Raw genomic sequence first — 72089 nt, forward strand, 5'->3', positions numbered from 1 at the left:
TTTATATAGTTTCTATTAATATACATGTACATATATATATATATATACACTCGCTTTATGAAAAAAAAACATTCCTATTTCTTACAGGACAATTACTAAAAACAGGTCTCAGAAAGTTAGTCACCTTTGTCATATTAAGTATCTCTCTATGTAAAATTATCGATAGGCAATTCCTTCAAAAAAACCCTTTAAAACAGGTGTGAAAGTGTACGTGCAACTCATGAAACGAATCACAGGTTGTAAGAGTATCCTACATCATAAGTAAACCACCGCTGATTTTAGAAGTTATAGAAAGTTCTTCACCACATATTCAGTTAAAAGTGGAGCGTTAAAAGTAAATTAAGCTATTTCAATAAATGATTTTTAACGTTTTTAATATCAGTTGAAGTTCACATCTGTAACGAAACATCAAGAAATGTAAAAATAATGTAAGGATTTATTTGTTTGTAGTTTGTTTTGGAATTTCGCGCATCGCTACAATCGAGCTATCTGTACTATCAGTCCCTAATTCAGCAGTGTAAGACTAGAGTGAAGGCAACTAGTAATCGCTACCCACCGCCAACTCGTGGGATACTTTTATACCAACGAATAGTGGGATTGACCGTAAATAATAACGCCCCAATGGCTGAAAGTGTGAGTTCGTTTGATGAGACGGGAATTTGTGTTTAATGTTATGTTGCTCTTTCTAAACACTTTTAAATGGATTAAAATTAGCAAATATTAACAATACGATATAATTCTACACACATTTATACTAAGTCAAAAACACAATTAAAATACGTGTTATACCGCGCCCAAACAAAAGGTAATACAGTTATTACAGGTTGAAGTAAAATTTCATTGACTTGTGTTTAAAAACAAAATACAACATAGAGCAAAAAATAATAATCATAAAAGCCATCAATGGTACACGTCCAGTAAGAGACACCTCACATTAACTTTTTTCAAGGTGTAAAGTGACGAATTTAAACGTCTTGCCATAGGTATAAATACGCAACATAAACGACTGATATGAATTAAATCCTTTGGGATTCCAGTGAAAGCATTGATAATATTGGTTATACCAGTTATTGTATCGAATATGGTTATATTTCATTTTTAATTATTGTACATCTCTGTACTTCTATTATTAACACTTATCTAGAACATTTTGAAATTTATATATATCTGTATCTTTACATACATTTATATATATGTCTGTATCATCATATAGTCGTATATATCTATCTATCTTTATACACATCTAGATATATCTATACTTATATACTTCTCTATGTATCTGTATCTTTACATAAACTATATATACATCTATCTTTATATTCATCTATATATGTATCTATCTTTATATACATTAAGATATATTTCTATCTTTATGTATATCCATGTATCTATCTTTATATAATTTATATATATCTCAATCTTTATATACATCTATATATATATATATTTATCTTTTTATACATCTACATATATTTGTATCCTTATACAATCTAAATATACCCGTATACTTATATACGTCTATATTTGTCTGCTCCTTTACAAACATCTATATATATCTGTATTGTTTATTCTTCTTGGAAAATTGAATCAAAATATAAGAAAAGTAACATTGGATCAAATGATGAAAGTATAAAAGTTTCATTCACAATGATAAACGTTTTAATTATTACACTTTTAAACAGCATAAAATCCTATTTTAAGTATTACAGTGTTATTAAGAAACAGAACACTTTCTGAAGTATTACAGCTTTATTAGGAACAACAGCCCTGTTTCAAATATTACAGTTTTATTCACAACGACAGGCCTCCCAGCCGTGGGGGCGTTATAATGTGACGTTCAATCCTACTATTCGTTGGTAAAAGAGTAGCCCAAGGGTTGGCGGTGTGTGGTTATGACTAGCTGCCTTTCCTCTAGTCTTACACTTCTAAATTAGGGACGGCTCGGTGCAGTGGGCTAACAACCTACTCACTTAAATACCTATTGAAGAATCCGCAAGCGATTGCGGCACTATATTTCTAGATGGAATCTAATGGTGATAAACTAAAACTAAACTATTCAGAACGACAACCCTATTTTAAATATTACACTTTCATTAATAATGACAAACCTGTTTTAAGTGTTACATTTTATTAAAACGACAACCATGTTTTAAAGATCGCAATTTTAAGTTACAGTTCAGTCAAGAATGACAACCCTATTTTAAATATTACAGTTTTATTAAGAATTGCAATTCTGTTTTAAAATTATTTTTTTTCAGAATAACACCCGTTTTCCTTTTATGTAAAATTTATGAAAAAGTTATTCTTTAAGGTTTGAAAAATGATATAATGTTACTTTATCTTTTTTTTTTCTATTTTAAAGTAAAAATTAGCACCTAGTTTTAACAGTTCTTTCTAAAAAATATATATTTCCTTAAGAAGTATGTTATAATAACGTTGTTCTGTTATTGGGTAGTTATTCTCATCCGATGACTCAAAACAGTATGAAAATATCAATAATAAGTTATCCACTCTTGTTTGTGAAGGTCATGAAAACTAACATTTGTAAACTGTACATTGAAACGATTTAATGTAAGCTCAATTTAATAGCCGATATCACGGAGACAAGAATACTCTAGTTCTCAAGTAACGCTGACTAATTATATTCATTTAGACCCGAGGATTTCTCCACTTATGTTACCTGCACAACCCCTAAAAGTAAAAACCACCTGTTTCTGGTGTTCATCTAAAGCGTTGACCTTTCTATAATTCCTCAAGAAACCCAACAATCCCCCATCCCCAAAAACATCAATCCAAACTGATCTGCGTGCTCTTTACTTGATCCACTCCCGATTAACTGGTAAGCCAATTTGATTTTTGATAATTACCATACAATCCAAATCGACAACAGTTTTTATTCTTAACCAAGCCTGATTTTACCATATCTTACACTTTTAAGCCGAAATGATTTACCGTGTAATCTCATACGAGCTGTACCATCTTTGTCCTTACTCAAACAATCGCAAATATACAATCCACCATCCCAACTGTCACCTGCACTACTTCTCCCTCTATTGACCAATTCATCCAGATTAGCAGAAGACTTTTATCTCTAATCAAACCACCCAAAGTGAACATTCGGAAACAAAAGATTCAGGTACATCAGCAGACGATACAAATTTTACCACCATATTAAGGCAGGCTAAGTCTCACCCCGAAAGTAAAACAAGGAGACTCAACCAACAAAGTTTCCGTCCCACACATCTATACCCACTAGACTGTGACAGCTTCTCTCCTTTATATCCAACCTATTTTGATGAGTACGACTTGGAATGATAGCTGGAATTATTTCATATGTAGAACATGGAGTTTGTTTGCGCCCCCAGTGGCTCAGCTGTATGTCTGAGGAGTTACAACGCTAAAAACCGAGTTTCGATGATCGTGGAGGACAGAGCACAGGTAGACCATTGTATAGTTTTGTGCTTAATTCAAAACAACGAAACAACAACAGCGTTTGTTTGTGTCAACAAACGAAGAGGGCCGATTCTGAAAATAATAATATTCGGTTTATTTATGTAGAATAGACTTATTTAACCGCTGTGTTATTTCTTATTAACTGTTTTAAATTATACCGTCATTGTTATTTTCTTTTAAGTTTTCATCAAGACCAAGTACTAGAAACATTCGTAGAATTCTGTGGCATCATCTAATTGCCATTGTGTTTATTCGCTTTGTTTCTTATGTAAACTAGTGTAATGATATACAAGGGATATTTCTTAACAGTCGTCCCTACTTTTTAATTAGTAAAATATAGTCAAAAGGCTAGTGAACATCAACCACCACCTAATCTTTTGACACTATTATTAAATTGTAAGAAAAGACACTCACTGTCATAACGGACCCACGTTCAGCGACACTGGGTTAAGAACAGTGGGATATTCACATTCCCATTTAGAGTACTAGGCCATTCCCATGTTAAGTACTAAATGACCACCATGTTAAGCACTAATTCATTCCCATGTTTACAAGAAAACATTGAGTTTAAAAATGAACGGATCTTAGAGAACTGTGAATCTGAGGTTCTATGGCTAAAATTCTGAAATAACAAGAAAAAGGTGTATCTTGTAAATTGGTGAATTATTACGTTGACAATCCTGTGTTAAAAACCGAGATGTAGTTTTCTAAATAATACTTTAAATTCGTAAGTTTCAAATGAATTCAACGTGACGTACAATAACATAAAATTGGTTTGGTTTCGTTTGTCTGGACTGTCGCGCAAAGTTGCTCGAGAGCTATCTGCGCTAGCTGTCCTCACTGTAGCAGAGCAAGACTATAGGTAAGACAACTAGTCATCACCATTCACCGCCAACTCTTAGGCTACTCTTTTACCAAGGAATAGTGGAATTGAACGTCACATTATAACGCCCCCACGACTGAAAGGACGAGCATGTTTGGTGTGCCGGAGATTCAAGCCTACATCCCTTGGATTACGACTCGAGTGTCTTAAGCACCAGGCATGCTGGGACTTAACATAATCACAACGTTATATATGTAAGCGAAAAAATCCTCTGATAAACATAATTCATAACGTAATAGATTACTTATTTGTCATATTAATTCAGAATAGGTGAACAGTATAAAATGACCAATGTATGAAATGTCGAACATTTAAAATAAGAATCGTTTCTTCTGAACTACTTAAAATATCAAAAAATGAACTACTACATACACACATTTAGTATTTTTAAATATCATAGTAGTTACTACACATTAATCTGACTTGCCTCTGAGGGGCACACAAGTAAAGTTTAGAAATATTGTTTATTAGGACTCACAATCATAAAACTCACTATTTTCTATTTACAAAGTTAACATTTGTCACTTTCTTTATTAAGTTGATATTATATCTAATACAGAAAATAGGCTTCAAAATTAATCAAGCAATTTGATGATTTAATTATTGTCGAAACATAGCAGTATAAAAATATCCTTATCTCAGCGGCTTTCATTGACGTTCACTAATTTCTCTTAGCCAGTAGCATTATAGAAATCAAACTTCTGTTATTATATTTTTTGCTTGAAATGTGTCACTTTTTATTCAATAGCAAGATCAAAGATTATTAAAATAATACAGTTCTATAACAAACAGAAAAATGAATAAATATTTGTATATAGCTCTAATTAAAGCACAGAAAGAAAGTGCATTCCTCGTTGAATGCACGCAACGATTTATTTCAGAATATGGCCCAAAAATCAGGGGATATACGGGTCCTGCTTTAGTGACCAGGGTTTTTCGAGAAGCATGTAAAATATAAAACAAATACTTTGCTCCTGGATTAACGTGTTATGGAGTTAATCTCTTCCCAGTTCCAGCCTTTTATCCTATTAATTTTTCTAAACGTCAACTTACTGCTCCCAATGTTTCCGAGTTCTTAAAGGAAATCTGAAACGACAGCTATGTGTTTCATATCTGGAACAATGAAGTTTCAAGAAAACAATTTTAATCTGGAGTTGAGAGGCCACTTGTTCATTTGTACAAAAGAGAATTGTCCAATAACTCACTCTTATGTTGTGACACAAGGTGTATGAGAGTGTATCTCAAATTACTTGAGAAATACAATATTTGTTTAAAATCCAATTTTGAGGAGATGTTTTTTCGATTTTATTCCTTGTTACTATTCAAAAGAGCTTATTGAGATTTTATCTAAAACAATGATAACTCAGTTAGTAAACCCACAGAACATGCATATTTCATTCCATTAATTTTAGTTTCGGCCATTCCTTTTTTTTTTTTTTTAATTTCGCACGAAGCTACTCGAGGGCTATCTATGCTAGCCGTTACTAATTTAGCAGTGTAAGACTATTCTTTTACCAACAAATAGTGAGATTGACCGTCACTTTATAACGCCCCCAGGGCTGAAAGGGCGAGCATATTTGGCGCGACGGGGATGTGATCCCGTGACCTTGAGAATAGGAATCGCACGCCTTAACACGCTTGGCCATGCCAGGCCTTCGGCTATTCACCTTCAATATTCTTGGTATTTTAATAATTATGTATGCGAAGTTCTTCTTTTAGTCGTTATATAGTATTTATTTCGAGAAATCCAAATGTATTGATAATATTATATTAGAGCAACATTCCACAAACAAACATGTTTTTAAATTGAAAACCTTTATTAAAATAATGTTGAATGAAAACGGAATTGTTAATTTAAACAAAAAAAACTACATTATAATAACAGATTTCGTATTTTGTATCTTAAATGAATTTATTTTATCAGATATTTGTTCGATTTTACAAACATAATCTATCATATACTTGAAATAAATGTTTTTTTTTTTATAAATATGCTTTGAAGTTAATGAAGGAGATTCAGTATTTTACAACGTTTTTGCTTCGACTTAGAAAAATAATTATCATTTATTTAATTTCAAATGTTTTTTGTTAATCACTTGATAATAATTAAAATACAACGAAGTTGAGAGATTTTATGTGTTGTTATTTGTTTCTTTTTGAATTTACGTGAATAGATACTCGAACATTTATGGATTGATAATAGTCCATAAATATGAAATAATAAGTTATAAGGAAAGCGTATAGTTAAAGTTCTGTGGGTTTATTAACTGAGTTATCGTTGTTTTATATAAAATCTTAATAAATTCTCCTAAATAGTAAAAAAAATAAAATCGAACATACACCTCCTGAAAATTGGACGTTAAACCCATACTGTATTTCATAAGTAATTTGAGATTCATTCTCTTACACCTTGTTTTACAAAATAATTATAAATTATAGGACAATATTCTTGTATAAATGATCCATTGGGCTCTCATCTCCAAGTATAAACCGTTTTCTTGGAACTTGATTGTTCCATATATGAACCATATAGGTACCGTTCCAAATATCTTTAAAGGTCTCAAAAACAATGGGATCAGAAAACGGTCGATACTGAGAAAAATGAATAAGTTAAAAAAGTAGGAACGGGAAAGAGATGAACTCCATAACACGTGAAACCTGAAGCAAAACAATTGTATTCTTTGCCAGAAGCCTATCGAAAAGCTTGGACCGTGATCACACCAGATTGTTGGACTGTATTCTTTAACATGTATTCAACGAGGAATGGACTGTATTTCCGTGCTTTAATTATAACATTGTTCACAAGTGGTAAAGTTTGAAAACCAGCGTAAGCAGGCAAGTTGGAAAGTGGTTTTCTTATTATAAAGTGAGAGTCGACGCTAACACCACCATACTTTATAAACAAAACAAATTTTAAACCGTCAGATGAGACATTTGCTTTTTTCTTAGTTATGATCAGTATTCCACTTTCATACCAGCTAGCTAAAGGTGTTCGTTCAGTATTTTTAACCCCGTTATTATTTAAGCGAGTATCGTATAGAAACTCCCCTTTTAAAATGATATATTTAATTATTTGTTTTAAAGATGTAATTAGATTTTTAAAGAAAAGTTACATAACACGCCATCTTTGGATTTTAATTCACATGGAGCTGAACACTTGATTTAAGCATTGTAAAACCAGAAAGTTATCGCCTGTTTCCCATAGACATTTTCAAATAAAGTTAAGTAATAATTTTATTACCCATAAAAAATAATGTGGAATTAAAACTGTTTAATTATTTTTAAAGAATATTACATATAAATTATGTCTTCTTCATTTTCTGCTTCTTGTTGCTGATACACTTAGGGCGGTCGACTCGTGCTATAAGGTCGAAGTTTCGAATTTCCGTCTCACTAGACATGGTCAACATTTCAGTTCATCCCAGTGTTCCTTGGTAAAAGAGTAGCCCAAGAGATGGCGGCGGGTGATGATGACTAGCTGCATTTCTGGTCATTTGCTGCAAAATTAGGGATGGTTAGCGCACATATTCGTCGTGTAGTTTTGCGAAAATTCCAAACAGAGTTTTGAAAACATTTATTCTCTCACATGTTTCGTTAACTTATACAGTCCTCAAACCAACAGAAGAGTCTTTGGAAAGTCACAAACGTGATGTCGATTTTTAATGTAAGAAATCGTTTATGGAGAATAAGAAAGTTATATTGTGAAGAAACATTATATTATGAGATTCACAAAAATAAGAACTGTTTGTATTAGTTCTAATACTTTAATAACAGATCAGAAAGTAAACTTTCTTATGTGAGTGGAAAACAGTGGCTCTCTTTCCAAACCATCATTAATCCACAAATATACTGAGAAGAAAGCCAAAGTAATTTAAGCCAACCTTCACAATGTAAAACACTATGTGTGTATTTGTAATGATGGCATATTTAGTGTTATTGAAGCAAGTTAGTTTGTTTATTTTGAATTTCGAGCAAAGCTACATGACAGTTACCTGCGCTAGCTGTCCATAATTTAGGAGTGGAAGAATCAGATAAAAGGGAGCTAATTATCACCATCCTTTCAACCGCCGACTCTTGAGCAACTATTTTATTAACGAATAATGGAATCGACTGTTAAATTATAACGCCAAGTCGACTGAAAGTGGAAGTATATTTTAAGATACGGAGATTGAAACCCGCGCTCCTCGGATAACGAAACGAGCGCCATAATCACCAAGCCTTGCTGGGCGGAGCAAATTCGAAGTAAAGTTCTTTATTTAGATAATCCAGCACTTCATATAGTGGTATTTTATGTACCGAAAATATATATTTTATCTGTGAAAAAAAAAAGTTCGTAAATAGAATTGAAAATACTTTAAAACACTTTAAGGAAAAATTTAAACAAAATGTAAGTGACTTTATAGAAAGTAGTAGTCACAAAACAGTGACTAAGATATGAAAAGTAACAATGAAAAATATAAAACGAAATACATTATTCGTGTTGAACTTAAACATGGAATTTCTGATGAACTTCATGGAAAATAGGGTAATAAAAAAGAGAGAAATATAACCAATTCCCGTTTATTTACCTGCTTTACATTAATATTCATGTTTGTCAATATATCATGGTTTCTTTGTTGGTTTACATCATGTGTAGAAAGGAAAATGGTCTGGCATGGTCAAGCGTGTTAAGGCGTGCGACTCGTAATCTGAAGGTCGCGGGTTCACATCCCCGCCAAACATGATCGCCCTTTCAGCCCTGGGGGTGTTATAATGTGTCGGTCAATCCCACTATTCGTTGGTAAAAGAGTAGCCTAAGAGTTAGCGGTGGGTGGTGATGACTAGCTGTCTTTCCTCTAGTCTTACACTGCTAAATTAGGGACGGCTAGCACAGATAGCCCTCGAGTAGCTTTGTGCGAAATTCAAAACAAACAAACAAGAAATGAAAATTGTCTTCCGTGCATCACATAACACTAAAAGTTTAGTAGAAGATGAAAATAAATAATAAAAATAGAATTATTAAAAAAAAGAGAACAATTAACCAAAAAAATTTAATATTTATATAATTACGAGAAACATATATTAAAACTATCAATAATTGTCAACGATCGATCCTAACCTAACAATTCGTTACACATTATATAAAAATCACCTTTATCTAAAACGTATTCTAATTTCAGCGGCTTCGACAAGATATTCTAATTTAGTTCATCCAGATTATTTTAAGCAATACTAAAAGTTATTATTATATTTTCCCCAATGTTTTTATACAGTTATTAAAGCCTTTAGTAGGTCGTCTTATAATAGAGAAAAAAGGTTGATTAATTCTGAAACGTTTTATTTTCGAACATTTTGTAATATACTTATGCCGTTATCATAGAAATATTAAAATAGCGCAAGAAAATATTTTTTTGTATCTCAGAACGTCTGATATGGGTATTAACACTTTTATTGATAAGCAGAGAATAACGTTTCGACCTACCTTGGTCATCTTCAAGTTGACAGAGTAAGTTTGCATCTGACTATTTCCAGACACGTTTTAGGAACGAGAGTATAAACTGGAACGGGATTGTAGGGGTCGGTGCAATTGGATGTTAGCTTATTAATTGGTATTGGTATAAAAGTGTTCCTTTATGTTGGTTTACTTTTGGTTTTACTTCATGTATAATTACGGATTCTTCGATTTTACGTTTTTTTAAAGATATTTTTTAAATATTTAATAACTATTTCAATTAATCTTTGAGTAAAGTGTTAAACTGAAGGGAAAATAAGAAATAAAAAGACAGATTATGAACTATATTATAATAAAAAATTATAGATAATTTGTGGATCTAAAGAGGTTTATAAGACTGGTGGTTGTTTTAGCTGTGAGTAAATATTCTTTAATGTAAAGTTCAATGTCTGATAATCTTGTAGTATAAATATAAGAATCGATTGTATATTTGTTTGTAGTTAAGCACAAACCTACACAAAACGCTATCTGTATTTTGCTTATATACGGATATATAAGCCAGACTTCCACCATTGTAAATCTGCAGAAATGCCATTTTACCACTAGGACCAAACGAATGGTTATATAAAATGTTGTGATTTGTGTTTTCAGCATATAAGGAATTGATTAGTGGTTAGGTATAATTAAAGGACGGCCGATTCTGTTTGATATTTCTAAGTGTTCACAGACTCTAGTTTTGAAAAATTCTGTCCTCAAATCCACCTTAAAAATAATCTCCGCTTATATTTCGATGTAATGACCAAATACCTAATCTTTATGTTGCTGACTCGTGTATAATTATATATGTAAAGTCACGTACGTTGGCAGAACATGATTGAATAGAAATGGAAATGACAAAAATAATATTGGTATTGGGGATGAAGTGACCTAGTACTTGAGTATAGCCTAGTACATAACATGGTAATGGACTAGTTGTTAACATTGAAATGGACTAGTTGTTAACATGGGAATGGACTAGTTTTTAAAATGGAAATGGCCAAGTACTTAACATGAGAATGACCTAGTCGTTAACATGAGAATGGCCAGTACTTTACATGGAAATGTACTAGAAGGTAACATAGGTATGCAAATATCACTCGTTATGGGGTTCGTTATGACAGTGAGTGTTTTTTGTAATAATTTAATTACAGATGCCCAAGATTAGGTGGTACGTAATGTTAACTAGCCCTTTGACTTTAGTTTACTGATTAAAAAGTAGAGACGACTGTGAGGAAATACCCCTTGTATATCACTACACTAATTTACAAAACAAACAAAGTGACTAAACGCAACAACAACACATAATTCCCTAGAATTCTACGATCTTTGTTCTACTTGGTCTCGTTGAAAATTTAAAAATAAATAACAATTAGGGTGTAATTTAAAACAGTTAATAAAAATAACAGAACGGTTGAATAAGTCTACTATACATGACACTGTATCTTAATATAACAGTTTTTTTTATTGGATAAACAACAGTCTGTTTTTCACCGGTAGTTAAATTTGCGTGTGTTAATTGCATCAAATTGAGATTTAGTGTAAATTTTAAACCCTCACCGAGATACATCAATATATATTCAAAACATTCAGCTTACTTACCTGATAGCAACGCCATCTAACCACATAGAAAAAGAATACAACGACTTGTAAAAACCTGAATATTATTATTTTTAGAATCTCGTATCTGGAAACAAACACCGTGTTGTTCATATGAAATAATTCCAGCTGTCATTCCAAGTATACAGTTGTTACCACCTATTTCAAAGTTACGATTTTATCACTAATATTTATATCTTTCTTAAAGGTAATAATAAAATATTAAAGTTTAATGATTGTTTTTTGTTAGAAAAATAATTGAGTAGTTAGGTAAATTTGTATTCTCGTTTAACAAATTAAAACACAAACTGGAAAACGGACGAAGTTATTACAGTTGTCTTTCTTATAAGCGTTTATTTACATTCAAATAACTTATTTATGATACTATATGTTAGTTTAGAATGTACTTAATGAAAGAAATCAAATGTCATACTTTCAGACGAAAAGAAAATTGATTTCTGGCATGTAGTCTTCGACATTACAAATATAGTGTACAAAACGGATACATTTTAAGAAATATAACAGATGGTCAAAATAGTTCACGTCGTAGTTAGAAGTTCACACAGTTATTTACTAATTGATGCTTTGACTTTAGAAAATAATTGTGGGTAAATACGGCTCATAGTAAAACATCTGCTGTTCACGAAAACAACTGAGCTACTACAATGTTTGTTTTATCCAAGAGCTACTCCATCTATCTGCGCTAGTCGTGACTAATTTTTCTATTTCACAAATTATCGTTATATTTTATTGCAGAACGTCTTGATAAATAATATACGATTAGATTAAGGGAGAAAAAACAATTACAAATTTCGTCTGTATAGTCCATGAGAAATGACATAGTTAACATCAACTTATAAAGAAAACGTTAAAATGACAGTAGTTTCTTTGCTACAACGTTTATTTTCTAATCCTAGTTTTTATTATGTACTTCTATCAATGGAGAGATATTTAGACTCGCTTTTTCCTAAGTATATTTAAAATTTTTTTTTTAGGATTCGTACTAATAACATAGTTCAAAAGTTTACCTTTCCTTTTATCCCTTGAGAGTTTGTCATACATACATTTAAAATGCAGTGTAACAGAATAAATCTACATTAAAGTTTTGTTTCCAGGTGGCACGGCATCGCCAAGCGTGTTAAGGCGTGCAACTCGTAATTTGAGGGACGCAGGTTCGCGTGGGAGCGTTGTAAAAATTTCACTTAACGTTATTTGACTAAAGTTCTAAGAAAAACAGGAGACAACTTTCTGGTTTTACAATGCTTAAATCCGGAGTTATGTTCCTTGTGAATTAAAATCCATAAGTGGCGTATTATAGACTTCTTTTCTTTAAATCTAATTGCATAGTTAAAACAAATAATTAAATATAGCTCTCAAAAATGGGGGTTTCCATTCGACACACGCTAAAGTAATGACTTAGTCTAAAATATTGAATGAGATTACGAAACTGCATTAATAATGTTCTAATTTAGTGTGGTAAGAATCTATCTGAGTAAAAAGGCATCAAAACCAGGAAAACTACTTTCAAGCTTTTAGAGCAGCGAGGCGAATCCTGGACTACAGTAGTAAAGGCGGACATTGTTCTGCTTCGCTACATGAAATAAACCCTCATACAAATTCATTTGTAAAACACTAAGTACGTGCTATGAGTTAATGTCGGGTTATTTAACTAGATCATTGTATTTGATGTTGAAATTCAATTGTTTGACTTAGATACCAGTAATTCTAAACGCCATTCCGATCAGTTTATTATTTTATTACATTTTCTGCAAAACGGCGATAGGATTGTGTAACTTAGCGCTGGAGAATAATAATATTTGATATTCAGCTTTTCTAGTTTTGTGTACGAATTTTCAATGTTTATGTATTTATATACTTTACTCCATATTTTAAGAAGTACTGGTTATGTTGAAAATCAGTGGATTATTACTCTCATGTAAAAAGTTTTCAGATCATCCAAGGTTCATGAGAACTAAGATCTCAACAGAACCAGAAAATATCTTCTTTCTTAAAACTTCCGGTAGATGTCACCTGAGACTAGATAATTTTGTTATATTGAGTCTGCAGCAAAATATCATCCTGCCAACAGAATCCAGTTCTTGCATGTTTGTAAAAACGTTAGTCAGCTGAAGAAGAACAAGCCTTTACAAATTATATCACAAATAGAACACGTTGAAGTTAAATCACTGAACTTCAAGCACATTTTTTCAGGAACACCTTTAGCTAGCTGGTATTAAAATGGAATACTGAACATAACTATGAAAAGAACGAATGTCTTCTCTAACGGTTTAAAATTTGTTTTGCCTAAAACGTATGGTGGTGTTAGCATTGGCTCCTCTTCCCAACATGCCTGCTTATTCTGGTTTTTTAAACTTTAACAGTTGTGAACAATGCTATAATTAAAGCACAGAAAGACTGTCCATTTCTCGTTGAATGCAGCCACGGTTTGTTAAAGAATACAGCCCATCAATCTGGTGTTATAACGGTCCTAGCTTATTGACCAGACTTAATCGAAAAAATTGTGGAAAGAATACAAATATTTTGCTCCAAGCTTCACGTGTTATGGAGTTCATATCTTTCATGTTCCAACGTTTAATCCTATTCATTTTTCTCAGCGTCAACTGTTTTTTGATTCCAGTGTTTCTGAGTTCTTAAAAAAAATCTGGAACGATAGCTATATGGTTCATATGTGGAACAGTCAAGTCGGAAGAAAACAGTTTAAACCTGGAGATGAGAGTCCATTGGATCATTTGTACAAGAAAAACTGACCAATAACTTCTTCTTAAATTGTGAAACTAGGTGTAGGAGAATGAATCTCAAACTACTTATAAAAGACATTATAGGTTTAAAGACTATTTCTAGGAGGCGTTTGTTCTTGTTTAAAGAGCTTACTAAGGTTTGATTTAAAACAATAATAACAAATTTTAAAGCGTACTTAATGTTTTTACTGGTATTCGTTTAGGAAATAAAATTAGATAATATTTACATTATCTAAGTTTTTGTCATATTTCATACCAATTTTTTCGGTTATTCCATTTCAATATTCTAAATATTTTAATAATTATGTATGCAAAGTTCTTGTTTCAGTCCTAATATTGTATTTATTTTCAGAAATCTAAACGTACTGTTACAAGAATATTCCACCGATAAATATTTTGTGAAGCAACGTACACAGAAGTGAATATAAAATACTAATTGAAAAAAACGGAGTAAACTTAAATTCATATATTAAGAAATACTTCATGTTTTATTTTCAGGATTAACCAATTAATATAATTTTCTTTTTAAAATAATGATTATTCAGGCAAAGTGGATACATAATGAGTAATCTGTGCTCTGCCCACCACTCGCATCGAAACCCGAATGAGAAAATAACCAATATCAATTTTTCTTGCAGTTTTAATCAAGGCTGGATCGCGTAAGTATAGTTGTCATTCTGAATAAAATTGTAGCACTTAAATTGTCGTACCTTTATTTATTAATTAATTAATAATTGTTTTGAGTTTCAATCCTACTTTTAAGAAAGAAGTGGGTGATAAAGATGAATATATAGAATTAAAAATATATATATTTCCTAAAGAAGTATGTTATGATAACATTGTTCTGTTATTGGGAACTTATTCGCATCTAATGACTGAAAACACTGTTAAAATATCAATAATAATTTATCCTAACTTGTTTGTGAAAGTCATGAAAACAAACTTTTGTAAAGTGCACATTAAAACGATTGGTGTTCTCCTAAACATCCAAGTGAACTAATGACCTGGTATAGTCACAGAATTTGAAAACGTTGTTAATTTATGTGAAGAAATATATATGGCAAACCCCGCTAGAAGGGCGAAAAGAAGTCAATTTTCTGTAACATTTTTTGAATAGTGACTTGACGGCGCAAGACTGAAGAGCTTTGAAGCGTCTTTCTCCAAATTTGTGTTTGTACAACAAACAGAAGTCGTCTGTTCAACTTAATGGAAAATAAACTACAAGTCGTGCAGCCTCCAGATCATTAGATCTGCGTTGACGTAACTTGTCAGCTCTACTGTGACTCATTGACCTACTTTAATCAGGGCCCGGCATGGCCAAATGTGTTAATGCGTTCGACTCGTAATTTCACTTTTCGTTGGTAAAAGAGTAGCCCAAGAGTTGGCGGTGGGTAGTGATAACTAGCTGCCTTCCCTCTAGACTTACTCTACACTGCAAAATTAGGGACGGCTAGCGCAGATAGCCCTCAAGTAGCTTTACGCGAAATTCAAAATAACAAATAACACTTTAATCATCGAGTAAAATATATCAAAATAAAAAATATCAGCATTCTTTAAGAACCATAAATAATTTATATCATGTTTATAGTCAAACAACTATTTGACTTAAATATTATTGTAATGACTCAGTGGGCCCGGCATGGCCAAGCGTGTTAAGGCGTGCGACTCGTAATCTGAGAGTCGCGAGTTCGCATTCCCCGTCGCGCCAAACATGCTCGCCCTTTCAGCCGTGGGGGCGTTATAATGTGACGGTCAATCCAATTATTTGTTGGTACAAGAGTAGCCCAAGAGTTGGCAGTGGGTGGTGATGACTAGCTGCCTTCCCTCTAGTCTTACACTGCTAAATTAGAGACGGCTAGCACAGATAGCCCTCGAGTAGCTTTGTGCGAAATTCAAACACAAACAAACAATGACTCAGTTCAGTATTAGATATTACATGTTGTCTGATTGTCACTTGTGATAATGAGAAAAAACCTTGATCAACAACAACGTCAGTACGAGTACCATTAATTCTGACATTTATTTCATTGACTTCAAGAAAATGAAAAGTATACCTGCGAGTCATTCACCGAAAGATGACCTGTTCGTGGCCTATTAGATAGCTTGATATATAATTAATGCGATAGTCCGTTATTTTTTTCCATTACCGCAATATTGCACTCTGTGCCTTAAGACTGTTGATGCATTTATCAAATCCAATATTCAGATAAAACAGTACAAGAGTTGGTGGAAGGTGCTTTTGACTAGTTACATTTCCCTTGTGTATTAATTTAAAGTTAGGGGTGGTAACAAAGATTGCCGTTAATAACAAAAGGGTGAGCATGTTTGGTGCGACCGGGATTCTAACCCGCGACCCTCGTATTAGGAGTCGAACGCCTTAACAAGCTTGCTCATGCCAGGCCACGACCCAAAACGTTGAGTAGACTTAAAATCAAATGTTCCCAAATATTATTTTAAAGCGAAATAAATAACAAAAAACTTAAATTCAATGTTTACCTCGTTAGAGATTGATGAACTTAAATATCTCGTTTTTGCTATTGTAACCATCACAGACAGTCGAACCATAAAAGTTCCAAGCGACAATACGTTCGCTACATGTTTTTCAAAGGGAAATTGACCTCAGTGTTTATCTACCGAGGAGAAACGTTTTATAAGGCTTTGAAAAGCAATTATAGGTTCAGCTGAACTTAATAGTATCATTACAAGATTAATTATAAATTTATTTTGTCTGTAAAGGTACTTTAATATGGACAAATTTATCAAGATTGTTCTATGCCTATAACAGGTATTTTATGAATCTTTGTATGCAGTAACTGAAACTACCATTTTGTGGCAATGTTGTACATTTCCCATGTTATTAGAGCAGAAGATACTAAAAACGATACATACTCAAAACCAAACTTGTTGCAACAATTTACCATTCCCTGTGGAACATTGATCCTCATCATATCTTGCTGTGGATTACTCACTTATAATCATTAGAAGAGAGAGAGGTAATAGTGGAATGAGAGAGAAAAATAATTTCTGGAAGGAAATGCAACTTTTACCAGTTTCTGTAACCATCTAATTATATATTACTTTCGTACATTTCAAGTCACATACCTGATATTCGCAGATTTAAAGAAACGTATAAAACACAACCAGTTAAAAATAAACAACCGACGATGATTTCCAACCTTTTTTCTCGTCTCTTGTTGAAAGGGGTAAAAGTCGTTTTTTATCTCTGAAAGAATAAAACTATTCTGCGTACAAAAAGGTGGCCACCTACTTTAAATTTTCACTCTGAATACAGCTTAGAAATTTGGAATATTTCTTAAAGAGAAGAATATATTTTAGCTTTATATTTCCATACAACGATGTAGCAAAAATGCTGTTGAATAAAGACTCACCATAGATCACATTCTGAGCCAGTTAACGTCTGTTGGCCAATTTCTATACATTTCCTAGACCGAATTGCAAAACATTAAGGTTTAACGATGATTCAGTTCTCTTGTTTTTAAATAATTGAGGATTTCTACAAGTTTTTTTTATCTTTAAGAGAGTATAAATTGAGAAAATTCAAACTAAAATAATCTCCAAGTAACTAGTTCTGTGTTTCCTTAATCACTTAACTAATTGTGGTTAATTTAAATTTCGACAGTATATACATAACTAACAAAACGTACCCGGCTGGTACAGTGTTAAGGTTACGGTTCTCGAAGGCTAAAAGCAGGGGGCTCGATTCCCGTTGGTGGACTCAGCAGATAGCCTATTCTGGCTTTGCTATAAAAAATCAAACATCAACTAACGAAACCAAACTTCGCCCGTATGTAACTCATAGCAAAATCTTGTGAAAGCCAATAACATCTGTCGTATAATGTTTCACTTTAAATACATCAGTAGGTAAAAAGACCAACAGAATACTTAAAAAAAATGAAAACAAAACAGAAATACAGATGTTAAGATTTTACATATAACCAGGTAAAACCTCAAAAGTGATGAATATAGACAATATCATATTTTAACCACCATCACACATAAGATTTCGTTCTAAAATATTATATTTAAGTGTTTGAGAAAGTTGCTGATTATGTGTTTTACTTGACGTACAACTTGACGATTTAACTCGAACTATTTCAGAGTTTAACATTTATCAGATTAAAAAGCAAAAACTTTTATCAAAAGAACAGGTTTCTAAAGTACAAATGATTAAATTAAAAAAGTCGACTAATTTTGAAATGGAAATATTTTTCATTCTTGAGGATCACAGTTTGATTTCTGTTGAATATCGCGTAAAGATACACGAGAGTTATGTGTGTGAGTTGTCCTTAATTTGGAAATGAAAGACTGAATGGAAGTAACAACCATCTACCGACGAACGCTTGGACTAGCTACTCTTTTACCGACTAATTGATTGTTACATTAATGCACTTCCCATGGCTAAAAGGGTGAGGACATTTGGTGATACGAAGATTCGAATCTGCGACGTTCAGAGTGGGAGTCGAGCACTTAAGCACTTTCGACAGCTTTTGTCTTTAAAGAGTGTATATTTCATCCCATAAGAACGGTAAGTCTGATGTATCGTTTATCTGATGTATCTGAGGCCGTTTATTTACCGTATCAATATGTTTTAGGTGTAAGGTGGCCAGTGAAACTGAAATTCCTCGTATCGTTGATTCTGATATGTAAACAGCTCCAACATAACAGTTATCTATAAGTGTTACAACAGTTATAAGGTATTTGCTTTAACCATTTCAACCTGACTATAGTTATAAATAAGTAGAAAAACTCAACTATATTAATGTGAAAACAATATTAAGTGCTTGTTTATTTGTTGTTTATTTGGCTCAGAGATAGAGAATGATCTCTATGAGATTTATCCACCGCAGAGAATAGAATCTAGAACTATAAACCTTTAAACGTATCGCTGACTCACCATTCGTCATCGATGGAGAATTTACAATGGTTTCAATTAACTAAACGAATTGAACAAATAAAATTAATTATGTTTTCAGATAAAATGTTTATTTCTATCGTTGATTTTATAGATGAAGATCATTCCAGGAAAAAAACATTAATACATAAATTTATTCAGTTACATGCATTTGTAATGCACAGATGACTAATTCTCAAAGGTCATAAAATATATTTGAAAATATGCTTAGGGAAAAGCACGTCATAACATTTGTCCTTTGGTAGAAGTACATAATAAAAACTAACAATAGTGAATGAACGTTGTAGCAAAGAATCTGCTGTCAATTTAACCCTATCTTTACAATTGGATGTTAACTCATGGACCATACAAGCGTACTTTAACAATAGTATTTTGTACTGAATATAATTATGTGTTGTTTGTAAAGACCTTCAACAAAATATAACGAGAGGTTAGTCAAATAAATTAAGTACGACAAGCGCATATAGCACTCGTGAAATTTAAACAAACAAACAAACATCTGTCCAAGCATGATACAACAAACTTTGTAGAGGTTTAGGAAATTTTGGTTGTTTCGGTTAATAGTAGATGTTTTACTGTGAGCCATATTTACCCATCATTACTTTCTATGGTAAACCATCTGTCAGTGAAGAACTGTGTGAACTTCTTACTATGACGCGAACTATCCAACCATTTGTCACATTTCAGAAAATGTATACGTTTTGTACAGTATATTTGTAGTGTGGAAGACAACGTGGCAAAAATCACTGACTTTCGGTTCATCGGTAAGCATGATGTTTGGTTTCATTCGTTAAACAAATTATCAACTGACATATAGTATTGGTAAAAAGTTATTTAAATGTAAAAAAAGGCTTAGAGAAAAATTTGTTACAACCTCGTGCGTACTCCATTTTCTGTTTTTCTTTTGTTAAACACGGTTACAAATTACCCAATTGCTAAATTATTTTCTAACAGAAAACAATCATTAAACTTTAATATTTTACTATTACTTTTATGAGAGGTAAAATTTTTTTTCTTACAATCAACCTTTATGGCTGCAAATTCGAACAGTGTCAGTTATATTCTGTACAAACAGAAGAATTTGTTGTTCTGATATTGTTCACATATAACTATAATATTATATTTTTGTTTAAATATGTTCTATATTTCCCAAAAATCTCCTAGCGTTATTAAAACGAAACTTTGAAATAGGTGGTAAGAACGGTATACATTGAATCAGAGCTGCAGTTATTTCACTTGTTGAAAATGACGTTTGTTTGTTTCAATAAACTAAGAGGTCCGATGCTGAAAACAATAATATTCAGTTTATTTGCAAGTGGCGATTTTCTTTTCCTATTGCGTCGGAATGAGTTGCTGTCAGGTAAGTAAGCTGAATGTTTTGAAGATATATGAATGTATCTCGGTGGGGGTTTAAAAGTTATATGAAATCTCAGTTTGTTGCAATTAACACACGCAGATTTAACTACCGGTGAAAAACAGATTGTTGTTTGTCTCAGAAAAAAATCTGTTCCATTTAGATACAGTGTCATGTAGAATAGACCTATTTAACCTGCTCTGTTATTTTTTATTAATTGTTTTAAATTACACCCTCATTGTTATTTATTTTTAAGTTTTCAACGAGACGAAGTAGTACAAACATCCGTAGAATTCTAGGGAAACATGTGTTGTTGTTGTGTTTATTCACTTTGTTTTTTTTGTAAATTTGTGTAATGATATACAAGGGGTATTTCCTCATAGTCGTCCCTACTTTTTAATCAGTAAACTAAAGTCAAAGGGCTAGTTAACATCACCCACCACCTAATTTTGGGCTATTGTGAATAAATTGTGACAAAAGACACTCACTGTCATAACGGACCCATGTTCAGCGACACTGGGTTAAGAACAGTGGGATATTCGCATTCCCATGTTAAGTACTAAGCCATTCCCATGTTAAGTACCAGGTCATTCCCATGTTAAATACCAGGTCATTCTCATGTTAAGTACCGGACAATTACCATGGTAAGCACTACTTCATTTCCATAACTATACGTAAACAATCAAATTAATGTTTCATTAAAGTTAAAAGTGAACCAATGTTAGAGGACTGTAAATCTGAGGTTATATGGATAAAATACTGAAACAACAACAAACAAGTATATCTTGTAAATATTTGAATTATCATGTTCATAATCCTATGTTTAGAACCTAGATGTCCTTTTTTAAATAACACTGAAAGTTTTTTGATCAATTCACCTTGACGGACAATAGCATAAGATTAATTTGGTTTCGTTTGTCATGAATTTTGCGCTAGATGTTCATAATGTAGCAGTGTAAGACTAGAGGGAAGGCAGCTATTCATCACCACCCACCGCCAACTCTTGGGCTTTTCTTTCACCAAAGAATAGTAATATTGATCGTCACATTATAACGCCCCCATGGCTAAAAGAGCGAGCATGTTTGGTGTGATGGATATTCGAACCCACAACCTTGTGTTAAGAGTCTAGTGCCTTAACTACCTGGCATGCTGGGCCTTAATATAATAACATCATTATATGTGTACGCGAAAAAAATCCTCGGATAAACATAATTAATAATGTAATAGATTACTCATTGGTCATTTTAATTCAGAATAGCCGAGTTAAATAATTTCTTAGTATAAAGAGACCAATATTATGAAGTGTCAAAAACTTAAAATAAGAATCGTTTCTTCTAATTTTTTTTAAAAAATATCAAAAAATGAACCACTACACACTTTTTTGTACTTTTAAATATCATAGTTGTCAGTTCACATTAATTTGACTTGCCTCAGAGGGGAATATAAATAAACGTTAGAAATATAACACGCACTATTTCCCCTTTACAAAGTCGACATTTGTCTCTTTCTTAATCGAATAGATAAGAAATTATTAATTAATTATTAATTACAAATTAACAAACATTAATATAACAAACGATTTGAATGATATAAAAAAGCGAGGCTAGACGATATTTTTAAATGAATACTGAATCAGCCAATTAGTAAGGAGCTGTAAATTTGTGTTTGCATTGCGGCGAGTAATAGAAATGCCAGAAGAATCGTACGTACAAGTAAATTAGAGAATAAATGGAATTTCTAGTCTTTGTAACACCCACTAGGCGTCCAAAACGTGCTCGCCAGGCATTCTCAGCCTGTCAAGGCGCTCGACTCGTAAGTTGGAGGCACGGGTTCGAACATACTTCACACAAAAGGTGCTCGACATTTCAGACCTGGGGTGTTATTATATAATGGTTAATCCATATATTTGCTGGTAAAAGAGTAGTCCCAGAATTGACAGTGGATGGCGATGACTAGCTGCCTTCCCTCTAGTATTAAATGAAGGACGGCTAAAGCAGATAGCCTTCGTGTAGCTTTACGTTAAATTCAAAGACAAATAAACAAACCAAATGATGCCACATCAGTCAAGGACACCGGTCAGTAAAGGTCAAAGGGTAAAGTTTTAGGCAGTTTCTTTCATTGTTGCTTCTTTGTTGTTTATTCAAAGTCACTTTGGAATGTTAGTTATGTATACCATGGAGAATCAAATTTCAGGTTTTAGAGTTGTGAGTCTGTAAATGTTTCCACTGAAGGACTTGTAAAATTGTTCTACAATTAAAGATATTAAGTTAAAAAAATCTGTAAAGTTACTTGTTATGATCAATAATACTTTTTGGAAAGTAACTTGAATTTTATTGTGTCATTGTTTCTCACAATAAAGATCTTGCGGTTTCGTCTTCAAAAAAGTACAAATATATTTAGAGTACCTTACGTGAAAGTGTTGTGAATGTAAGTTACGAATAAACTTCTCATTACTATCTTTATTGGAGCTAAATATAGTTATCAGTTTCTTTTTAACACATATCAGCAACATACAATAAATAAATTACTGTTCTCACATTGACCTTGCAGTACTTTTCTATTGTATGTTTACTTTGATTGCTCTTCACAATAAATTTTTAACGTACAAATTACAGAGAGAAAGTACATATAGATATAATTTTAATTTTATTTCGTCTCCACCAAATTGAATCCAGACCTAGTGACAAGGTGGTTGATGTCTTGACTCGATATTAACAATGTACACCTACGTTCGTGCATTGTGAAAGACTTGGTTGTCTTAGGTACACAAATTGTTTGATAATGAATTTCTTCAAGTAAAAAACAAACATTTTCCGAGAAAGGACGTAAATCTAAGGATGGAAAAAAATACTATAAATATCAGGTTATTATAGCTAACTCTCGAGCTGTAAGTAATTCTCTTTTCTTTATGAAAATCTCAGTTTTACTTCCATAACACCAACATACTCTCTGTATCTATTCGTATTTCTAACGTGGAACAGAAAAATGTAGAAATATTTAGTCCTCTCGTATCCACAATTTAAAACATTAGAAGCTTCGAATAAGATGACGTCAACAACATTACAAAAGCCTAGTACCGTACTTGAACTACATACATAACGTTTCAATCGAACAGAATTACGTAACATAACGTAGATATGATACAAATCTCATCCACACTGTGTTGTTTCTGTTGTTTATGAAAAATTGACACTACTTACCTATAAATTTATTTCCTGTTTTGAAAAGTGCTTCTTGTTTATTTTTAATGCAGTGTTTCAAGGGATACAGAAAGGTTGTATTTATAACCAAGTTTTATACACAATGATGTTCCAATATATATATTGATTGTCTTTTATGTAGTATCGGTTAAAAAGAGCCATAATGTTTGTGTAAAAGATGTTATTTTTTACCTTTTGAATCTCGATCTATTAGAGAAGTTTAGTGTCACTTCAAATAATAGCTCTTATAAAAGTGGATACTTCCTTTGAAACTATGTTATGTTAGTGAAATTCATTGACTCTGTTGTTTTTGTTTATTTAGCTATAATGTAATAAACAAGAAGTGGAAAGTATAACAAGAAATTTGCACTTTTTGCTATGATAGATAAAGATATTCACAAAAATAGTGACCCAGTCTCAACATCAAAACACAAGTTTATTGAATGTTCATCTTTTCTAACATCTCAGGTTCCATTACCGTACAAAGTGCCCTGTACTTTTCAAACCATCACGTATTTTTCATGCCTTTCACACTCAGTGAGACAAAAAAAGACAGAAGAGGTGGTGGCGTTTACAATTAACAGTGAGTTTTCCTTATAACTTATTATTTGATATTTATCTATAAGAAAACGTTCGCGTATCTTTTAACGTAAATTCGAAACAAAAACACCACATGAAAATTTTGAACATCGCTGTATTTTAATTGTTATCAAGTGATTAACAAAAATATTTCAAACTTCTTAATTCAAAATTGTTTAACTAAATCATAAAAACGATGTAAAATACTGAATCCGTTTCATTAACGTAATAGCATACTTATAAACAAACCTTTTATTTACTTCAAAGTATAACTGATTCTGTTGGTAAAATCGAGAAAACATGTGATAAAATAAATTCATGTTAAAAACTAAAATACGAAGTCTGTTATTGTAATGTAGTCATTTTTGTTTGAATGAACAATTTCGTTTTCATTCAACATTATTTTAATAAAGGCTTCCACTTAAGACCTCCGCTGGTACAGCAGTATGTCTCCGGATTTACAACGCTAAAATCAGGTGTTTGATTCCCCTCGATGGGCTGAACAGATGTCAAAAAATTTGTAAAAGTAAAGATAATATTATTTAATTTATTTTCTTAAATGAAAACAAATAAAAATATTAACTACGCTTTAAACTGTGTAAGTTAAAGTTTTGTTCGTTTATTAACTGAGTTATCATTGTTTTAGATAAAACTCAATAAGCTCTTTTGAATAGGAGCAAAGTATTTGTTTTATATTTTACATGCTTCTCGAGAAACCCTGGCCACTAAAGCAGAACCCATATATCCCCAGATTTTTGGGCTGTATTCTGTAATAAATTATTGCATGCATTCAACATGAAATGGAATTTCTTTCTGTGCCGCCGCCCGCTAGTACAGCGTTATGTCACCGGATTTACAACGCTAAAATCAGGTGTTCGATTCCCCCTCCGTGGACTGAGCAGATAGCCCGATGTGGCTTTGCTATAAGAAAAACACACAAAACGCACACTTTCTGTGCCTTAATTAGAGCTATGTACAAATATTTATTCATTTTTCTGTTTGATATAAAACTGTATTATTTTAATCATCTTTGATCTTGCAATTGAATAAAAAGTAATACATTTCAAGCATAAAATATGATAACAGAAGTTCGATTTCTATAATGTTACTGGCTAAGAGAAATTAGTGAACGCCAATGAAAGCCGTTCAAATGAGTTTATTCCTATACCTGCTATGTTTCGACAATAATTAAATTATCCATTTGCTTGATTAATTTTGAAGCCTATTTTCTGTATCAGATACAATGTACTTGATAAAAAAAGTGACAAGTGTTGACTCTGTAAATGGAAAATATTGAGTTTTATGTTAGTGAGTCCTAATACACAACATTTCTAAAATTTACTTGTGTTCCCCACAGAGGCAAGTCAGACTAATGTGTAGTAACTACTATGATATTTAAAAGTACAAAATGTGTGTGTGTAGTAGTTCATTTTTTGATATTTTAAGTAATTCAGAAGAAACGATTCTTGTTTAAAATTTTCGACATTTCATAATATTGGTCTTTTTTATACTATTCAGCTATTCAGAATTAAATTGAAACATTGAAAATTCCCCATCGATCCATCTGTCATGCTTGAAAATGAAAAATATTTATCTGTCAAAATTAGTCGACTTTTATATTTAATCATTTGTACATTATTAACCTGTTGTTTTAACACTTTTTTAAAATAAATATCATTATCCTTTTATTTATGTTTACATTTTCACGTTGATTCGCTATATACGTGCCTGTGAACTATAATTGAAGTTTTTGATTTTTAATTGGATAAATGAAATAGTTCGAGTTAACTTGTCAAGTTGTACTTCAAGTGCAACATTTATGAAATGCTTAAAAATAATATTTTAAGATGAAACAATTTTGTATATGTGTGTGAGGAAATGTATAGAATTTGGCCAACTATTGTTAACTGGCTACGAATGTTATCTACGTTGGACCCTTATTCAGACAGCAAAGCATTTTTATTTCTTAGTTGTATCGAAATATAAAGCTAAAACATTTTCTTCAATTAACAAATATTCCGAACTTCTAACCTATATTCAAAGTCGGTGGCTACTTCTGTATACGAAGAATAGTTTTATTCTTTTACAGGTATAACACGACTTTTCCCTGTTCCGTAAAAATCCACTTTCCATGTCCAGGCGTCGATAAAGTTGCGATCGGAACTTTCAGAATATCAAATAGAACGGCAGTGTTTGATGTAGTCGTACTCATCAAAATATGTTGGATATAAAGGAGAGAAGCCATCACAATCGAGAGGGGATACACGTGTGGGACCGGAACCTTGGCGGTTGAGTCTGCGTGTTTTTATTTCGGGATGAGACTTAGTCTGACATCAAATGGTGGTAAAATTTGTAGCGTCTGCTGAATGTAGCTGGTTTGATTACAGATAAAAGTGTTCTGCTAATTTGGATGAATTGGTCAATAGAGGGCGAAGTAGAGCATGGTGACAGTTGAGATGGTGGCTTGCATATTTGCGATTGTTTAAGTGAGGACAAAGATGGTATAGTTCGTATGAAATTTACACGGTAAGTCATTTCGGCTTTAAAATAAAAGTTATGGTAAAATCAGCCTTGGTTAAGAATAAAGACTTTTGTCGATTTGCATTGTATGATAATTAACAACAATCAAATTTGCTTACCAGTTAATCGGAAGTGGATAAAGTACAAAGCACGCAGATCAGTTTGGATTGATGTTTTTAGGGGTGGGGGATTGTTGGGTTTCTGAAGGAATTATAGAAAGGTCAACGCTTTAGATGAACACTAAAAACAGGTGGTTTTCACTTTTAGGGGTAGTGCAGGTAACATAAGTGGAGAAATCCTCGGGTCTAAATGAATATAATTAGTCAGCCTTACTTGAGAACTAGGGACCTCCCTATGAAGTATTCTCGTCTCCGTGATATCGGCTGTTATAATGGGCTTACATTAAATCGTTTCAATGTACAGTTTAGAAATGTTAGTTTTCATGACCTTCACAAACAAGACTGGATAACTTATTATTGATATTCTCATACTGTTTTGAGTCATCAGAAGAGAATAACTCCCCAATAACAGAACAATGTTATCATAACATACTTCTTAAGGAAATATATATTTTTTTATCACCCTCTTCTTCCTGAAATGTTGAATCGAAACTTAAAACAATAATTAATTAATAAAAGTACGAAACTTTAAATGCGACAGTTTTATTCAGAATGACAACCCTGTTTACGCGATCCAATCCTGATAAAAACTGTGAGAAAAAATTGATATTGTTTTTTTCACATTCGGGTGTCGATGCCAGTTGTGGGCAGAGCACTGATAGCCTATTTTCTATTTTTTGCTAAAATCAAACAAACAAAAGCTAAAACCCTTCACCTCATGAAGTGAAAACGTATAATTGAACGTTATACTTTGAGATTATAAAATTAAATTTGCCTGAATAATCATTATTTTAAAAAGAAAATCAGCATGTTATATTAATTGGTTATTCCTTAAAATAAAACATAAAGTATTTTTTTAATATAATAATTTAGGTTTACTCTGTCTATTCAATTAGTATTTTATATTCACTTCTCTACAAGGTGGATCACAAAATATTTATAGGTGGAATATTCTTCTAACCGTACATTTGGATTTCTACAAATAAATATAATATTAGAACTGAAACAAGAACTTCGCATACATAATTATTAAAATATTCAGAATATTAAAAGTGAATAACCAAAAGGAAAATGACTGGTATGAGATATGCAAAATATTGTAAAATATAAAATAATATAAGTATTATCTATTTTAATTTCCTAAACGAAATCAGTAACAACATTAACTACGCTTTAAAATTTCTTATCATTGTTTTAGGTAAAGTCTTAATAAGTTTCTTTAAAGAGTAACAAGAAATAAAATCGAACAAACACCTCCTGAAAATTGGACTTTAAACCTATACTGTACTTCTCAAGTAATTTGGGATTCATTCTCCAACACCTTGTTTCACAATACAAGAATAAGTTATTGGACAATTCTTCTTGTACAAATGATCCATTGGGCTCTCATCTCCAGGTTTAAACTGATTTCTTGAAACTTGATTGTTCCAGATATGAACCATACAGCTATCGTATCAGATTTCTTTAAAGGCCTCATGAATATTTAGGTTTGTCAGATATCATTGTTTTCTTTGTCGGTTTACATCTCGTATAGAAACGAGAATTGTTTTCTGTCCAACACCCAAGATGAAACCATATAATTGAAATAGACTTATTGAGAAACAAAGAGAACAATTAACCAAAAAACTTTAATGTTTATCTAATTACGCGAAACATATAATAAAACTGTCAATAATAGTCAGCGATCAGTCGTAACCTGCCAATCACTTAACACAAACTTATATTAATCATCTTTATCTGAAACCTATTCTAATTTCAGCGGCTTGGATAAGATATTCTAATTTCATTCATCCAGATTATATTAAGCTGCAATAATTTATTTCAATTAATCGTTGAGAAAAGTGTTAAACTGAAGGGAAAATAAGAAATAAAAATACAGATTATGAACTATATTACGATATACTTGAGTTTTAATTGTATAAATTTAAAATAATTTTTAAATCTAAGGAGGGTTGCTGTTTTAGCTGTGATTAAAATTCTTCAATGTAAAGTTCAATGTCTGAAAATCTTGTATTATTGATATGAGAAACGTTTGTGTATTTGTTTGTAGTTAAGAACAAATATACACAAAACGCTCTCTGTATTTTGCTCACCACAGATATATAAGCCAGACTTCCACCATTGTAAATCTGCAGAAATGCCGTTTTACCACTGCCAGCAAAAGAATGGTTACATAAAATGTTGTGACTTGTGGTTTCATCATGTAACGAACTGATTAGTGGCGCCGTAAAAGTAAAGGACGGCAGAATCTATTTGATACTCCTAAATTTTCACAGTTTCTAGTCTCGAAAACTTCTATCCTTTAATCCAACTCAAAAATTATCTCCACATTATACACTTATTTCGATGTAATGACCAAATACCTAAACTTTAAAGTTGATGACTCGTGTATAAATATATATGTAAAGTCACATACGTTGGCAGAACATGATTGAATAAAAATTAAAATGACAAAAATAATATTGGCTTTGGGGATGAAGTGACATAGTACTTGAGAATCGCCTAGTACATAACATAGAAATGGACTAGTTGTTAACATGGGAATGGTCAAGTACTTAACGTGAGAAGCGCCAGTACTTTACATGGGTATCACCTTCTTCGTAACATGGGAATAGTCCTTTACCTAACATTGAAATTGCCTTGTAAATAAAATGGGAATTACCTAGTACTTAATATGGGAACGGCCTAGTGTTTAACATATGAATGGCCTAGAACATAACATGGAAATGAACTAGTGCTTAACATGGGATTAACCTTCTGCTTATAATAAGAGTGGGCTAGTATTTAACATAAGAATGACCTAGTACTCATCATGAGAGTGGCCTAGTACATTACATGAGAATGACCTACAAGTAAACATGAGAGTGGCCAGTACTTTACATGTAAATAGATAAGAAGTTAACATGGGAATGCGAATATCACCCTGTTCTTAACCTATTACCGTTATGAAAGTGAGTGTCTTTTCTTTTAATTACAGTATCCCAAGATTAGGTGGTGGGTGATGTTAATTAGCCCTTTAACTCTAGTTTACTAATAAAAAAGTAGGGACGACTGTGAAGATATAGACTTTGTATAGCATTACACTAATTTACAAAACAAACAAAGCGAACAAACGCAACGTCAACTATATGATGTTTTTGTGTTTTGTTTGTTTTTTGAATTTTGGCTAAAAGGGCGAGCATGTTTGGAGTGAGGGTGATGTGCAACCGAGACCCTGAAATAACGATTCGCACGCCTCAATACGTAAGGCCATGCCGGGCCCTACGGATGTTTGTACTACTTGGTCTCGCTGAAAACTTAGAAAGAAATAACAATTACGGTATAATTTAAAACAGTTAATAAGAAATAACAGAGCCGTTATGTATGTCTATTCTACATGACACTGTGTATGCATATGGAACAGTATCTTTATTAGATAAACAGCAATGTGTTGTTCACTGTTACATAAACCTTCGTGTGTTAATTGCAACAAAGCATGGCCAAGCGCGTTAAGGCGTGCGACTCGTATTCTGAGGGTCACGGGTTTGCATTATAACGTGGGAGCGTTATAATGTAACGGTCAATCCCAGAATTCGTTGGTAAATAAGTAGCCCAAAAGTCGGCGGTGGGTGGTGAAGACTAGCTGCCTTCCCTTTAGTCTTACACTGCTAAATTAGGGACGGTTAGCACAGATAGCTCTTCGATAGCTTTGTGCGAAATTCCCAAAAGGAACAAACAAAAGCAACAAAGGGAGATTTATTATAAATCCCCACCGAGACACATTCATATATATATAAAAACATCTAGCTTAATTATCTGATAGCAACGCCTTCCAACCAAATAGATATAGAACACAGCCACTTGTAACTAAACTGAATGTTGTTATTTTCAGCATCGTCCCTCTTCGTTTGTTGAAACAAAGAAATACCATGTTCGACATATTGAATAATTCCAGCTATCATTCCAAATATACAGTTCTTACCATCTATTTCAAAGTTACGTTTACACCTTTCCTAAAGGTTATAGTAAAATATTAAAGTTTAATGATTGTTTTTTGTTAGAAAATAATTGAGGAATTTATATTCGCGTTTAACAAATTAAAACACAAACTGGAATACAAACGAAGGTATTACAATTTCTTTTTCTTATAAGCGTTTATTTACATTCATATAACTTATTATTCATACTATATGTTAGTTTAGAATATACTTAACAAAAAAAATCAAATGTCATACATTTAGACGAAGGGAAAATCAGTGGTTTCTGACATGTAGAATTCCAATTTACAAATATATTGTACAAATCGGATACATTTTATGAAATGTAACAGATGGTTAGCACAGTTCACGTCATACTTAGAAGCTCACACAGCTCTTAACTAATTGATGGCTTGACTTTAGAAAATAATGTCTATTTTTAGACATTACTCATGTAATGGCTTGATATTTATATCAAGTTTTTAGTCCTTCGCTGGTACACACGTAAATTTATCAATGTACAACGCTAGAATCATGGTTTCGATTCCCTTCGGCGGGTTCAACAGATAGTCCGACGTGGCTTTGCTTTAAGAAAGTAAACACACACATACACAAGTTTATAATACTGTATGAAAGTGTAATGAGCTAAAAAGAACTATTTCAGTTAAACATTAATGTAGTAACTCTGTTCAGTGTTAGATATTACATGTTGTCTGATTGTCCCTTGTGATAGAAAAATACCCGTCACCAACAATGACAAAGGTGCGAATACCATTAACCCTGACATTTATTCCCTTACCACAACTTTGCGTTCTGTATATTGAGATTGTTAATGCATTGATCAAATCCAATATTAAGTTAAAATAGCAAAAGGTCTGGTTGTGGGTGCTGTTGACTGGTTCCATTCCTTTGTCTATCCATTTAAATTTAAGGGTGATAGTACATATTATCGTGAACAAGAAGAGTGGGTTGAAAAGACTATCAACATTATATAAAAATAACTAAGATTTGTATTTTGGGATCATTTAGGGCCATACCTAAAACCTCCTAAAAGTTTTATAATCATAAGGGGAAATTCGTGTTGTAAATAGATAGACATATGGTAATGGAAGCTCATAACTTATCCAAGTGTAGGGCACAATGACCTTTGGAACGCATGTAGACATTTGTCTGGGCACTAGATGTGGACCAGTTCAACCAGCGTTAAACTGGCTTCATTCGGCAGCCATCTATCATTACCAGACACAGTCACCATGTTAGTAAGGTCTTTTCTGATTGTTTAATAATAGAATATCTTCTGCACATTTTTGTATTCCTCCAAATGAGTTTGAAAAGGATCAACTAGCAGTTATATACCTGTAACTACATGCCAAAGTCAAGGATAATTTTTTTGAAGTATTAAAACTAGTATGAGTAACAAGCTTGTAGTTTTCAGAAACACCTCACATAATTTAATGTGCCTGGTCTTTGCAATCATCAGCGTGGTACAGCCTGAGACACAAGGTCAGTATAATGTTTCCTTGAATGTTGACAGTATGTCGATATCTATTTTGTGGCAATCTGCGGAGCCGGTTTTCAAAAAGCATGCGGTAATCTCCTCGTTGTTGTCCAGACAGGTTAAAGTAAAAATGTTAACCAATACAAAAATGATCCGGATTGACTTTCTAAATTAGGTTTTGCTAAATTCTGGAACCCCTGAACGTGAAGGAACTGTTAAAACAAGGTGCTAATTTTTACTTTAAAATAGAAAAAAATCAGATAAAATAACATTACATCATCTTTCAAACCTTAAAGAGTAACTTTTTCATAAATTTTACGTCGTTCCACTTATTATGTAAATTATTAATATAAACTGTTTCTTATAGATATTACAAAGGATGAATAAAAAAAACACGGATGTTATTCTGAAAAAAAACTGTAATATTTAAAAGAGGGTTATACTTCTCAATAAAACTGTAACATTTGAAACAGGGTTGTTACAAAACTGTAACTTAAAAATTGTAATCTTTAAAACATGGTTGTCGTTTTTAATAAAAAATGTGATACTTAAAACAGTGTTTTCATTGTTAAGGAAACTGTAATATTTAAAATAGGGTTGTCGTTCAGAATAAAACTGTAATATTTGAAACATATTTGTTGTTCTTTTTGAAAAACTTTAATATTTTTAACAGGGTTCTCATTCTTAATAAAACTTTAATATTTAAAACATACTTTCTCATGCTTAATAAAATTGTAATATTTAAAATAGGTGGGTTGTTGTTAATAAAACTGTAATATTTAAAACGATTTTCTTTTTCTGAATAAAACTGTGTCATTTGAAACAGTGTTGTCGTTCTTAATAAAAGTAAAAATATTTAAAACAGTGTCATCATTCTTTAAAACTGTGCTATTTGAAACAGGGGTTCGTTGTCAATAAAACTGTAATCTTAAAAACAGGGTTCACATTCTTAATAAAACTTAATATTTAAAGCAGATTTGTCGTTCTCAAAAATTGTAATATTTAAAACAGAGTTCTCATTCTTAATAAATCTTTAATATTTAAAAAAGGTTCCCTTTTCTATTAAAATTGTAACATTTAAAACAGACTTGTCGTTTTTTATAAATGTGTGATATTAAAAAGTGGTTTGTCATTCTTAATAAAACTGTAATATTTAACTTTTTATACTTTCATCATTAGATCCATTGTTACTTTTCTTATATTTTGATTCAACTTCCCAAGAAGAAAAAACAATACAGATATATATAGATGTATGTAAAGGAGCAGACAAATATAGACGTATATAAGTATACGGGTATATATAGATTGTGTAAGGATACAAATATATGTAGATTTATAAAAAGATAAATATATATATATATAGATGTATATAAAGATAGATATATAGATGTATAGAAATCCACAGAAATATATGTAGATGAATATCAAGATGTATATATATAAATGTAAATAAAGACTGAGATATATATAAATGTAAATAAAGATTGAGATATATATAAGTTATGTAAAGATAGATACATGGATGTACATAACGATAGAAATATATCTTAATGAAGATAGATACATATATAGATGAAATAAAGATAGATGTATATATAGTTTATGTAAAGATACAGATACATAGAGAAGTATATAAGTATAGATATATCTAGATGTGTATAAAGATAGATAGATATATATGACTATGTGATGATACAGACACATATATAAATGTATGTAAAGATACAGATATATATAAATTTCAAAATGTTCTAGATTGTTTGTTTTGGAATTTGACACAAAGCTACTCGAGGGCTATTTGTGCTAGCCGTCCCTAATTTAGCAGTGTAAAACTAGAGGGAAGGCAACTAGTCATCACCACCCACCGCCAACTCTTGGGCTACTCTTTTACCAACGAATAGTGGGATTGACCGTTATATTATAATGCCATCACGGCTGAAAGGGCGAGCATGTTTGGCGCGACGGGGATGCGAACCCGCGACCCTCAGTTTATGAGTCGTACGCCTTAACGCGCTTGGCCATGCCGGACCATGTTCTAGATAAGTGTTAATAATAGAAGTACAGAGATGTACAATAATTAAAAATGAAATATAACCATATTCGATACAATAACTGGTATAACCAATATTATCAATGCTTTCACTGGAATCCCAAAGGATTTAATTCATATCAGTCGTTTATGTTGCGTATTTATACCTATGGCAAAGACGTTTAAATTCGTCACTTTACACCTTGAAAAAAGTTAATGTGAGGTGTCTCTTACTGGACGTGTACCATTGATGGCTTTTATAATTATTACTTTTTGCTCTATGTTGTATTTTGTTTTTGAACACAAGTCAATGAAATTTAACTTCAACCTGTAATAACTGTATTTCATTTTGTTTGGGCGCGGTATAACACGTATTTTAACTGTGTTTTAATTTTAGTATAAATGTGTGTAAAATTATATCGTATTGTTAATATTTGCTAATTTTAATCCATTTAAAAGTGTTTGGAAAGAGCAACATAACATTAAACACAAATTCCCGTCTTATCAAACGTACTCACATTTTCAGCCGTTGGGGCGTTATTATTAACGGGCAATCCCACTATTCGTTGGTATAAAAGTAGCCCAAGAAAGGGCGGTGGGTAGCGATGACTAGTTGCCTTCACTCTAGTCCTACACTGCTGAATTAAGGACTGCTAGTAGAGATAGCCCGATTGTAGCTATGCGCGAAATTCCAAAACAAACAACAAACAAATAAATCCTTACATTATTTTTACATTTCTTGATGTTTCGTTACAGATGTGAACTTCAACTGATATTATAAACGTTTAAAATAATTTATTGAAATAGTTTAATTTACTTTTAACGCTCTACTTTTAACTGAACATGTGGTGAAGAACTTTCTATACCTTCTATAATTAGCGGTGATTAACTTATGATGTAGCTTACTCTTACAACCTGTAATTCGTTTTATGAGTTACACGTAAACTTTCACATCTGTTTTTACAGGTTTATTTTTTGAAGAAATTTCCTATCGACAATTTATACATAGAGAGATACTCAATATGACAAACGTGACTGACTTTCTGTGACCTGTTTTTAGTAATTGTCCTGTAAGAAATAGAAATGTTTTTTTTTTATAAGGCGTGTATATATATATATATGTACATGTATATTAATAGACACTATATAAAGTTATCTTAATATAGTTAAACAATCAGCCAAGGCAGAAATATATAGATCGAGCAACATATCTTGACAAATTCAAATCATGTTTATGATGAAATATTTTTCTAAAAAAAAAACCACATTGAGATAGTTTTTGTGTTCAAGACAAAGATCTGAAAGTAGTAAATCCATAATCTTATTTTTGTCAGTAATCTGTTTAGTGTAAGGAAATTAATAAACGTTTTTTTTTTTCCGTAACGAGATAAACATTTAGATTAATGATCCATTGAGCTTAAACCTGAACTGATCTTAGGGGACTGTGAATCTGAGATTATATGGCTAAACTCCTGAAGCAACAACTGAAAAATGTATCTTTTAAATAGGTAAATTATTACGTTGATAATCCTATGTTAAAAAACCTTGAAATACTTGTCTAAATAAAATCGTAAATTCACAGGTTTTAACTCAATTCAACGTGACGTACAATAACATAAGATTTGCTTTGTTTCGTTTGTTTGGAATTTCACGCACAGCTGCTCGAGGGCCACCAAAGCTAACCGTCCCTAAGGCTAAGGAAGCCGTGTAAAACTATAGGGAAGGCAGCTAGTCATGACCACCTACCGCCAGTTCTTGGGCTACTTTTTCACCAACGAAGAGTGGGATTGATCGTCACATTATAACGCCACACGGGTGAAAGAGCGCGTAAGTTTGGTGTGATGGAGATTTGAACACGCATCCCTAGGATTACGAGTTGAGTCCCTTGACCACCTGGCCATGCTGGGCCTTAGCATAAAAACAACACCATATATGTATTTGAAAAAAATCATCTGACAAACATAATTCATAATGTAATAGATCACTCATTAGTGATATTAATTCAGAATAGCTGAATTAGATTATTTTTAAGTGTAAAGAAGCCAATATTATAAAGTGTCGAAAACTTTAAATAATAATCGTTTCTTCTGAATTACTTAAAATATCAAAAATAAACCACTACACATACACACATTCTGTACTTTTAAACATCATAGTTGTTAATTCACATTAATCTACACCAACAAATACTTCATAAAAAAATTAAATAATTTAGATTTATTTTTAAGTACAAAAACTGAACATTATAGCCAGACATTGTGAGTGATTTTTTTTCTCGGGGTATGTGATTTAATTTAGACGAATTGTTTTTGGGTGGAGGAAGCGTCAAACGTGTAACAATAAGATAGTGGCCGAATAACAATGATTTTCTTGAAAGCATAAAAAAACGATTTGAATGATGTAAGATTGCGAGACTAGATGATAATTATAAATGAATATTGAATCAGCCTATTAATACGGAGCTGTAAATTTGTGTTTGTGTTTGCAACGAATAATACAAATGCCAGAACAATCGTATATACAAGAAAATTAGAAATTAAATAGAATTTTTACTATTTTTAACATCCTCTAGGCATCGAAAATATGCTCAACAGGCATTCTCAGCATTCTCGAAGTTATGACGTTCGACTCGAAAGTTGGAGGAACGGATTCGAAGCTCCATCACACCAAACGTGCTCAACATTTTAGACCTGGGGTAGTTTTAATATGACGGTTAATCCAACTATTCGTTGGTAAAATAGTAGCTCAAGGTTTGGCAGTGTGTAGTGATGGTCAGCAGCATTTTTTCTAGTATTATATTGCTTTCGTGTAAAAGGCACGGCATGGCCTAGCGCGTTAAGGCGTGCGCTTTGTAATCTGAGGGTCGCGGGGCATTATAAGTGACGGTCAATCCCACTATTCGTTGGTAAATTCCACAACAAACAAACAAAGCTTTCGTGTAGCTTTGCATCAAATCCAAAACAAACTAAAAGATGCCAGGTCAGTGAAGACCACTGGTAAGTAGTGTAAAGGTCATAGGGTAAAGTTGTACCCATGGCACTTTCTAGAACACTGTAAAAAATGATGATTTTATGAAAGACTGTTTCTTCTTTGTTGATTATTTAAAGTCACATTGAAATGTCTGTTATATATACCATGGAGAATAGAATTCCAGATGTTGTAAGACCGTAAATGGTTCCACTGAAGGACTTGTGAAATTATATAATTAAACATTTTAAGATAAAAAAAATCTATAAAATTACTTGTTATGATCTATAAAAGTGACTTGAATTTTATTGTTTCATTCTTTCTTACAACAAAGGTCTGTTTTGAAAAGTTTTTCTTGTTTATTTTTAATGCAGTGTTTTAATGAATACAGGAAAGTTGTATTCATAACCAACTTTTATACTCGATGATGTTCTAATTGTGATATATATTGGTGGTCTATTATGCAGTGTCAGTTTAAAAGAGTCATAATATTTGTGTGAAAGGTGTTATATTTACCCCTTGACCCGAGCTGTATAAGTGAAATTTAGTGTTTTTTTTTCAAATAATAAATCTTATAAAGTGCATACTTCCTTTGCAACTGTGTTACGTTAGTGAACTTAACGAACTGTGTTGATTTTGTTTTATAGTTACAATGTAATAAAAATGAAGTAGAAAGTAGAACAAGAAATTTGCACTTTTTGCTATGATAGTTAAAGATATAAACAAAAATAGTGACCCAGTCTGAACATCAAAACACAAGTTTATTAAATGTTCATCTTTTCTAACATCTCAGGTTCCATCACCGTACAAACAAAGTACCCTGTACTTTTCAAACCATCACGTATTTTTCATGCCTTTCACACTTAGTGAGACAAAAAAAGACAGAAGAGGTGGTGGCGTTTACAATTAACTGTGAGTTTTCCTTATAACTTATTATTTGATATTTATGTACAAAAAACGTTCGCGTATCTTTTAACGTAAATTCGAAACAAAAACACCACATGAAAATTTTGAACTTCGCTGTATTTTAATTGTTATCAAGTGATTAACAAAAATATTTCAAACTTCTTAATTCAAAATTGTTTTACTAAATCATAAAAACGATGTAAAATACTGAATCCGTTTCATTAACGTAATAGCATATTTATAAACAAACCTTTTATTTACTTCAAAGTATAACTGATTCTGTTGGTAAAATCGAGAAAACATGTGATAAAATAAATTCATGTTAAAAACTAAAATATGAAATCTGTTATTGTAATGTAGTCATTTTTGTTTGAATGAACAATTCCGTTTTCATTCAAAATTATTTTAATAAAGGCCTCCAATTAAACCCCCCGCTAGTACAGCAGTATGTCTCCGGATTTACAAGCTAAAATCAGGGGTTTGATTCCCCTCGGTGATCTGAACAGATATCCCGATGTGGCTTTGCTATAAGAAAAAAAAAAAACACGCCTCGAATTAAATAACCTGTTTGTGGGTGGAATGTTTCTCTAACATAATATTTTAAGTACATTTGGATTTCTCTAAATAAATACTATATTACGACTAAAACAAGAATTTCTCATACATAATTATTATAATATCTTGAATACTGAAAGTGAATAGCCGAACGAAGAATTAGTGGTATGAAATATGTCAAAAAAACTTGTAAAAGTAAAGATAATATTAGTATTATTTAATTTATTTTCCTAAATGAAAACCAATAAAAACATTAACTACAATTTAAAATTTGTAAGTTATAGTTCTGTGGGTTTAGTAACTGAGTTATCATAGTTTAAAATGAAATCTTAATAAGTTCTTTTAAATAGTAACAAGAAATAAAATCGAACAAACACCTCTTGAAAATTGGACTTTAAACCCATACTGTATTTCATAAGTAATTTTAGATTCATTCTCCTATACCTGATACAAACAAATAACACCACAGGAAAATTCTGAACTTCACTCTAATTCAATTGTTAGCAAGTGATAAATATAAAATATTTGAAATTATTATAGTTGATAATTATTTTTTTTAATTGTAAAAACGATGTAAAATAATGAATCGGTTTCATAAAATGATAAAATTTCATTTTTATAACATCTTAATCTGTAATGAAAATTGGACTTTAAACCTAAACTTTATTTCTCAAGTAATTTCAGATTCATTCTCCTACACCTTGTTTCACAATATAAGAATAAGTTATTGGACAATTCTCCTTGTACAAATGATCCATTGGGCTCTCATCTTCAGGTTTAAACTGTTTTCTTCGAACTTGACTGTTCCAGATATGTACCATATAGCTATCGTTCCAGATTTCTTTTAAGGACTCAGTAACATTGGGATCAAAAAACAGTTGACGCTGAGAAAAATGAATAGAATAAAAAGCTGGAACTGGGAAGAGATGAACTCCATAACACGTGAATCCTGGAGCAAAGTATTTGTTTTCTCTTTTACATGCTTCTCGAAAAACCCTGGTCACTAAATCAGGGCCCATATATCCCCAAATTTTTGGGTTGTATTCTGTAATAAATCGTTGCATGCATTCAACGAGGAATGGACTTCTTTCTGTGCTTTAATTATAGCATTGTTCACAATTGATAAAGATTGAAAACCAGCGTAAGCAGACAAGTTGGGAAGTGGTTTTCTTATTATACAGTCAGAGTCAATGGCTATACCACCATACTTTCTGAGCAGCGCATATTTTAAACCATCTGACAAAAAAGCTGTTTTGTGAATGGTTACGTTGAACAGTTCACTCTGATACCATGTAGCTAATGGTGTTCCGAAGAATAATAACTGTAAGTTCATCGGCTTAACTTCAACGTTTTCAATTTGTGATACAGTCTGGAAAAACTCGTCCTTCTCGATTTGACTCAAGTTATTACAAGCGTAAAATAACTGGATTCTGTTGTTAGGATGATATTTTGCTGAAGACTCAATAGAGCAAGATTCTCTACTCGTAAGGTAGCATTTACCAGAGGTCTCAAGAAAGAACATGTTTTCTGGTTCTGTTACGTTTTTCATTTTGAGGAACCTCTTCCTACCTGAGACAGTTATGTAATTCACTAATGTTATTACAAGCGTAAAATAATTGCTACTTTTTTCTAATATGTTGAACACAATTTATCGACAGATCATTATTTAATATTCACAAACAAAACTCAAAAAACAAACTTTCAAATATTATTAAAATAAACCCTTCAAGTCGTACAATACTTTTATCGCTTTGCAATAAAAGTAATAAGATACTTAACTAAATCAAACATCAGATCAGTGGTGCATCATCTAGGTTAGACAAGTAAATTATCTTTCAACTAAAATCATTTTTCACAAAGTATAAATTAAAAGGATCGTCTAATCCAAAAGAAAGTGTTTTTTTCAAAGAGAGGTTATTATTTTTTATCATTAGCGCAAACCTGTTTAATGAATTTTGCGTTATTTTTTACAAAAAAGTTAACATTTCATGAAAGCTTAATGATTTTGAATGTATATTGCAATTTCTCAAATATGTACAAACGTTCTTTTATTTTTCGATTTGTTGTAGATATGTGTTATTTTAATAATCTTCGATTTTGCTAAAAATATGATAACAGAAGTTCGACTTCTATAATGTTACTGGCTGAGAGAAAGTAGTGAACTCTAATTGAAAGCCGCTTAGAAGAATATATTCTTATACCTGCTATGTTTCGAAAATAATTAAATCATCCATTTCTTGATCATACTATTTATTAATTTTGAAACCTATTTTCTGTATTAGATATAATATCCACTTGATTAAGAAAAAGACAAATATTGACTTTGTAAATGGGAAATAGTGAGTGTTATGTTAGTTTATTTGTGTGCCCCTCTGATGCGAGTCAGATCAATGTGAACTAACTACTATGGTAGTTAAAAGTACCAAATGTGTGTGTATATTGGTTCATTTTTTGATATTTTAAGAAATTTAGAAGAAACGATTCATATTTTCCGATACTTCTTAATATTGGCCTCTTTATACTTAGAACTTATCTAACTCAGCTATTCTGAATTAAAATGACCAATGAGTAATCTATTACATTATGAATTATGTTTATCAGAGTATGTTTTTCGCCTACACATATAATGATGTTCTTATATTAAGGCCCAGCATGCCAGATAGCAATGGCAATCGACATGTACTACAAGGGATGCGTGTTCAAATCTCCGTAACATAAGACATGCTCGCTCTTTCAGCCGTGGGGTTGTAATAATGTGACAATCAATACCACTATTCTTTTGTGAAAAAGTAGCGCAACAGTTGGTTGTGGGTGGTGATGACTACCTGCCTTCCCTCTAGTCTTACACTGCTAAATTAGGGACGGCTAGCACAGATAGCTCTCTAGTAGCTTTGTGCGAAATTCAAAAAACAAACAAACAAACACTTTTAACTTTAATGGAACATTAATCTTAGTGTTTATCTGTAAATATTGAAATGGACCAGTGCTTAACATGGTCTAGTACTTAACAAGAGAATGACCTGGTATTTAACATGAGAATGGCCTAGTACTTAACATGGTAATGCGAATATCCCACTGTTCTTAACCCAGTGTCGCTGAACATGGGTCCGTTATGACAGTGAGTGTCTTTTGAAACAATTTAATTACAGCAGCCAAAGATTAGGTGGTGGGTGTTATTAACCAGCCCTTTCACTCTAGTTTACTAATAAAAAATAAAGACTAAATTAAAGAAATATCCCAAGTATAGCTTTACAATAATTTTCAAAACAAATAAAGCGAACAAACGCAACGTCTACTAGATAATGTCCGATAATTCTACGGATGTTTGTACTACTTGGTCTCGTTGAAAACGTAAAAAGAAATAACAATGACGGTAAAATTTATAACAATTAATAAAAAACCACAAAGCAGTTAAATAGGTCTATTCTACATGACACTGTATCTTAATGGAACAGGTTTTTTCTGAGATAAACAACAATCTGTTTTTCACCGGTAGTTATATCTACCTGTGTTAATTGCAACAATCTGAGATTTAATATAACTTTTAAACACTCATCGAGATACATCCATATATATTCAAAACATTCTGCTTACTTACCTGATAGCAACGCATTCCGACCCAATAGGAAAAGAACACCGCCACTTGCAAATAAACTGAATATTATTGTTTTCAGCATCGGATTTCTTCGTTTATTGAAACAAACAAACGTCATGTTCAACAAGTGAAATAACTGGAGCTCTGATTTGATGTGTACCGTTCTTACCACCTATTTCAAAATTTCGTTTTAATAACGCTAGGAGATCTTTGGGAAATATAGAACATATTTAAAACACAATATAATATTATAGTCATATAAAAACAATATCAGAACCACAAATTCTTCGGTTTGTTCGAATTTTCAGCCATTAAAGTTGACTCTATTTTTTAAAAAAAGTAATAGTAAAATATTAATGTTTAATGATTGTTTTCTGTTAAAAAATAATTTAGCAATTAAGTAATTTGTAATCGTGTTTAACAAAAGAAAAACAGAAAATGGAGTACGCACGAGGTTATTACATTTTTATCCCTAAGCGTTTTTTCACATTTAAGTAACTTTTTTATCAATACTATATGTCAGTTTAGAATATGTTTAACGAATGAAATCAAACATCATGCTTACAGATGAGCCAAAAGTCAGTGATTTTTGCCACGTTGTCTTCCACACTACAAATATACTGTACAAAACGTATACATTTTCTGAAATGTGACAGATGGTTGGATAGTTACAAGTTCACACAGTTCTTCACTAACAGATGGCTTGGCTTTAAAAAATAATGATGCGTAAATATGGCTCACAGTAAAATATCGACTATTAACGAAAACAACTAAAAGCTTCGAGGGTACTACAAAGTTTGTTTTATCCCAGTTGGACAGAAGTTTGTTTGTTTGAATTTCACGTAAAGGTGCGCAAGATGTATCTGCGCTTGTTTATTATATATACAGATAGAAAAAGTAACTCTTCAAAGACTCCTATTTAATTGGAACTGCTTTATAACACACTCAACATACACCGTTTCATTACATTGTTTCAGCTTAATATTCTTTTCAATAACTATCATTTCAAATCACTTTTGTAAATTGTAAATTCCACAGATCCATGAAGAAGACTTTATGTCATGTGGAATAAAGTGAGTGTGTGTTGTTTGTTTTTTTATAGCAAACACACTTCGGGATATCTTCTGAGCCCACCGAGAGGAATCGAACCGCTGAATTTAGCGTTGCAAATCTGTGACATACCGCTGTACTAGCAGAGAGCGGTTGGAATAGAGCACATTTATTTGAATATTCAGGAATAATAAACTAGAAAGGAATTTATTAACGTGGAATAATCAGAAACCGAAGATGAAAAGTACTTTGGTCACAGGTACTTTATGGCGTAATTACTTGTGCACATTTTAATCTTACAAATTATTTTGAAGGATATTAAATATAAATTACACTTTTAGTAAAAACAAAACAGACAAATACATAAAAACCAGTAATATTTTTTCAACAATATTATACATAAATGATGAAAAAATTGAAAAACCTAAATTCTGATTGGCTACGAAACATCACACTTTTTGTTCTTATGGAATGAAATACACATTCCAGAAGGACAAATTGTGTCGAGGTGCTTGACTCCCACTCTGAATGTCCCAGATTCGAGTCTTTGTTTCACCAAATGTCCTCACCCTTTTAGTCATGTGGAGCGAAATAATGTAACAGTCAATTAGTCCAAGCGTTCATCGATGGATGGTTGTTACTTCTATTCAGTCTTTCATTCCCAATTAAGTGGATCAGATGTATCTTTACGCGAAATTCAAGAGAAATCAAACTGTGATTCTCAAAAATGAAAAATATTTTCCTTTCAAAATCAGTCGACTTTTATATTTAATCATTTATACATTAGTAATCTGTTGTTTTAATATTTTTTGTTAAAAATATCACTATCCACTTATTTATGTTTACATTTTCACGTTGATTCATGAGAGACGATAAATGTTAAACTCTGAAAGAGTTTGAGTTAACTCGTCAAGTTATACGTAATGTAAAACACATAATCAGCAACTTTCTCAAATACTTAAATATAATATTTTAAGACGAAATCTTATGTGTGATAGTCGTTAAAATATGATATTGACTACTTTCATCACTACTGAGGTTTCACCTGGTTATATGTAGAATCTTAACATCTGTATTTCTGTTTTATTTTTATTTTTTTAAGTATTCTGTTGGTCGTTTTACCTGTGATGTATTTAAAGTCAAACACTCTATACGACAGACGTCATTGGCTTTCATAAGATTTCGCTATGAATTACACACGGGCGAAATTTGGTTTCGTTAGTTTTTATTTGTTTTCTTATAGTAAAGTTTGAATGGGCTATCTGCTAAGTCCACCAAGGGGAATCGAGCCCCTGCTTTTAGCCTTCAAGAACCGTAACCTTAACACTGTACCAGCCGTGTACGTTTCGTTAGTTATGTATATACTAACGAAATTTATATTAACCGCAATTAGTTAAATGATTAAGGAACCACAAAACTAGTAATTTGGCGATTATTCTAGTTTGAATTTTCTCAATTTATAGTCTCTTAAAGATTAGAAACTTGTAGAAACCCTCAATTATTTAGAAACAAGAGAACTAAATCATCGTTTAACCTTAATGTTTTGCAATTAGTTTTAAGAAATTTTGTCAACAATTGTTAGCTAGCTGTGAATTTGGTCAATGGTCGGTCCTTATTAAGACAGCAAAGCATTTTTGCTCCCTCGTTGTAGGGAAATATAAAGCTAAAACATATTCTTCGCTTTAATAAATATTCCGAATTTTTAAGCTATATTCAAAGTGAAACTTTAAAGTAGGTGGCCACTTTTGTATACGCAGAATAGTTTTATACTTTCAGAGATAAAACACGATTTCTACTTATTTCAGCAAAATACGAGAAAAAAAAGTTGGGAATCATTGTCGCTTGTTCATTTCTAACTGGTTGTGTTTTACTGATACTATAAAGTCGAAATTTCGAATTCCCGTCACACTAGACATACTCACCCTTTGAAATATTCTTTGTACTCAAAATTTATATTTTATCTTTGAAAAAAAGAGTTCTTAAATAGAATTGAAAATACTTTTAAATACTTTAATGAAAAATAAAAAATGCAGGTGACTTTATGGAAACATGACATTTAGTCCTGTAAAACTGAAATAAAGTTTTATGATTTTTCAAAGACATTGACTAATTAATTTTTTTATCAGTTTATGAAAGTTTGCTATTTTCTTTGCAGCACCATGAATACAGCTTTTTAAAAAGATACATAAAAAGAATATATATTTGAATATATTTGTGAAAGTTCCGTATGCTTTCAAAATATTCAAACAGGGTTCTCATTCTTAATAAAACTGTAATATTTAATACAGGTTTGTCATTTGAATAAAACTGTAATATTTAAAACAATGTTGTTTTTCTTAATAAAATTATAATATTTTAAACAGGATTGTTACTGCGAATAAAGATGTAATATATTAAAGAGTGTTGCCATTCTGAATGAAACTGTGACTGTGTAAACAATGTTCTCCTTCTTAGTAAACTCTAATATTTAATAGAGGTGTGTTATTCTTAATAACTCTGTAATATTTAAATTAGTTTTGTCTTTCTTAATAAACTTTACCATTTAAAACATGGTTCTCATTCTTAATAAAACTCTAATGTTTAAAACAGAGTTGTCGTTCTTAATAAAACTGTGATATTTAAAACAAGGTCTTAATTTTTATTAAATCTGTGACGTTTCAAACAGTTTTGTCGTTCTTAATAAATCTGTAATATTTAAAACATGTTTGTCATTCTTAATAAAACTGTAATATTTAAAACAGGGTTCTCATTCTTGATAAAACTCTAATATTCAAATTTCATACTTTTATCATTTAGTACAATATTATTTTTTTATATTTTGATTCAACTTTCCAAGAAAAATAAGCGATTCAGATATATATATAGATGTACATAAAGATATATATATATATAGACGTATATAAAGATATATATAGAATATATAAAAACATATACACAGATGTATATAAAGATAGAGACATATATAGATGTATGTAAGGATACAGAAATATATAGATGTATATAAAGATATAGATATATATAGATTTATATAAAGATAGAGGTATATATAGATACATATAAAGATATCGATATATATAGGAATATATAAAAGTATATATATATATATATATATGAGTACAGGATGATACAGACATATACATAGATGTGTATAAAGATGGATAGATATACATGAGTATATGAAGATACAGACATATATATAGATGTATATAAAAATACATATATATATAAATTTGAAAACTTTCTGGGAAAGTGTTTATAATAGAAGTATAGCGATATACGATACTTAAAAATGAAATGTAACTATGTTCATTACTGTAACAACTGTAACCAATATTATCAAAGCTGTCACTGGGATCGTAGAGGATTTAGTTTCATATTTGTTTTTTTATGTTGGCTATTTCTATCTGTGGGTCCAACCTCAACATATTTTTGTGCAAAAATGTTATTATTATTATTTCATGAATCAAAGAAGTTTAAACTCGTTACGATAAACCTTTAAATATATTAATGTAAGGTGTCTCCTACTGGACGTGTACCATGGATGGGTTTTATGTTAATTATTTTTTGCCCTTTGTTCTGTTTTGTACCCAAGAACATCTAATGTCAATGAAATTTAACTTCAGCCTATAATAACTGTATTTCATTCTGTTTGGGCGTGGAGGTAACATGTATTTTAATATGTATTGTTAATATTTGCTAATTTTAAGCTATTTAAAAGTGTTTAGAAAGAAAAACATAACACTAAACACAAATCCCCGTCACATCAAACATACTCGCCCTTTCAGCCGTGAAGCGTTATAATTTTAAGGTCAATGTCACTATTCGTTAGTATAAGGGTAGCCCAAGAGTTGGCGGTGGGTGGCGATGACTAGTTGCCTTCCCTCTAGTCTTACACTGCTAAATTAGGGACTGCTAGTGCAGATAGACCGCTTGTAGCTATGCGCGAAATTCGAAAACAAACAAACAAATAAATGTTTACATTATTTTGACATTTCTTTATGTTTCTTTTCAGATGTGAACTCCAACTGATATTATTAATTTTAACATTTCAAATATTAAAGATTATTAACTAAAATAGCTCTTTTTACTTTTGACGCTCCACTTTTAACTGTAGATGTGGTGAACAACTTTCTATAGCTTCTAAAATTAGCGGTTAATTTATGATGTAGGTTGCCCACACCACTTATGATTCGTTTCACGAGTTTACATCCACACTCTGACATCCTTTTTAGAAGGATTTTTTTTGAAGGAATTGTCTATCGGTAGTTTATTAATATCTAAATACTCAATGTGGAAAACGTGACTGACTTTCTGAGAACTGACTATTCTTGCTAGTAATTATTCTGTAAGAAATAGGAATGATTTTGTTTATAAAGCGTATATATATATATATATATTAATAACTACTATCATAAGTTATCTTAATATAGTTAAACTTTCATGAAAATCAACCAAGGTATAAATACATAAATTGAGCAACACTTGTTTAGAAGTAGTAATCGTGTTAGTAGTGCTATTGTTTTCAAGGAGTATTTGTGTTAGTAATGCTCATGACTTTAAGTATTAATCATGTTAGTAATGATTAGGACTATAAGTGGTAATCATGTTAGTATTGTTTATGATTTCAAGTGTAATCGTGTTAGATCGACAAACCGAACTATTTAAAATTCAGATAACGCTTTACAATATCTAGATATAATATTTGTATCCTTTTAAAGGAATTTTAGGGGTTTTAACTTTATTCATAACGATGCTTTAAATACTTCATATCATTTTTATACGCAGACTTACGTTTCTCTTCTGCAGATAAAAAATGAATTTTTTTTGCATGAAAAGAGGAATGAAGACGTAACCGTAAATTATCATCGCCAGTTTATTTTTAAGCGGATTTTGTTTTCTTTTAACCCCGTAGAATTTGTCTGTATCAGGTACACAACTTGATTGCTTTGACTTTACGAAACTATCATAATGAAGGTTTACAGTTATGTTCGATTTCAGTTGGCTTTGATCAACAAAACCAGTCTTATATCAGTTCATACAGATAAACTGTAAAAAAACAGTAGATTCAAATAATCAGTCTTTGAAATATTTTTCGCTTTTAAGTTACATTGCTATTATAATTTATTCTTTCAATTTTCAAAGTGATTGAATAATACAAACATAATGGGCCAAAATGTCCTTTTGGACTAATTTATATTTTCGCCATTTAGAATATTTTCGTTTAAAGATTTTGATTGTATTGCGTGATTAAACATATAATAGTTTATTTAGTTTATATTTAACTGTTTGTATGGTTTCTTTCTAGATACTGCGTGGCTTTTGATACCAGGTATGTGAATTGAACATATCACTGTACGTAAGTAGTATATAATAAGACAGTTTCAGGTAAGGCTGAATATCCTTCCTGAAATTACATTTGTCTTGGGTTACCAAAGTAAAGCTATTCCCTCATCTCACTATTACTTCTCTCCCTCACTGATGATTATAATTAAACAGTCCACAACAAAACATAATTGGGAACAAACGTCCTATGACATATTATATTATTGCAAAAATCTTAAAGAGTGGTTCGTTGTTAGAGTCTTCTGCTCCAGCAACATAAAACATGTGAAACAATACCACCTGAAGGTAGCTCCAATTACAAAGTAAAATGTTTACTTATGATATTGTAACGTGTAGAGACATATATTCACCTGGGTCACTTCAATTACAAGAAATAACTTGTCCAGTGCGTAGGTGGTAGAATGCAGTTACTCATAAACTTTTTTTTTAATTTTGTTCAAAATAATTTTATTGAATATTTTCATTAAAACAAAACCACATTGGGCTAGTTTTTGTGTTCAAGACGAAGATCTGATCGTAGTAAATCCATATTTTCGTCAGTAAGCTGTTTACTGTAAGGAATTTAATAAACGTTTTATTCCGAAACGAGATAAACATTTAGATTAATGTTTCATTAAGCTTAAACCTGAACCGATCTTAGATGACTGTGAAACTAAGGTTTTATGGCTAAAATTCTGAAGGAACAAGAAAAAAGTGTATCTTGTAAATAGGTGAATTATCACGTTGATATTTCTACGCCAAAAACATACATATACATTTCGAAGTTACACTGCAAATGCGTAGGATTTAAATGAATTCAACGTGACGTACAATAACATAAAATTGATTTGGTTCCGTTTGTCTGGAATTTCGCGCAAAGCTACTCGAGGGCATTCTGCGCTTGCCATTTCAAACGTAGCAGTATAAGACTAGAGGGAAGGCAGCTAGTCATCACCACCCACAGCCAACTCTTGGCTATTCTTTTACCAAGGAATAGTTGGATTGATCGTCACATTATATCACCTCCAGGTCTGAAATGTCAAGCACGTTTGGTGTAAAAGAGCTTCGAACACGTGACTCCAACTTACTAGTTGAGAGCCATAACCAGCTGAGAATGCCTGTCCGAATGTTTTGGACGCCTAGTGGGTGCTACGAATACTAGAAATTCCATTTACTTTCTAATTTCCTTGTGCGTACGATTCTTCTGGTATTTCTATTATTCGTCGCAAATGCAAGCGCTAATTGACTGATTCAATATTCTTTTAAAAATATCATCTCGTTTCGCTTTCTTATATCTTTCAAATCGTTTCGTATACTTTCAAGAAAATCATTGTTATTAAGACACACTTTTATTGTTACACATTAAAAGATTCGTCTACCTAAAAACAATTCGTGTAAATTAAATCACATACCCTAAAAAAATAAGATCACTCATGATGTCTAGTTAGAGTCTATAGCCTTTTTGCTTGTAAATAAAACTAAATTATTCTCTTTTTGTATGAATTATTTGTTGGTGAGCACAATATTCATTGTAACAAAATATTAATCCATCCACTGTTATCAAAAGCTTCTTTTGGTATAGTTTATAACATGTGCTATAGATACTCTTTGAGAGTGGGACATTCTGATACTAAAGGAGTTTGGCTAAAAATATGTTGATTGTGACATTGAATTTCTTTGCCGAATATAACCTCCTCTTTAGCATTGTAGCCGTTTCAATGATACAGTCAATTCTACTTTATCTTTGTAAATAGTAGCCAAGATTTGGTGGTGGGTGATAACAACTCGCCGGCTTCTCTCTATTCTTTCACTTCGATATCAGAGTCGCCTGGCGCAAACAGTCCTCGAGTAGCTTCAAGAGAAAATTCAATAGGAAAAATAAAAAATAAAACCTCCCCCACAGGTGTTTTTTATATATAGATGAATCGGTTGAAAATATATCTGTCTAATTTTACGTAATACCATGTGTAACTCAGAACTTGAAACATACGTCAGTTTGTTCTAAATATAGTAATGTTTTTTTGTTTTCTTTTGTTCAGTTTTTGCCAACACGAGAATATTACTAATGTCTTCATGTGAAATGTCTACCTCTAATATTTCCCTCTGAATAGTTATGAAATAGAAATTGTTGTGCTTACATTTTATCCGTAGTAAATAAAATATTTCTGGATAAACCCGGCTGGTATGTGATATAGAGGATCTGTTTTCTTGATTAGTTCGTGTATCTAAATAACATACCAAGACTTTAGTTTTATTAAGCGATTGTAAAACAGTGAGATTTGTTTCAGTAACAAACCCTAAAGTGCTATTGTCTCTAATTCTTTTTAAAAGGCATTATTTATTTTTGTACTTCTAAGAAGTAGACAAAAGACACAAAAATGTTGTGTGTCCATTTTGAATTGTTATGAGCATTTTGAATCCCTCAAGTTACTGGCCACCTCTGTACTCAGAAATATCTCTTAGGTTTGGAAACAGCTTTAAACTTAAAAACAGGTAAATTTAATATTGAATTTCCAGAAAAAAGCAATTTCATCAAACAGAGAAAAATTTATACAGTTAAGATGTCAGCATACGAGAGCATTTTTTTCTGTATTTAATCTTCGGATGTTTATGTTGGTAGCCATATCTGTGGGAGAAATAAATGGAATTATACTTATAAAAGAGTAAGCCAAAACGTTAAGTAAAATTGAAATAAATTATCCCAAATATTATTGTAATACGAAATAAAATAACAAAAACTCAAATTTAATATTTGCCTAGTTAGGTAGGTGAACTTAAATACCTCGTTTTTGTTGTTGTAAGGTTCACAAATAGTCGATCTATGGTAGTACCAAGCGAAAACCGTATACGTTCGCCCTATGTTTCTCAAAGGAAAATTAAATTAACCTCAGTGTCTATCTACGTTTTTCAAAGCACTAAAAACCAATTATAAGTTCAGCTGAACGTAATAGTTGCATTATAAGATTAATTATACATTTATTTTCCTATTAAATGTGCTTTAATATGGACTAATTTATCAAGATTATTATATGCCTCTTACAGGTATTTTAAGAATCTTTGTGTGCAGTGAACTACTTAATTTAACAGACGAAACAGGGAAATTTCTGGAAAGAAATGAACCTTTTACTAGTTATTGTAACCATCTAATTATATATAACTTACGTACATTTTAAGTCACGTTCCTAATATCGAAAGATTTCAAGGAACCAAAAAAACACAACCAGTTAAAAATAAACAACAGACAATGATTTCTTTCTCGTCTTTAGTTCAAACAGGTAAAAGTCGTGTTTTATCTGAAAAGAAGAAAACTATTCTGCGTATACAAAAGTGGACATCTACTTTAAAGTTTGTCTTTAAATATAGCTTAGAAATTCGGAAAATTTCTTAAAGAGAAGAATATGTTTTAGCTTTATATTTTCTTACAACGACGAAATAAAAATGCTTTGCTGTCTGAATAAGGGCCCACCATAGATCATATCCATAGCCAGCTAGCAATTGTTGGCAAATTTCTATACATTTCTTAAAACTAATTGCAAAGCATACCTCACTGGTAGAGCGGTAAGTCTCTGGATTTACAACGCTAAAAAGAGGGGTTCTTTTCCCATTGGTGGACTCAGCCGATGTCCTGATGTGGCTTTGCTATAAGAAAACAAACACAAACTAACGACAGCAAATGTCTTCCATATACAACACATAGCGAAATACTGTGAAAGCCAATCACGTCTGTCGTATAGAGTGTTTGACTTTAAATACATCAGTAGGTAAAACGACCAACAGAATACTTAAAAAAAATAAAACCAAAACAGAAATACAAATGTTAAGATTCTACATATAACCAGGTGAAACCACACAAGTCATGAAAGTAGTCAATATCATATTTTAACGACCATCACACATAAAAGAAAAGATTTCGTCTTAAAAATATTATATTTAAGTATTTGAGAAAGTTGCTGATTATGTGTTTTATATTACGTATAACTTGACGAGTTAACTCGAACTCTTTTAGAGTTTATCATTTATCGTCTCTCATGAATCAATGTGAAAATGTAAACATATATATGTAGATAATGATATTTATAACAAACAAGTATTAAAACAACAGGTTAATAATGTACAAACGATTAAGTATAAAAGTCGACTAATTTTGACAAGTAAATATTTTTTTTCATTTTCGAGAATCACAGTTTAGTTTGTGTTAAATTTCGTGTACAGATACACGAGAGTTATGTGTGATAGTTGTTCTTAATTTAGAAACGAAAGACTGAGTGGAAGTTACAACCATCTATCGACGAACGCTTGGACTAGCTACTCTTTTACCGACAAATTGCTTGTTATATTATTGCGCTTCCCATGGCTAAATGGGTGAGGACATTTGGTGGGACGAAGATTCGAATCTGTGACCTTGAGAGTGGAAGTCGATCAACTTAATACCCTCTACAAGCTTTGTCTTTGTGGAGTGTGTATTTCATCCCACAAGAACGGTATGTTTGATGTACCGGAATTTAGATTTTTTTCTTTCTTTCATCATTTATATATTATATTAGTGTAAAATATTACTGGTTTTCACGTATTGGTCCAATGTACCTTTTCTTTAAATAACTTTATTCTGTTTTGTTTTCACTAAAAATGTAATCTATCTTCATATCATACAAAATAAAGTGTAAGATTTAAATTTGTAAATCAAGTAATTACGCTCTAAAGTACCTGTGGCCAAAGTACTTTTCGCCTTAGAGTTCTGATTATTCCATGCTAATAAATATCTTTCTTGTTTACTATTCCTGAATATACAAATAAATGTGTTCCATTCCACATGACGTAACGTTTTCTTGAAGGATCTATGAACGTCTCAATTTATAAAACAGATTTGAAATTATAGCAACCGAAAATAAAATAAAACTGTAACAGTATGATGAAATAGTGTACGGCGAGTGTGTCAGAAAACGGTTCCAAATAAATAGGTGTCCTTGAAGTTTGTTTTCTTCAATATATATATATAACAGTTTAATCATTCAGAATAAAACAGAATTTCAGATATTTGTATAACGCCTAATTTCCAAAACACTTTTCTTTAAAATTGTTTGTTTTGTTTTTTTTTTATTTAGCGCAAAGCAACACAAGTGACCTACGTACAACTTTATCTTTTGATCTCTACTCACCAGTGGCCTTCATTAATATGGTGTATTTTGATTTATTTGTTTCTAAATGCAACGCAAAGCTACAAAAAGGCTATCTATTCTAGCCGTACCTAATTCAGCAGTGTAAGACTAGAATAAAGGCAGCTAGGCGTTACCGCTTACAGACAACTCTTGAGCTACTCTTTCACCAACGAAGAGTGGGATTGACCATCACACAATAACGCCCCCACAGCTAAAATGGCGAGTACGTTTAGTGTTACAGGGATTCAAGCCTGCAACCCTCGGATTTTAAGATTTATCATGTCTTTCCATCGCTTGGAAGCGCTACTTATCCTTTAATGAACCTTTTATTCACCCTTCATTTCTACATTTCAAGCTTTATACTGTCAGTTACGGTTTGTAACTAAAGAAACTGTAAAAGACACTTAGAGCGTTTGGTTAAAGGAAAACAGCAATTTGGTATTATGAGGCCGTTTATTTACCGTATCAATATGTTTTCTATACACCTACATGCACTACAGAAATTATATGAAATGCACTCTAATCTTACATGTAAGGATGGTTTTTATATAATGTGTGAAGCGATTGTTAGGTTAGGATCATTCGTTGATTATAATTGAAATGTCTAATTAAATAAACCTCGTTTCCGCGCCCTGTTAGAGTATTAAAATACACTGAATACCTCTCTTTCACAGTTGAGTATTTGAATAATTTCCTCGTTTTTTCTCTGTCACCAAATCCAAAAGAATCCTTAAAATAGCGTGATCAATCCTTTCTCTTTTCTTTATTGGCGTCTTTAATTTGCTTTGAATCCACACTGATACTGAGGGCATTTCTCACAAGCACCAGACATACACATATTACACTTACAAGTAAATTTCTTTTTTTCCTGTATATACGATACTATATCAACACAAGGTCAGTATAATGTCACCTTCAATGTTGACAGTATGTCGATATCTATTTTGTGGCAATCTGCGGCAATATCCTCGTTGTTGTCCAGACAGGTTTAAGTAAAAATGTTAACCAACACAGAAATGATCCCGATTGACTTGCTAAATTAGGTTTTGCAAAATTTTGGAACACTGAACGTGAAAGAACTGTTAAAACAATGTGCTAATTTTCTCTTTAAAATAGAAAAAAAAATCAGTTAAAATATTATCGTGTAGCTTTACGTTAAATTCTAAGACTAATAAACAAACCAAAAGATACCACATCAGTGAAGGCTACTGGTGAGTAAACATCAAAAAGATGTTGGCAGGTCACTTTCTGGGACACTGCATAAAATGATGATTTTATCAAAGACTGTTTCTTTCTTTGTTGTTTATTTAAAGTCACATTGGAATGTCTGTAATTTTTACCATGGAGTATCGAATTCCAGATTTTAGAGTTTTAAGCACGTAAATAATTCCACTGAAGGAGTTGTAAAATTGCTCTACAATTTAAGATTTTAAGATAAAAAAATCAGTGAAATTACTTGTTATGATCAATAAATCTTTCTTGAAAAGTGACTTAAAGTTTGTTGTTTCATTGTTTCTTACAATAAAGATCAGGCCGTATGGTGACGTGAATGTGTTGTATAGGTAAATTTCGAATAAACTTCTCAGTACTATCTTTATTGGATATAAATACAGTTTACAGTTTTTTTTATACATCTTAGCAAAACGTAATAAATAAATTACTGTTTTCACATTGGCCTTGTAGTACTTTCCTATTGTACGTTTACTTTGAATTTTTTAACGTACAAGTTACAGAGAGATGGTACATATAGATATAAATTTAATTTTCTTTTGTTTCTACCAAAGTAAATCCAGACCTAGTGACAGGTGGTTGATGTTTTCACTCGACATCAACAATGCACACCTATGTTTGTGTATTGTCAAACAGCTGGTTGTCTAACGTAAACAAATTGTAAGAGAATACATTTCTTCAAGTAAAGACAAAAAATTTTTTCTAGATAGCAAGTATATCTAAGGATGGCTAATTTTATTTCATCAAGAATAATGCAAACAAGAAAGTAGGTATGATATTTGTATCATCCTTTCATAATAACACAGATACACAGTGTAGTAGAATGTTAACTGACAAAATTTGTATAAATGTCAGGTTATTATAGTTAACTGTAGGACTCTAAGTAATTATCTTTTCTTTATGAAAGATCCACACAGGCTAGTTCAGTTACTTTAAAACCCAAATGAATAATTAAAATAATTATTCTTCTCTATTCTGTTAATACAATACAGTTGGTGATTATTACTCATTATGTAGTCACCGCTATTGACACTTTATTGATATTACTTACCCATAAATTTATTTCCTTTTTTTGAAACGCTTTTCTTCTTTATTTTTAATGCAGTGTTTCAATGGATACAGGAAGGTTGTATTTATAACCAACTTTTATACCCAAAGATATTCCAATTGTGATATATATTTGTTGTCTATTATGCAGTGTCTGATTAAAATAGTCATAATGTTTGTGTAAAAGATGTTATATTTACCACTTGACCTTAGCTCTATTAGAAAAATTTGGTGTTCTTTCAAATAATAGATCATATAAAAATGGATACTTCATCTCAAACTGTTATGTTGATTGACTCTGTTGTTTTTGTGTTTGAGTTGTAAAGTAATTAAAAAGAAGCAGAAAGTAGAACAAGAAATTTGAACTTTTTTGCTATGATAGTTAAAGATATTCACAAAAATGGTGACCCAGTCTCAACATCAAAAAACAAGTTTATTCAATTTTCATCTTTTCTAACCTCTCAGGTTCTATTACAATACAAACTAAGCACCTTGTAATTTTCAAAACTTTCACACTTAGTGAGACAAAAGAGATACAAGAGGTGGTGGTGTGTTCAATTAACTATGTGCTTTCCTTATAACTTATTATTTGATATTTATGGACGACTATTCATCAATAAAGGTTCGCGTATCTTTTCACGTAAATTCGAAAACAAAGAAATATCACAACATGTAAATTTTTAACTTCGCTGTATTTTAATTGTTATCAAGTGATTAACAAAAAATATTTGAAATTATATAATTGATATTTATTTGTATAAATTGTAAAAACGATGTAAAATAATGAATCCGTTTCATTATCTTAAAAGCATATTTATAAACAAACCTTGATTTATTTCAAGTATATGACTGATTCTATTTGCAAAATAAGACAAATATCTGATAAAATAAATTTATATTAAAAAAGTAAAATATGAAAACTGTAATTTTAATGCAGTCTTTTTTAATTTGAATTAACAATTACCTTTTCTTTAAACATTCTTATAATAAAGGCTTCCAATTAAATAACCTGTTTGTGCGTGGAATGTTCCTCTAACATAATATTTTAAGTAAATTTGGTTTTCTCAAAATAAATACTATATTACGACTAAAACAAGAACTTTGCATATATAATTATTAAATTATCTAGAATATTGAACGGGAATAGACGAAAGAAAAATTAGTGGTGCGAAAACATGTGAAAGTAAATATAATATAAGTATTATTTAATTTACTTTCCTAAAAGAAAACCAATAAAAATGTTAACTACACTTCACAATTTTTAATTAACTGAGTTATCATTGTTTTAGATAAAATATTAATAAGTTCTTTTAAATAGTAACAAGAAATAAATCAAACAAACACCTCCTTTTTTATCAGTAGTGCAATCGGTTCCACTGAAATATGCTTTATTTTTTACAAAAACAATAACGTTTCATAAAAGCCAATTAATTTTGAAAGTATGTTACAATTTCTCAAAAATATACATATATTTATACATTTTTCTTATTGTTGAAGAACTGTATTATTTTAATTATCTTTGATCTTGCTATTGAACACAAAGTACAACATATCAAGCAAAAAATATAACAGAAGTTCGACTTCTATTATTTTCCTGGCTGAGAGAAAGTAGTGAATGCAAATGAAATCCGCTAAGACGAGGATATTCTTATACCTGCCATGTTTCAACAATAATTAAATGATCCATTTCTTGATCATACTATTGATTAATATTCAAGCCTATTTTCTGTATTAGATATAATATTACTTGATTAAGAAAGAGACAAATGTTGACTTTGTAAATGGAAAATAGTTAGTTTTATGTTCGTCCTAATACACAATATTTTTAATGTTTATTTTTGTGCCCCTCAGAGGCAAGTCAGATTAACGTGAAGTAACTACCATAATATTTAAAAATACTGAATGTGTGTGTAGTAGTTCATTTTTTGATATTTTAAGTAATTCAGAAAAAACGATTATTATTTAAAATTTTCGACACTTCATAATATTGGCCTTTTTATATTATTTACCTATTCTGAATTAATATGACAAATGAGTAATCTACTACATTATGACTTATGTTTATTAGAGGATTTTTTCGCTTACATATATAACGTTGTGCTTATGTTAAGGACCAGCATGCCGAGTGCTTAAGGCACTCGACTCGTAATCCAAGGGATGTGGGCTCGAATATCCGTCACACCAAACATTCTCTTCCTTTTAGCCGTGGGGGCGTTATATGTGACTTCCAATTCCACTATTCCTTAGAAAAGAGTAGCCCAAGAGTTGGCGGTGGATGGTGATGACTAGATGCCTCTCGTCTTACTCTGCTACAGTATGGACGGCTAGCGCAGTAGCCCTCGAGCAACTTAATGGGAATGAGTTGGTACTTAACATGGAATGGCCTAGTACTTAACATGAGAATGGTCTAGTAGTTAACATGGGAATGCGAATATCCCACTGTTCTTAACCAAGTGTCGCTGAAAATGGGTCAGTTATGACAGTGAGTGTCTTTTCTAACAATTTAATTATAGTAGCTCAAGATTAGGTGGTGGGTGATGTTAACTAGCCCTTTTATTCTAGTTTACTTTTATAAAAGTAGGAACGACTGTGAAGAAATGTTCCTTGTATGACACTAATTTACAAAACAAACAAATGCGAACAAACACAATGGCAACTAGATGATGCCATAGAATTCTACGGATGTTTGTACTACTTGGTCTCGTTGAAAACTTAAAAGGAAATAACAATGATGGTATAATTTAAAACAGTTAATAAGAAATAACAAAGCGGTTAAATAAGTCTATTCTACATAAATAAACCGAATATTATTATTTTCAGAATCGGCCGTCTTCATTTGTTGTTGTTGTTTTATTGTTTTGAATTAAGCACAAAGATACACAATGGTCTATCTGTGCTTTGTCCATCACGGTCAACGAAAACTCCGCAGACATGCCGCTGAGCCTCTGCGGGTCGCAAAAGAAAGGCCATGTTCTACATATGAAATAATTCCAGCTCTCATTCCAAGCATACAATTCCTACCACTTATTTTAAAGTTTCGTTTTTAATAACGCTTGGAGATTTTTGAGGAATTCAGAACATATTTGGAGAAAAATATAATATTATAATTATATGTAAACAATATCAGAACAACAAATGTTTCGGTTTGTACAGAATATAACAGACACTGTTCGAATTTGCAGCCATAAAGGATGACTTCATTTCTTTACAAATTTTATACCTCTCATAAAAGTAATAATAAGATATTAAAGTTTAATGATTGTTTTTGTCAGACCAATTAGACAATTTATAATCTCGTTTAACAAAATAAAAACAGAAAATGAAATATGCACAATATTATTACAGATCTTTCCTAAGCGTTTATATACATTTAAATAACTTTTTGTTAGTTCAGAATATCTTTAACGACAGAAATAAAACATCATGCTTACAAATGAATCGAAAGTCAGTGATTTCTGCCGCGTTGTCTTCCACACTATAAATATACTGTACAAAACGTATACATTTTATGAAATGTGACATATGGTTGGATAGTTCACGTAATTGTTAGAAGTTCAGACAGTTCTTCACTAACAGATGGCTCGACCTTAGAAAATAATGGTGGGTAAATATGGCTCACAGTAAAATATCGACTATTAAGGAAAACAACTAAAAGCTGCGATGGTACTACAAAGTTTGTTGTATCCTGGATGGACAGATGTTTGTTTGTTTGAATTTCGAGTAAAGCTACACGAGAGCAATCTGTCGTATTTAATTTCTTTATTTGACTAATCTATCGTTATATTTTGTTGAAGGTCTTTACAAACAATACACAATTATATACAGTACGAAATACCATTGTCAAAGTACGCCTGTATGGTCCATGAATTAACATCCAATTATACAGAAAGGATTAAAATGTCAGCAGATTTTTTGCTACAACCTTTATTCTTTATTGTTAGTTTTCATTATGTACTTCTATCAAAGGACAGATGTTTTGATTTTTTTTCCCCAAGCATATTTTAAAATATTTTTTGTTATAACCTTTGAGAATTTATCATCTGTGCATTTCAAATGGATGTAACAGAATAAATTTTATTTATTAAAGTTTTTTTCCTGCAATGATCTCGAATCTAAAAATCAAAGATAGAAATAAACATTTTATCTTAAAACATAATTAACTTCATTTGTTCAATTCGTTTAATTCATTGGAACCATTGAAAATTCTCCATCGATGCCGGATGGTGAGTCAGCGATAAGTTTAAAAATTTACAGTGTTAAGTTCGATTCTCTGTGGTGGATAAATCGAATAGAACCCATTGTTTATCTCTAAGCTAAAAACAACAAATAAACAAACACTTAGTATTGTTTTGACCTAAATATAGTTGAACCTTTCTAATTATTGAGAACTATACTGAGTTTAAAAAGGTTAAAATAAATACCTTATAACTGTTGTAACACTTTAAGGTACGTGTTATGTTAGAACTGTTTACATATCATAATCAACGATATGTGGAATTTTAGGTTCACTGGCCACGTTATATGAAATATTGGAGTGTGCTTTATATAGTTTCTGTTGTGCACGTTGGTGTATAGAAAACTTATTGATACTGAAATTAAACGGCCTTACACTGTTAAATTAGGGACGGCTAGAGTAGACAGCCTTCTTCTAGCTTTGCGTTAAATTCAGAAACAAATAAACAAACCAAAAAATACCACGTCAGTTACGGCCACTGGTGAGTAAAGAACAAAGGGTAATGTTGTACGCATGTCTATTGTGTCGCTTTGCGAGAAATAAAAACCAACACAAACAAACAATTTTTAAAAAAATGTGTTTTGGAAATTAGGTTTATTCTGAACGATTAAACTATTATATATATATATATATGTATATAAATAACTCTTTAATGATACCTATTTAATTGGAACGGTTCTCTGAGACACTCGCAGTACATCATTTCATCATATTGTTATAGTTTTATATTCCTTTCGGTTGCTATAATTTCAAATCAGTTTTGTCAAGTGAGACGTTCATAGATCCTTGAAGAAGAAGTCATGTCGGGTGGAATAGAACACATTCATTTCAATGTTCAGGAATAGTAAAGAACAAAGGTATTTATTAGCATGGAATGATCAGAACCTTAAGATGAAAAGTACTTTGGCCACAGGTACTTTAGGGCATAATTACTTGATTTACACTTTTAAGTCTTGTACTTTATTTTGTACGATGTTAAGAAAGATTACATTTTTAGTAAAAACAAAACAGAGTAAGTTATTTAAAGAAGGGGTACATTAGGAAAATACATAAAAACTATTAATATTTTACACCAATATAATATATAAATGATGAAATAAAGAAAAAATCGAAATTCCCATCGGCTACGATTCATCAGAGTTACCGTTCTTACTGGATGTAATAAGCACTTCAGAAGGATAAGGCGTGTTGAGGTTGCTAAGTTGATCGACTCCCACTCTGAAGGTCGCGGATTTGAATCTTCGTCCCACCAAATGACCTCACCCTTTTAGCCATGGGAAGAGAAATAATGTAACAGTCAATTGGTCGGTAAGCGAGTAGTTAGCCCAAACTTTCTTCAGTAGATGGTTGTCCCTTCCATTCAGTTTTTGATTTCAACTTAAAGACAACTACTACACATAACTCTCGTGTATCATCACGCGAAATTCAACACAAACCAAATTGTAATGCTCGATTAAGAAAAATATCTACCTGTCAAAATTAGTCGTTAAGATTTGCTAATGAAAACACGTCACTATGTTCCATTCACGTAATAAAATTAAAGTCCTGGTATCTTATTTAAATATACGAACTAATAGAGAAAACAGTACTTCTATATTGGTTACGGGCATGGATTGGTCAGAGATAATTTATTAACTATGGAAATATGATATGTAGTCCTGTAAGACTGGCATGGAGTTTTATCACTTTTCGACGATATTGACAAATTTATTTTTGGTCAGTTTTGAAGGTCGAACTAGTTTGCTATTATCTTTGCAGCATCATCAATGCATTTTTTTTTTAAAAGAAACAGTAAAGAAGATATATCGAAATACTTTAGTGAAAGTTCTATTTACTTTCAAAATATTCAAACGGTATGTAAAATATCCTTATTTTTCTGTAACGAATTTTGTTTTTTACTAATTTCACGTAAAGCAAACCATGGTCACGCAGACTAAATCTTACATATCAAGAAAAACACTTAGACTCAACCACTACTGTTGTCCTCTTTCGACAAACAACCTTCCTTTGAGAACTTTCTCAAAGGCTCCTGTGCCACGTATCTATACCGTATCGATTGTGACATGTTCTCTCCTGTCTATACAACTATTCTGTGTATAGTACGAGTACATCGAACACTATCGTTCCATTTGCTAGTCTGAAAGTCACCATCGTAACATTGTCGGGGTCTGGACCCTGAATGTGGATTTTAAAGGAACACTACAATTTTCTTCCGCAGTGAAATACTATATTTTTGGATTTACACATCCCTATCACCCAAAAGTACTTTATGTCCCATCGAAGGCTTTTTCTTTGTAAATTCTGGATCTCCTTTATTCAAGACACTCAAGACTACCTGAAGCTTTTTTAAGTCTACCATGTCAACTAAATAATCCTTAAGTAAGCATAAACCACAGACATGCAGGTACAGCCTATACCACCATCATGAGATTCAACACAATCTTCTTTAAGTAAGCATAAACCACAAACCTTTAAATACAAGCTATATCACCATCATGATATTCAACATAATTTTCATTCAGTAAGGATAAGCCTTTCATTCTGTAAGCCACAAACCTTCAGATAGAGCCTGCTCCATCATCACGAGAGTCAACACAACCTTCTTTAGAAAGCTTAAAGGAAGAACATCTTGTCTTCCGCTGGTACACAGATAAATGTATCAATTTCCAACGCTAGAATCAGGGTTTTGATTGCCCTATGTGGACGTAACAGATAGCCCGACGTGGCTTTGCCTTAAGAAAGTAAACACACACATACACAAGTTTATAATACTGCATGAAACTGTAATAAGCCAAAAAGACCTATTTGACTTAAACATTAATGTAATAACTCAGTTCAGTATTAGACAATACATGTTGTCTGATTGTCAATTGTGATAGAAAAAAATCCGTCATCAAATCTAGCAGAGGTACGAATAACATTAGCCCTGACATTTATTTCCTTACCACAACATTGCGTTCTGTACATTGAAATTGTTAATGCATTGATCAAATCCAATATTAAGTTAAAATAGCACAAGAGCTGGTTGTGGGTGCTGTTGACTAGTTGCCATTCCTTTGTCTATCCATTTAAAGGGTGATAATACAGATTATCGATAACAACAAGAGTGAGTTAAAAAGACTATCAACATTAAACGACTAAGATGTGTATTTTGAGATCTTTTAGAGGCACAACGATAAAAACCTGAAAGTTTTATCATGATAAGAAGAAATTCGTGTTGTAAATACGAGTAGATAGACATATAGTAATGTAAGCTCATAACCTATACACGTGCAGGGCACAATGACCTTTGGAATGCATGTGAACATATGTCTGAGCAATAGATGTGAACCAGTTCACCCAGCGTTGAACTGGCTTCATTCCGCAGCCATGTATCACAACCAGACACAGTAACCATGTTACTAAGGTCTTTTGTGATTGTTGAGCAATAAAAAAATCTTCTGCATTTTTGTATTCCTCCAAATGAGTTTGAACAGGATCAAAGGGTTTCACAAACGTACTCTGACAGCAAATGATGAAGCAAAGCATGTGTCTTTATCCTTCCAACATTAGCTGATAAAAGTGGTACAACATGAAGTTATATACCTGTAACTACGTTCAAAAGACCTACGTTCTTCAAGTATTAAAACCAGTATGAGTAAGAAGCTAGTAGTTTCCAGACACATCTTAGATAATTTAATGTGTCTGGTCTTTGAAATTTTTATCCGGGTACATCCTGAGATCCACATTTGAGTGGTTGATAAAATCAGTACGACCAGCTGCTGTGTGCTAGTAACAGCTAGTACAAGTACTGAACTATGCATGTGCAATATTCATCAACCTGTGCTTACAGTACATTTTTGTTGTTATAAAGCACAAAAATGTTCATACTAGTTCTGATTTCTTCAATGGAAGTTTCAGCATCTAGTGAAATGTCTTGACGTATGACTATTCATTCTTAGAGCTAAACTGGTTTTTATTACAACTCTTGATGAGTGCATTCAATGAACAGAAGTGGCGTCATTGTACCACAAATACGTCATCTGTCAGTTTGTTTTCTATTTCTTAACCTTTTTGTACTCCTGAAAAGGTGAATTAAATGCAACAACAGAGTTGGGGTGCTCACTAAGAAATAGTATAAACATTCAAACCAATGTTTCCTACCCTTCCATTCTACAATATTTTACATTGCATAAATTATTCATATAGTAATAAGGTTTGGCCCAGTTACTGGGAAGTTCAAATGGAACCAACTTACAGGTTACATATTAATGTTTCTATCCTATTTTTGACTCATTTCATCGCGACTAAGGAATCCCAATACAGGGAACTCACAACAACTATCGCTATTTAGTAAAACACAAATCATAGTTACAATACACAAAACATGGGAAGGTTTTGTAAAATAATAGTGGAGAAATCTTTCATGGAACTCAATTCTCTTAACATACCAGTTTAATCCTGCTCGTTAGCTAACTGAAAGATAATTCAAGAAATAAATAAAGTAAACCTCAGAAGTTAAATAGGATCCAAACGTCCAAAAGTTTATCGTTATTGATATTAAAATCGAAAGTAGGAGACTGCAAAAAATTACTAAAATTAAAGTTCACAAACATTTTGAGTTAAAAAGTATTCGTACAAGGACAAGACTAGCTTTCTATAGTGAACACTAAAACCAACCCAGGTTTACACGCGTGATATTCATCTGTTACCGTAGGAGGCAGAATCTCGCCATAATCTCATTCGTCGACAGAGAAGACAGCTGTCTATTCCTAGGCCCGGCATAGCCAGGTGGTTAAAGCACAAGTCTCGTAATCGGAGGGTGACGAGTTCGAATCACCAAACATGCTCGTCGTTTCAGCCTGGAGACGTTATAACGTGACGTTCAATCACACTATTCATTGTTAAGGCAATAACCCAAGAGTTGGCGGTGGGTGGTGATGACTAGCTTACACTGCCAAATTAGAGACGGCTAGCGCAGATAGCTCTCGTGTACCTTTGCGCAATATTCAAAAAACAAAACAAACCTTTATAACTTAGCTGTTTACGCTTGTTTTGAAACTTTACCTGTTGTAAACAACGCTATAAATGAAAGACGGAAAGAAAGTCCATTTTTCATTGAATGCATGCAACGGTTGGTTAAAGAATACAGCCCAACAATCTGGTGTCTCAACGGTCCTAGCTTATTGACAAGAGTTATTCGAGAAGCTTGTGAAAACGAATACAAATATTTCGCTCCAGGATTCACGTGTTACAGAGTTCATCTGTCACCAGTTTTAACATTTTACCCTATTCATTATTATCAGCGAGAACCTTATTATAACAGCAGAGCTTCTTTACGTGTAGAAGACATCTGGAAAGACACTTATATCGTGCATAACTGGAACAATATATCTTAACGACTAAATTTTTACATAGAGATGGGATTGCAATGGAAGAATTATCCAAGAACGTATTCTTATTTTGCGAAATAATTCGCAGATTTAATGACACTAACACAATTTTTTTACTCCTCAGTCTATACACAGTAGTAAACTTAGATGATGTATATGTATATTTTGAAACAAAGAGTAAACAAAAATGAATCCAAAATTGCCATTAAATGGAGAGTACAAGTTTCTAATAATCAAATCTTAAGATATATTTTTTTTTCGAAATTAAATGACAGTTTAAACTTGATAACATATGAGCATAGTTTATACTTTTACTCCAAATTTTCAGTTAAATTATGTAAAAAAGGAAACTAAAATTCCCTACAAAATTTTACGAAATAATTCGCAGGTTTAATGACACTATTAGAAGTTTTTGACTAAGTCTGTACACAGTAGTGAAGTTAGAGGATGTACATGTGGTGTTTTGTTAACCTACTCTCTTGGCTAAGATTAATCATAATTTGTTTTGTTTTTGGCTGATTGCAGTCATTCTTGGTCTGTGTTGATCCTGGTGTTGGTGAGATAATCTCATTATTTGATCAATGGTATGCTAGCGAGTTCAGTGCAGCTCGCTTACAGTGATGCTGGACAAATCGTACTGTATGTTCTAGTTGAAAATCAGAATTGAATTGCCGACAGTGCCATCTACAGTAGTGCAAGTACAACTTTTCTTTGACACAGTTTGTTGCACATTGCTGGTAAAGGAGAATAGTTTTGTATCATTAGATATCTTACACATGTTGATTCCAATCGCTTTCATAAGACCATGAGAATCTTCTGAGAGTAGCATGGTGAATGGAATCCTTAATACAGTCATGTAGAACGCAAACAATCGATTGTTCTTGTCAAGAGCACTGGAACTTGATGCCTTAAGTCGAGCGTCTTCATTTGGAAAGTTGAATACTGTTGTGAATTTAATACCAAAGAAATGTCTGATTAAATAAACCTCGTTTCCGCGCCCTGTTAGAGTATTAAAATACACTGAATACCTCTCTTTCACAGTTGAGTATTTGAATGATTTCCTCGTATCTTCTGTGTCACCAACTCCAAAGGGATTCTTAGAGTAGAGTAATCAATCTTTCCTTTTTTTTTATTAGCGCCTTCAATTTGATACTGAGGGAATTTCTCACACACACCACACACACACCCTTTACACTTACAAGTCATTGTCTTCTTTTCCCCTTATATACGATACTATATCAACACAAGGTCAGTAAAATGTCTCCTTGAATGTTGACTGTATGTCGATATTTATTTTGTGGCAATCTGCAGAGCCGGTTTTCAAAAAGAGTGCGGCAATCTTCTCGTTGTTGTCCAGACAGGTTTAAGTAAAAATGTTAACCAATACAGAAATGATCCCAATTAACTTGCTAAATTAGGTTTTGCAAAATTCTGGAACCACTGAACGTGAAAGAACTGTTAAAACAAGGTGCTAATTTTCTCTTTAAAATAGAAAAAAAATCATATAAAATAACATTATATCAACTTTCAAACCTCAAAGAGTAACATTTTTATAACTTATTGCTTTATTAGTTCATGTGTTTTACGTCGTTCCACTAATTATGTAAATAATCAATATAAATTGTTTTCGTATAGATATTATAAAGTATGAATAAAAAGAACACGGATATCTTTCTTAATAAAACTGTAACATTTAAAATAATTTTTTTTTAATAAAATTGTAATATTTAGCTTTTATACATTCATCATTTGATCCAATGTTACCTTTCCTTAATTTTGATTCAGCTTTCCAAGAAGAATAAACAATACTGATATACATAGATGTACATAAAGGAACAGACAAATATAGAGGTATATAAGTATACGGGTGTATATAGATTGTATAAAGATACAAATGTATGTAGATTTATATAAAGATAAATATATATATAGGGGTACATAAAGATAGATAGATATATATAAATGTATATAAAAATACAAATATATATGTATACAAATATATAAATATATACGTATGCTTAATCTTTCCTCTGGGTCAGATGTAATTCTCCGTCTTTACAACGTTAAATTCTGGACTTAAATTCCCTGTGTAAAAAAATAACGCATATTCCATTGGACAGGTTTGCTCTAATGATAAAAAAAAAAACAACCCGTCTTTGAAAAAAAAACACTTTATTCTGGATTAGACGATTTTTTAAATTTATATTTTGTGAAAAATGATTTTAGTTGAAAGGTAATTTACTTGTCTAACCAAGATGATGTACTACTGATCTGATGTTCGATTTACTTCAGTATAATATTTGTTTTATTGCAAATCAACTAAAGGATTGAACGACTTGAAGGTTTTATTTTAATAATATTTGAAAGTTTATTTTTTGAGTTTTGTTTGTGAATATTCAATAATGATCTGACGATAAATTGTGTTTAACATATTAGAAAAAAGTAGCAATTACATAACACTCTCAGGTCAGAAGAGGTTCCTCAAAATGAAAAACGTGTTCTTTTATGAGACCTCTGGTAAATGCTACCATACGAATAGAGAATCTTGCCTTATTGAGTCTTCAGCAAAATATCTTCCTACCAACAGAATCCAGTTATTTTACCCTTGTAATAATTTGAGTGAATTATAGAAGGAAGAGTTTTTCCAAACTGATTCACAAAGTGAAAACATTGAAGTTAAGCAGATGAACTTCGAGTTATTATTCTCCAAAACACAATTAGCTACGTGTTATTAGAGTGAACTGTTTAACGTAGATATTTACAAAACAGCTTTTCTATTAAATGGTTTCAAACACGCACTGCTCAAGAAGTATAGTGATGTAGCAATCGATTTTGAATGTATAATAAGAAAACCACTTCCCAACTTGTCTGCTTACGCTGGTTTTCATTCGTTATTAACTTTGAACAATGCTATAATTAATGCACAGAAAGAAAGTCCATTTTTTGTTGAATGCATGCAACGATTTATTACAGAATACAGCCCAAACATCTGGGGATATATGGACCCTGCTTTAGTGACCAGCGTTTTTTGAGAAGCATGTAAAAGAGAAACCAAAGACTTTGCTCCAGAATTCACGTGTTATAGAGTTCATCTCTTCCAGGTTCCAGCTTTTATCCTGTTCATTTTTCTCAGCGTTAACTGTTTTTTATCTCAATGTTTCCGAATCCTTAAACGAAATCTGGAAGAATAGTTGTATTGTTCATACCTGTAACAGTCAAGTTCGAAGAAAACAGTTTAAACCTAGAGACAAGAGCCCAATGGATCATTTGGGCAAGAAAAATTGTCCAATAACTTATTCTTACATTGTGAAACAAAATGTAGAATAAATTATCTCATATTGCTTGAGAAATACAGTATAGGTTTAAAGTCCAATTTTCATGAGGTGTTTGATCGATTTTCATTCGTATTACTATTTAAAAGAACTTATTGAAATTTTATCTAAAACAATGCTAACTCAGTTAATAAACTCACAGAACTTTGACTTACAAATTTTAAAGAGTAGTTAATATTTTTATTGGTTTTCATTTAGGAAAATAAATTAAATAATACTAATATTATCTTTACTTTTACAAGTTTTTTGACATATTTCATACCACTAATTTTTCTTTCGGTTACTCACGTTCAATATTTTTGGGTATTTTTATAATTATGTATGCGAAGATCTTGTTTTAATCGTAGTACATAATTTATACTGAAACCCAAATGTACTGAAAATATTATGTTAGATGAACATTCCAACCACAATCAAATATTACTACATTAAAATAACAGTTTCGTATTCTAGTTTTTAACATAAATTTATTTTATCAGATGTTTGCACGAGTTTAGAAACAGAATCAGTCGTATACTTAAAATAATTAAATGGTTTGTTTTTAAATATGCTTTTAAAATAATGAAACGGATTCAGTATTTTACTTCGTTTTTACGATTTATAAAAATAATTATGAATTATGTAATTTCAAATATTTTTGTTAATCGCTAGAAAACAATTCAAATATAGCGAAGTTCAGAGTTTTCCTGTGGTGTTATTTGTTTGTTTTCCCCTTTACGTAAAAAGGCTCGCGAACGTTTATCGATGAATAGTCGTCCATAAATATGAAATAAAAATTGCAAGGAAAGAACATAGTTAATTGAAAACACCTCCACTTATTGTGTCACTTTTGTCTCATTAAAGGTGAAAGTAATGGAAAATGCCCCCCATTGGCAAAGCGGTATGTCTGCGGAGGTACACACCTAAAATTCGGGTTTCGATACCCGTGGTGGGTAGCGCACAGATAGCCCATTGTGTAGCTTTGTGCTTAATTCAAAACAACAAACAAAACCAGTATTCAAAAATAGGTAACAGCAAATACTCGGTTTGAAAATTACAGGGTGCTTTGTTTCTACCGTAATGGCCCGGCATGGCCTAGCGCGTAAGGCGTGCGACTCGTAATCCGAGGGTCGCGGGTTCGCGCCAGCGTCGCGCTAAACATGCTCGCCCTCCCAGCCGTGGGGGTGTATAATGTGACGGTCAATCCCACTATTCGTTGGTAAAGAGTAGCCCAAGAGTTGGCGGTGGGTGGTGATGACTAGCTGCCTTCCCTCTAGTCTTACACTGCTAAATTAGGGACGGCTAGCATAGATAGCCCTCGAGTAGCTTTGTGCGAAATTTCCAAACAAACAAACAAACAAATTTTACCGTAATAGAACCAGAGAGGTTACTAAAGATGAAAATTGAATAAACTTGTTTTTCCTTGTTGAGACTGAATCACTATTTTTGTGAATATCTTTAACTATCATAGCAAAAAGTTCGAATTTCTTGTTCTACTTTCTACTTTTTTTTAATTACTTTATAACTAAAAAACAGAAAACAACAGAATCAATCAATTTCACTAACATAACATAGTTACAAAGGAAGTATTCACTTTTATAAGATGTATTATTTGAAGGAACACTAAATTTCTAGACAACCAATATATAACAGCATTGTAACATCATTGTGTATAAAACTTGGTTATAAATACAACCTTCATGTATTCATTAAAACACTGAGTGAACAACAAAGAAAAAACGTTTCAAAACAGGAAACAATGGAAACAACAAAGTAGGGATGAGATTTGAAACGTGATGTAACTTGTTCAAGTTTGGTGCTAGGCCTTTGTTATATTGTTCACATCATCTTTCTCTAAGCTTCTTTTGTGTTAAATTGTTGATACGAGAGGACTAAATATTTCATGATTTTTCTGTTTCAAGTTACTAATACGAGCATATGCAGAGAGCAATGTTAGTGTTAGGGAAGTTATATTGAGTTTTCCTCAGTTTAGGCATAAAGTATGAATCGCGATGACCATTTAATGTGTAATAATCACAGATTTCTGTCCGTTAATTTTCTATCACACTGAGTATCTGTGCTATTATGAAGAGATAATACAAATATCATCCCTGTTTCCTGTTTTCATTGTTCTTGATGGAATTAGATTAGCTATTCTCAGATTTACTTCCTTTCTTCAAAATTGTTGGTCTTTACTTCAAGAAAGTTATTCTCATATAATTTGTGTACGTGAGACAATGCACAAACAAGGATATACATTGTTAATATCGAGTCAAGACATCAACCACCTTGTCACTAGGTCTGGATTTACTTTGGTGGAGACAAAAGAAAATTAAATTTATATCTATATGTATTATCTCTCAGTAACTTATTAAAAATTCATTGTGAAGAGCAATTAAAGTAAACGTACAATAGAAAAGTACTGCAAGGTCAATGCGAGAACAGTAATATATTTATTAGGTGTTGCTGAGATATGTTAAAAAGAAAACTGATAACTCTATTACGATCCAATAAAGAATGTTATAAGACGTTTATTCGTAATTTACATTCACAACGCTTTCTCGTAAGGTACACTTAATATATTTGTACTTTCTTGTAAATCAAACGGCCAGATCTTTATAGTGAGAAACAAGAAAGTTTTATCGATCGTAACAAGTAATTTTACATATTTTTTATCTTAAAATCATTAATTGTATAACAATTTTACAAGTTCTTCATTGGAAACATTTACGAGCTTACAATCCTAAAATCTGGAATTCGATTCTCCATGGTATACATAACAGACATTCCAATGTGACTTTAAATGAACAACAAAGAAAGAAACAGTCTTTGATAAATCTTATATAAAATCATCATTTTATGCAGTGTCCCAGAAAGTGACCTGCATACTACTTTACCCTTTAATTTTTACTGACCAGTGGCTTTCACTGATGTGGCATCTCTTGGTTTGTTTATTAGTCTTCGAACTTAACGTAAAGCTACACGAAAGCTACCT

The 72089-nt window shown here is 31.7% G+C and overlaps 1 protein-coding gene across 2 annotated transcripts; it reads right to left on the reverse strand.

Annotated features, from left to right (window-relative positions):
- Window positions 1-38058: 38058 nt before the first annotated feature.
- On the reverse strand, window positions 38059-43114 carry LOC143242438 (lactosylceramide 4-alpha-galactosyltransferase-like). Of its 2 annotated transcripts, none has more exons than XR_013022693.1 (3): window positions 42938-43090; window positions 42376-42544; window positions 38059-38747 (listed from the first exon to the last, which is right to left on the reverse strand). XR_013022693.1 is itself a non-coding variant. In XM_076485827.1 (3 exons), exons 2-3 carry the CDS (start codon window positions 42488-42490, stop codon window positions 39781-39783), a joined length of 681 nt encoding a protein of 226 aa, XP_076341942.1. In that variant the 5' UTR covers window positions 42491-42544; window positions 42938-43114; the 3' UTR covers window positions 38059-39780. The 2 variants fall into 2 exon arrangements, 1 of the variants encoding a protein (XP_076341942.1); XM_076485827.1 differs by having other exon boundaries at window positions 38059-40346; window positions 42938-43114.
- Window positions 43115-72089: the final 28975 nt, after the last annotated feature.

This window comes from Tachypleus tridentatus, chromosome 2 (genome assembly GCF_004210375.1).
Source record: "Tachypleus tridentatus isolate NWPU-2018 chromosome 2, ASM421037v1, whole genome shotgun sequence".
NCBI lineage: Eukaryota > Metazoa > Arthropoda > Merostomata > Xiphosura > Limulidae > Tachypleus > Tachypleus tridentatus.

Excerpts from the sequence above, each read along its gene's own strand:
- LOC143242438 (XM_076485827.1), bottom strand. The coding sequence starts at position 42,490 with ATGACGTTTGTTTGTTTCAATAAACGAAGAAATCCGATGCTGAAAACA. Across the intron at positions 40,347-42,375 it reads TCGGAATGCGTTGCTATCAG|GTAGGAAGAGGTTCCTCAAA; the intron begins GTAAGTAAGCAG and ends TAACTGTCTCAG.